The sequence below is a fragment of the Glycine max genome, chromosome 11, assembly GCF_000004515.6.
Source record: "Glycine max cultivar Williams 82 chromosome 11, Glycine_max_v4.0, whole genome shotgun sequence".
In the NCBI taxonomy this organism is placed as follows: Eukaryota; Viridiplantae; Streptophyta; class Magnoliopsida; order Fabales; family Fabaceae; genus Glycine; species Glycine max.
Window position 1 is genome coordinate 3419841 of NC_038247.2, and position 60948 is coordinate 3480788.

Here is a 60948-nt window from a genome sequence, read left to right on the forward strand (position 1 = left end):
CCTTTTCTCAACATTGTTGGCTTTGAGGTAATTGATTGATTGCTACTTCCCTAATTATTAATCTACCTGGGGCGTCATTTTCTGAAAAATTAAATGTTAACGTCTTAATGATATTTCTTTTTGATTTGTAGAATTAATGATAGTTGTTATTGTCAATGAAATTTTGTAGTTGTAATGTCAAAAATTTAGCTAAAAACCTTCACGATAATCAAATTAGAAAGATTAACAAAGAGTAATGGTGATAATAATTCATTATCGTGATATATATTTTACCACCATCTCTTCGATTAAAAACCACTGAATAGCCAAATGCCTATTCCAAGCTTAATCACAAGTTCACAACCATATCATGTAAGCGGTGAATAATTCCCTTCCACTAACAAAGGGTCAAGCTAATTTTACAGACTAATTAGAAGTAATTAGAAACAGACTCTTAACCAAGGATGGGATGGAGTAAGCACCCTTCTCTTCTTTGTGTTGCTCTCTCATCTTTTCATGGTGTCTTTTGTTTTGGCATTAATTCTCTTCCTCCTGGCTCTCTGGTCTTTCATATATTTCAGCAATAATCCTCTCCAAGTGTTTTTGTCAATAATTTTATCACAGATCTTTTAGATATGGTATATGGATAGAATTGAAAATGTTCTCTTTTAATAGTTTCTATCTGCTTCCATTAGACACACTTAAAGCGGGCTTGAGGAAGTGTGACGAAAAGTGAGAAGTCCTCTCTTGACTATGGTCTATAGCACAATAAAGACCTCAAAGGAGATTAAGGACATCGGTTAAATAATTTGACATCACAAAATATTAAGACCTTTACATGTGTTTGAATGGTAAATTTCAAAAATTTTACGGAGATTTAAAATATTTTTATTTAAAATGATTTCATTTTATAAATGATTGATTTGAATAAATCAATTCAAATTCCTGTGATAAAAAAACAAAAAAGCAAGCCTTGTTGTAGGAGGAACCCTTATTTGGAGCAAAAATAAGACAGCCTATTTTTAATAGAAAGATTGATATATCTTCCTTTTATAGCTATGTTTGCATGGTTTCGGTACCAGTATCGAGTATGAGTATGGCACGGATACGCAATTTTCAGAAATCTAAGATACGGATACGTTAATGTATATTTTAAAATATTATGTATTTGTATAAATATAGAATTTAATATGAACATGACTAATTTTTATAAGTGATGAAAAAACATAAATAAACATATTTTATAATATAAAAGGAGATTAAATTCTTGACAAAATATTTTATAATACATATGATACTGTACTTTAACAATATTATGATACCACATTTTAACGGTTTTAATCTCATCATTTTATTGTCTTACTAAAAGAATTGTTTCTCATTCTTTTTGTGAGAGGAGATGAAGATTAGAAGAACTAAATTTTCATCTCTCTTAAGATTGAGCCTATTTCTTTCATAGAATGGATATAGATATGTGTGATTTAATTTTTTTCATAATAGACTTAGGTTCTAGCTTGATACAATCAAAATGTATCCCAGAATGTATCCAATTGAAGTACTTAATTTTTTAAAATAAAATAATTTTTTTTATACGTACCCACAAGTATCCGATACGTGTACGGCATAATTTACTCATGCTTGATAGTTTTACAGGGATTAATTTTGGGTATACTCATATTTTATAAACTAACGTTTTCCTTTAACTTGATCAATGAATATCAATCTTCGAAAATGTAAAAGAAGCTTGTTTTTAGAAAGAAATTGATACAAATCCTAACGCCCTTTTACTTAGGCCTTTAACGGATGGAGAGAAAAAAAAATACTAAAAAAGACAGGGGAAACCCTGAGTGCAATGCAAAGAACGCAGCCATGCATGCGACCAAAAAGAATTTGCTTTGGGCGATATAGGACCTGAAACATCCCTTGTAGCATGTCTAGCAAAAACGCTACCACATATAGATTAATGGGTATAAGAGTGTTCAAATCTGAAATCACATACCTAAGCACAAGATAGAGCAAAAGAAACTAAGCAAGGGAGACACAGCGGCTAAATAAAAAGTTGTTGAATTTTTTGGACTTCTTCGTGTGCAGAGTACATACATATTTTGTGAGCGAAAAACAGTTACAAAATATTGAAAGAAGAGAAGGTAAATCATTATGATTTTCGCACATCACCAGAGAGTTTTTCATATTGCAACTGCGTATTTGTTCACCGTTGAATTGGATTAATTTTTGAACAGCAAGTTCTATTTACGTGATACTTCAAATTTTCGGTTGGATTGTCAAAACGATATCTAGAGAGGGTAATAAGTGTTTTACATTCTCTATTCTGTCTTTTAAAATTTCATCTTCTTGTCTCTATTGTAAGTATTGATTTCTTTGGTCTAGAGACTCGTGATTTTTATCCTTGCACTGAGAGATTTTTCACGTTAAACAAATTGTGTCTCCTGTATATTCTTGATTTCTATTTTATGTTCTATATTTTACTGGTGTTACTCACAGTTTTTTACAAATTTGGGAAAATTTATTTCCACTCCCTATTCCTCTATTATTGAATTTGTTATTGTGTTGATCTATTTTTTTCATCAAAAATACAACTACATTGACTAGGAAAATTAACGATTTTGCAAATCGTTCATATTATAGCATTGAATACCCAACAATCCAACATATGCCTTCTTTACATTTATGTATACAACATTTGCAAATAAATGATGATAATTTACTGAGACAACAATCAATCAATCATATGGTGCAAATTGATCTACCATCAACCACTTATTCAATCATCTACCAACAAGCATCGCACCTTCCCTTTCCACATAAATTGATCTTGAATTTGATGTGGGTTTTGAAGTTTGATTGTTCTGATGTCGGGTTGTTTTTTCCCCTTGGTTTTGACGTTCAAGGTTGATTTACTGAAGAGTAGAATTATGAAAATAAATCTCAAAACTATAATGTGCTTAAAGTGATGGCGCACAACAATCTTAAAACTGCAACTTAACATACAAATATTTTCATAAATACATTATACTGGATTTGTCAAATGTTTTTCAATTGTCTTCTCCCTGTAAAAGGGATGCACCGTATGATGTATGTTTGCATGCGACCCATATCAATCAGCTTATATATAGTGCATTGCTGATGAAAAATCATAAAAGAATTTCAAAAGCTAAGTGAAGTTGAATCATTTATAGCAAAGAAATCTGCAACAATATTGTTCTGAGTTCTAACAATTAAAGATAAGTTGAAAGGAAATGGTAGGCTCAGACACGCACAAACATTGTCATCACAGAGCAAACGACTTGCTTTGGTCCTTATCAGAATCGAGAAATGTTTTCGGTCATCACAGCCCTTGCCCCTTGGTCATAACAAAATTTTAAAAACAATAAAATCAGCATTGGAAGAACCCTAATTCAAAATGTAAAATTAAACAAAAAATGCGCGCAACTAACAATAACAATTGGCAAAAGATTTGCAAGAAATAAGACAGAAATGTCCCGAGACGGAAACCCACTACGGAGAGATAGGGAAACAGAGCGATGGAGGGACAAAAAAACCCTAATTCCAAATTATTCTCTACTCTTGAGTCTTGGCTCGAGTGAGTCTACCTCTACCCATAAGTATTGGGCCAATGACTCGAACATACAAGTCCAAGCTTAAGGCCCAATTTCCCAATGGGGAAAACTATACTAATCAATACAAATTTGAATGTTATGATTTTCACTATTTAATTTTAATTTAATGATGAAATTTTCGAGATAATTATCTAGATTTTGTGATTCAGTTCTTGATGTCTTCCTTGTATTTTTGTCCCTTCTTTGTTGATTCTTAAAATTGATTTTCTTTCCTCTCTTCCTTTTCCTTTTTTTTTCTGGCTAAGAAACTCTACTGTGTGAGGAGACTTTCATCAGAAAAAATAAGTGTGTATCTTTTCTTGTTATGTCACATTTATTTTATATATATAATATAAAGGGAAAAAGAGAGATTTATTTTATATTTATTCAAAATTTTCTAAATTAATCAACACTTATAATTGCAATTATATATGTCCCACGATAGTAGACTATCTTTTATTGTAGCCAATCTTATTGCAGCCAATAAAATTTTATTTTACCCACTTTTGGTAATGGTATGGGATGGGATTCTTTAAAATAAAGAAAAAAAAAAGAAAAGAAAAAGATAAAAACAACTCTCCTACGTTTTCTGCAATTATAACCAATCTAGTGCAGCAGTTGTGACGAAACAAATAACTAAAACTCTATAAGGATGTTCAGACGAATCTCATTGCAACAAAATATTCATTTTGCACACCTGATCCTGAATTGGAAGTGTTGTTTGAAACTAAAGTAGTGAAAGAGAAATAAACTATGATCATATGTATAATTAATCATATACCATGAAATTTCTTGTAAGATAATCAAATTAGGTGTACGAATGCTCTTGTTTTATTGATTATTAGTGATTTGACTAATTATGTCTCTGATTATAGCCTGTGACCCCTCTGTTTTTAAAAAAATGACCTTAAAGTCATGCATCTATCACTTTATATTATTACTTGTCTCTTTATTTATTGCTCTTAATCGACAACCGATAACCTTCTATTAAAGATAAAGAGGGATGAAGTTTTTACTTTTGCTTGATTAAAGGTGGTGACGTATTCGTTTTCTATGAATAGTATATATGCATGTTTTCATTGTTTTAGTTTCTATGTATTCTAATTAATTTTCGCTTTCAATTGAATTACTCATATTTAAAACAGATCACTGTTTCAATCATGCATGCCCATGCATAATTATTGAGAATCTACATTCACCGGTGATATAACTAATATATATATATATATATATATATATATATATATATATATATACACACGTTAATTTTTGTATCAACAGAAAAGTTAACAGTAGAGAACGCATTTGGACATTAAGGAAATTAAGTGGCCAGTAGGAAACGTTTAATTGACCATTGATTGGCAAGCAGTTTTGGTACCTACTGTTTGCATGCCAGCTAATAACAATATTAGAAAAAGGTATTCTCCGTATAGAATATTAGAATTGAAGTATGAGCTAATGATGATATACAGATACTTTTTATATATTATATATATTAATATTAATTATTAATATTCACTATTTTATTCATTTTATTATGGTATACTTATTTATCATTTACTTATATTTTTTCTTCATTGTAGGTATTCAACAGAATTTGATGTGGACCAAAATATTCTCTTAAATTGTAATAAGATATATTATAATTTTATTATTCTCGTCCGTGCAGGGCACGTAGAATCACTGTTGCTTTGATCTCTGTGTACGTGTTTTGACGGCATTGGACTCTGAGTCAATAATACTAGTTTTTTACTGTTGCTTGGATCTCTGTGTACGTGTTTTTATGGCATTGGACTCTGAATCAATAATACTAGTTTTTTTACCGTGCAATGCACGCATTTTTTAATTATTTTTTAAGAATTTTTTATAATATAAATGTCATAGATAAAAAAATAATGCCATGTTATATTGTACAAAGATGATCTGATAGATGGCTAACCAAAAAAAAAATGAAGATATTTGTCTCATTTAATTTCAATATAAAAATCAATTTATTTATATTAATATAAATACAAAATAAACATGAATACAAAACAATTAAAAACAATTCATATCTCTTTCTTATTATAAAACAATCAAAATTTTGAGTTGCTCCAATTTCATTTAGTCTGTTTTCACCAACAAATAAAGATAAAAAAAATAGATAAAATACACAGATGTCAAGATTTTACCTAAAAGTGATATGATATTCGAAAGATTGAGAATTGGCAGAAGAGCTTTGGAGCTGTCACTTGTACAAAGTTCTCCAACTCAAAAAACATTGATTAACAACATTTCATTCCTTTCTTTCAAAAATCCAATTAGGCAGGAGATTGCAAATCAAGTGAGTTTCTTGATTTCTTAATGTTCGGTTAGAAAGAAATTAAAAAAGAAACTCAAGATTATTATACATAAATTTAAATTAATCAACAAAGAAAAAAAATCAAAATATATAGAAGGAAACCAATAAACTCACTTTTAGTTGAAGAACTCTCTAAGTCAAACAAACATATCATAATCTTATGACAAATTTAAATTCATATTAAAATTATTACAACAATAAATACTAAAATTATAATAATCCACAATTTTTTCTAAATTATTCAGATATTGACATAATTTAAGGTAACTTGATCATCCCATGATTTAAGTGTTTCTTTTCATTCTTTCATGAAAAAATGTTTATCCCAATTTGTTATGTTTTATTTATGCTTCATATATTACAAAAATAAAACATTCATAAATTAGTCTAATCGATACATTAATAGTTTAGTTAAGAAATAATAAGCAAGATAAATTATAATAAATTATTATAACACTAAACTTTTAGGTAATGGAAATAAAATGAAGCTTAATTTTTTCTAAGTTATTCAAATTTTAACACAATTTAAGATAAATTATTCATCCAATGTTTTAGGTGTTTTTTTTTTCTTTCATGAAAAATATCCATTCCTGTGTGTTATTTTGTTTTTAATATTTGACATGTTACAAAAATAAAAACATTCATAAATTAGTCGTGTCAATACTTTAATTAGTATAGTTAAGAGATAATAGGCTAGAGAAAAGTAAATCATATTAAAATTATTAAACCAATAATTAAAAGTGTTAAAATTATGATAAAGCATATGTTTTCTTAAGTTATTCAAATGTTAATGTAATTTAAAGAAAGTTGTTCATCCCATGACATAAACGTCTTTTATCGTTATTTCATGAAAAATGTTCATCCACGTGAGTTATTCTTTTATATAATTCACATGTTACAAAAATAAACTATCATATGACTTAGTTGTGTAAATAAATTAATTAGTTTAGTTAAAAAATATTAAGCAAAAGAAAAGTAAATTCATATTAAAATTATTGCAACAATAAATTTAAAAGTGTTAAATTATAATAAAGTATAATTTTTTCTAAATTATTCAAATATTAATTTAAGGTAAGTTGTTCATCCATGACTTAGTTGAGTTGATACTTTAATTAGTTTAGTTAAGAAATAATTAGGAAGTTAAATAAAATATATTAAATTATTATAACACTAAACTTACAGGTAATGAAGATATAATAAGGCTTACTTTTTGCTAAGTTATTAAAATTTTAACACAAGATAAATTATCCATCCTCTTATTTAGGTGTATCTTTTTGTTCTTTCATGAAAAAATGTTCATCCCTGTGTTATTTTTTTAATATTTCACATGTTGTAAAAAAAATCATAAATTAGTTGTGTCAAAACATTAATTAATTATAATTAGTTTAGCTAAGATATAATAGGCAAGAGAAAAGTAATTTCATATGAAAATTATTAAACCAATAAATTTAAAAGTGCTAAAATTATGATAAAGCATAATTTTTGTTAAGTTATTCAAATGTTAATATAATTTAAAGTAAATTGTCATCTCATCATACCCGCGTTTCTTACGTTATTTCATAGAAAATGTTCATCTCCGTGTTATTTTTTCTTATACTTCACATGCTACAAAAATAAACCATCATATGACTTACTTGTGTAAATACATTAACTAGTTTAGTTAAAAAATAGTAAGCAAGAGAAAAGTAAATTCATATTAAAATTATTACAACAATAAATTTAAAAATGTTAAAAATATAATAATGCATAATTTTTCCCAAATTATTCAAATATTAATTTAAGATAAGTTGTTCATCCCATGACTTAGTTGAGTCGATACATTAATTAGTTTAGTTAAGAAATAGTAAGGAAGTTAAATAAAATATATTAAATTATGATAACACCAAACTTATAGGTAATAAAATACAATAAAACTTAATTTTTGCTAAGTTATTCAAATTTTAACTCAATTTAAGATAAATTATTCATCCTACGATTTAAGTGTTTCTTTTTGTTCTTTCATAAAAAATGTTCATCCCGGTGTGTTATTTTTTATTTTTTACATTTCACATGTTGCAAAAATAAAAATAAAACTCATAAATTAGTTGTATCAATGCATTAGATAATTAGTTTAGGTAATATATAATAAGAGAAAAAAAATTATACTAAAATTATTAAACCAATAAATTTAAAAGTATTAAAATTATGATAAAGTATAATTTTTCTTAAGTTATTCAAATGTTAACATAATGTAAAAGTGAGTTGTTCATCTTATGATATCAACGTTTCTTATATTATTTCATGGAAAATGCTCATCTTCATGTGTTATTTTTTGTTATACTTCACATGTTATAAAAATAAACCATCATGACTTAATTGGGTCAATACATTAATTAGTTTAGTTAAAAAAATAGTAAACAGGAAAAAAGTAAATTCATATTAAAATTATTACAACAATAAATTCAAAAGTGGTAAAATTATATATATATATATATATATATATATATTTATTAATATTTACTATTTAATTCATTTTATTATAATATACTTATTTATCATTTACTTATACTTTTTTTTCATTATAGGTATTTAACAGAGATATACTTATTTACTATTTACTTATTTATCATTAAAAGTGGTAAAATTTTCTCTTAAATTGTACTAAGATATATTATCATTTTATTATTCTCGTCCATGCAGGGCACGTAGAATCACTGTTGCTTTGATCTCTGTGTACGTGTTTTTACGGCGTTGAACTCTGAGTCAATAATATTATTTCATCTGATTTTCTTTGCTGTATCATATTTTTTCCTTTCATTCTCAGGTTAGCTGTCATTTTGATGCGTAAAGATAAGATTTGAACTCTCCTGCAGCACAACCTTGCGTGCGCAATTGCATGACGAATAACAAATTGTAGCTCGAGAAAGTGAATGGATATATGATAATGAGATATATTATCTGCATACATAATATTTTTATAATAAATTTTTTTTATATCTCTTTGTCACAAACTCACAATAAATATTATATTTTTCTTATATTTCTTTTCTTGAAATAAATTATATAATTTATATGATATTAATTTCTTATTAACATATATATTGAGCACCAAGCAACCACAAAAAGCAAGATTCACACTAGAATAACTGAAACACGATGTAACACTTTACATTTTAATAACTATTAATCCTTCTGGTTTTGAAAAAAATAATATATATATATATTTCAAAACCGTTACCGTTTTCTCCAAAAAAAAAGCACCGGTACACCCACTTGCCCTAATTCAACTTTAACAATTCTTTTACACGGACAACAAATATTACTGCATTTAGTTATTTAATAAGGGAGGGCGAATTGTGATTGGTTTACATGGTTAATGGTGATCAAAGGTTTATTCCGCCAAGACAATATTGCAGGGCCATGCAGAGGAAAATGGTTGCAAATGTCGGAAAAGCAAAATTTGATTTATGTTGGCTAGTTTTTGACGGAGCATGGGTCGTTCGGACAGGAGCCACTCGTTTTCGGTTCTCAGGCGGTTACAGTGGTGAAGGAGAAACTGCAACCCGTTGTTCAGTTTTCGATTTTCAACCCTAAATAGATTCATCTGGTTCCGTAAGTTCTCAAGATGTCTCTGTTTACGAATGCGTGACCTTCGGGCCGATTCCCGGTTCGATATCATTCTCCTGCGTTTCCGCTCCTCCATGACGGACGTGACGTGGTTCGACTTGTCCGAGGCCGGTTTTTCTTCGGCATGGGTTCGGTTTGGGTAGCCTGAGCCGGAACTCGAAGTGACGGGATTGGGGCTGGTGGGCTTGAAGCCCAAAGAGTCAAGCCCATCCCACGGCATGAAAGCGTAGTCCAACGCCGGGAATGGGTTTCCCTGAAAAGGAAGAGCAGAAAGCATGCTTATAAACTAGAGAGGGGAGAAAGGAAGGAAGGAGAAAGGGAAGAAATGCAGCTTAGGGGGATCATATTTATTCACATGTCGTAGGGATAGGACTACGTAATTGATGACATTTAGAGGGGCATTTTGGGGGGAAAAAACTATTGAAAAACTACGTTCGTACATCACATGGCTTTTGAGTCAGTCAGCACTCAGCACTATATAGGGTGGTGGTGGGGTTTAGGGTTATGCACATTTTCTTTTTTGTTTGGTGACGTCAGCGGATGGGTCCCTGGTAAAGATTGGATTTTAAGCTTAGTCATGAAGGTAAAATTACCTGGTGGGGGCCACGCCTGACACGCGTGTATGAGTGGCCAATGATTGGGAGGATTAATGACGTTGATCCACACCGTTCTTACTTCTTACTTCTTAGCCAAGCCGGAACTCGCAGCTGTTATACACATTCACTAATACTCTAATAAGAATGCTATAGCTAGAATATACTGTGCAGTTTTGCACCACTGAAACAAGCTAATTTTAATAGATTCATGACATCAATGGTGAAAACTCCGCTTAGCACTAAGGTTAAGTGAATCAATTAACTTGTTTTAATATTATAAATCGAATGCCAATAGGTTAATTTAAACACAGGTGGCCGGATTATGTTGTAGGTAATCAGGCCGCATACACATGTTGTTGTGGAGTGAAAATAAAGTACTATCTCAATATCTCTATGTAATATGTATATGATTTTTGTGAAGAATCGTTAATTTTATAGTTTGAATTAAAGTTATTTTTATTATTAGGCCTATCCATCTGCCACTATGTTCAAGCCGTCCGGCAAAGTGGTTAACAGCAATTGTAAAATTAATTAATATATAAATAGAAGTGGTTGACGAAATTTCCTATATTTTTTGGTAAAATTATATTTTTGATCTTTCAATTTATTTTTAATTTTGATTTTGGTCTCCCTTTAAAATTATTGATGAATTTTATTCTCCTATTTTATCCGATCACGTAATCTTGGTCTCCAAATCCAGAATTGAATGTTGAGTGTTACAAAAAAATGTTAAATGTCACGTGTCACATTCTTATTAGAAGATGTTTGTCACATGTCATGTTCTGATTGGTCAATAACAACAGCAATGCATTTCATCTTCCATAGATTCGAGATCTCTCGATTTTACAACCGCAAATACCTTTGGTTGTCATTGTCTGCTTAAACATATCAAAATTGTAATTAATGACAGCAATTGCAAAGAACGCAGGTGTTTGAATGACAAAGTCGTTAACAACAATTGTAAAATTAATTAATATATGAATAGAAGTGGTTGACGAAATTCCCTATATTTCTTTCAGGTAAAATTATATTTTTGTCTTTCAATTTATCTTTAATTTTGATTTTGGTCCTTTTTTAAAATTATTGATGAATTTTGTCCTCCTATTTTATCCAATCACGCAATCTTGGTCTCCCAATCCAGAATTGGATGCTGACTGTTACAAAAGAATATTGATTGTCATGTGTCACATTCTTATTGGATGATGTCTGCTACATGTCATGTTCTGATTGGTCAATAACAACAACAATGTATTTCATCTTCCATAGATTCGACATCTCTCGATTCTGCAACTGCAGATACCGTTGGTTGTCATTGTCTGCTTAAACATCTCAACACTTTGATAATGAGATCTTCATTAGGAAATATTTTTTCTAATGATGATGATTAACTATATGTGTAAATCTCTTTTGTATATCTTGTATGGTCTCATTTTGATTCATTCTAAACAGTTCATATTCATGTGTGAAAATGTTTATTCTAGATCTCTTGACATCACTTGTGCCTTCATGGGTTACTTATAATGTATTCCACATTTCTTTTGCATTTTTACAATTCGAAACTCTAAAATACTCATCCATGCCCAATGCATAAATAATTATATTCTTTGCTTTTAAATTATATTGAACCCTTCTTCTTTCATCTTCATCTCACATATTTAAATCTATGGCTTCTATAAAGATATGCATACGGGTTTTTCAATAGTGATAACCCTCACCATTGAAAATAAGAGACCTATTAATAGAATTTTTCTGAGAAAATGGAAAGTTAGATGAGACCATAATTATTCTTGAAGTTTTAAAACTTTAGACAAGAATCTCGCTCTGATACCACTTGTTGAACAAATTATTTCAATAACTTAAGAGGGGGTGAATTAAGTCTTACAAAATTTTCCACTAACAAATTTTTAACCCCTTTTAAATGATAGACTCAGAATGCAGAAGAAGAAACAACAATCAATTTAATAATGTTCTTTAAACGTGTAAGACAAAATTAATTGCAATAAAATAAATAAGATAAGGGAAGAGAGAATTGCAAATTCGATTTATACTAGTTCGGTCATTTCCTGTGCCTACGTCCAGTCCTCAAGCAATCTACTTGAGATTTTCCACTATCTCTGTAAATCCCTTACAGACTTTGAACGCACCTTGAGATCTCTCACTCTTGTATTCAAGATTCTCACACTCCAAGAGACATACCGTCTCTTGATTACAACTGAGTTCAAGAGATGAACAAAAAGATTTATCTCCTTTAGAGTAGATGATACAAGTTGAAGATCCTAGATAAATTTTTAATAGATTTACAAGTGTTGAACTAAAAGTTGTTTAGAGAGCATTTGACAGTTAAGTTCTCTTAGAACATTTGTTTTATTTTTAAAGTCAGACACACATATATATATAGGCCCATCGTGCCTTTTCAAAATGGTTTGAAGAGATGTGTCTATTCAAAAAGTTTTTCTTAAGTTTTCTCACTGGTAATTGATTACAGATTTTTAGTAATCGATTACACAATTATATTTTGAAGAGTCATGACTTTTCAAAGCGTTTTCTGAAGTGTTGTTAGTGGTATTTAATTACAAACACTTGGTAATCAATTACAAGATTTAAAATTCAAATTTTAAAACCCTTTTGAAAAGCTCATTTGAAATCTTGTCTTCTGGTAATCGATTACGCTGCTTGATAATCAATTACTAGAGCCTTGACAAATAGCTGTTTGAGGCCAAAGCTGATCAATCAGTGAGATTCTTTTAACAAATGAACTAAGATTTTATCTTTTTTTTATCTTGTTTGCTTGACCTTGAATTAATCTTGAAGCAATCTCTATTTGTTTAACCTTAAATTTTTCTTGAAACAGTCTTGTTTGATTATATTTTTCGCTATCATAAAAAGTTTATATTCATACATTTACAAATACTGGTATATAATAAAGCCTATTATCTTAATTCATTTCTTGTTGTGCTTTCTCTCTCCTAACCTATGTTGTTATTGATTGATTTAATATTTTAGAAAACATATAAAGAATTAAGTTAGTTAAAAGTTAAAAAGTCACGTTCAAAAGTTAAAACATTATTTTAAATAACTTAAAAGTTATTACAAGTTAATGACACGATTTTATTAATTAAATAAGCTAAAAAGTCACGTTCAAAGTTAAAACATTATTTTAAATAAATTAAAAGTTATTACAAGTTAATGACACGATTTTACTAATTAATTATTTTTATTTTATACAATTGAATTTATAAATTAATCAAATAAATTATAATTAAGGTAACTAAAATGATATATAAATCCGTGTCCTGTTGGCGCATTGTTCGCAGTCCTAATTTAACCATGTTCGGCTCATCAAGCCTAGTGTGATGGTTCAAAATAATCAATATCAGCTACTCCACTATACTACAGGGTGATTTTAACTTACAATTTCAATGAACGTTTTCTCATCAATTCCCTTGTTCAAGTGCACAATTTTAGACAACTCAAACGGACATAAGATTTATACCTAGCCGACACAGATAGCTGGTGAGAATCACTGCATGATTGCTAGCTCTAGCTATCAATACTATTATTAAGAGTATCAAGTATGCCAAAAAGTTAGGGCATTCGGCGCATGTAATTATATATTTAAGATTTTTAAAATAAATATGAGGAACATTCTTAGGCAGAGTTTGTAAATGATAACTATAAATCATTAAATGGTTAAGCAAACAAAACTATAAAGCATTAAAGCAGCAACATCCATTATACAAAATGCCCTAGCAAATGGGCCATAGACGATTATGAAACAGTTTTGAACCAATATCCTCCACAGCTTAGTTGCAAATTGGGGAAAGACTGTTGTCTATTAGCAGTAAAATTGGAGCGTCAAACATGGCAGTTTTTTTTTTCTTATTACGACCCCCTAATATAGTGCAGAAGGCAACAAGTTGGTCATCGATTTCGAACGACTAATTAAACAAAGTGACTACATGAATACAGACTCCCGTCAGAGGCATTGCATGGTTAAACACAATCTAAACGAGTAATTAGTTTTAAGCGTAATCATTTATAAAATGACGACTCACTAAAAGTAACAATAAAAAATCAAAATATAAAATGTAAAATTACAAGCACGAGAGCAACGTAAAACGTAAACTCTCTCTCATACTTTACCAAAACTTCTTTCAAAATCTGTTACAAAATATTTATTTTATAATTTAAAATTTATAAAAATATATTAATTATATTAATTCTGTTTTTATAAAATAAAATATTTATTTTAGGACTTATTAGGTAAAACTAGAATTTTTTTTTTACATGTTGGTTTCCAACATTCAGTGATAATTGTTTTAGTTTAAGATTTTTTTTTGTTATACAAGATGGCCTATATATATTTTTTCTCATTTAGTTAGAAACACAAAGTAGAAAAACATTTTTTTTCTTCTTTTTTTATAAAAAAATATTTTTTTAGAACAATAATATTAGTGTTCAGAAAGGTTCAAAATTCTTTCGTTGCACACGATGAAAACTAACGAGTTATTGAAGAATGTAATCAAATTTTTATGCGAATGTATTGAGAGTATTTTTTTTTTAAAAATAGCGTTTGCACAATTCAATTTAGATTATTTAAAATTTCTCCTTTAAAAATCATTTTTTTATATATTTAATGATGTTATATTGCACCATTAGCTAATCAATGTTCTCTGATATTCTGAAATTATTGTGTTATTATTGTTGTTTTGTAATCTAGTTTGACACTTTGCATTTTCATCGCTTTTATTCTTTTTATTTTATTTTTCTAACAGAATCTTCATCACTGCCTCCTTCAAGAGACTGCCATCGAAACCTCCTATCAGAATCTCCGTGCTTCTCCTCCCACAGCCGCCGGCGCCACCTTCAGTGGGAGAGAAATATATATGGACACGAGATCAAATGGTGTGAGATGTTTACATTAGGAGTTCTGCATTTCTAACAAGATCACCTTATTCCCGTCAAAACATTTGCAAGTCACACTGGTTGACCTCTACTTGTGGGAATGACCTCTACTTTCATCTTCTTGAATATACCCAATGCTGTAACATAATCACCGAATAAACCAGCCGAGGAATTTCATTTAATAATTAATGTTTCATGTGTGTGTGAGAGGCATGTGACTTGTGTAAATATTAAAAAATAAATAAATAATAATTAAGGATTAATTGTAATTGAATTAAATTTATTTTTTTAAAAAAATAACTATTATTTGATGCGAGTAATGATTTAAAAAGGATTAATTCCATTAACTTGTAACAAGATCTCTTTTTTCATAGAAAAATATTCTTTTAAAATCTTTAATCATCATAAACTTAAAAAGATAAAAAAATAATTAAGAGACTATAATCTTACTTTTTTCATTTTTTAAAAAAATCAAGAAGTACCATTGACTCATAGGAATTTCCTATGCACACAGATATGTCTTAGTCTCTAATGATTATATAAAAATTATAAGTTTCAAGATTTACTTATTTTTGTAGTTAATTTCGAAAAGCCTTAAAAATTTACATTTCACGCTTCTTAATAAGTATCAAACTCTTTGGAACATTGCCAAAAGAACCCGATTTTCATAAAATAATGTGGCTGGAACATAACAGTCTCAATGATCTTTTCCATCAATTATCAAATCATTCATAGTTTTTTTGAATCTCTGACTGGATTGTACAAGTGGTCGGATTCAAAATCACACTGCCTTGAATTTGGTATAGAGTATCAAGGCAGAATAGAGACGTATCCAGAGTGTGTAGCGGGGCTGTTATGTGCACAAGGGAAAAAATCACGTTTAGTCGTCTGGTCAAGAGCTGTATGTTTACGTATTGGTTCTATTGCCAGAATATTTCTTTATGTCCTCTTTCTTTGTTTCCCAGCCAACAAAACAATTAAGTTGTGTAATTGTGTTGTGTCTGGTTATCTGTGCCTATAAAAAAAAAAAGCACGGTAAAGAGCAGTGTTGGCAAAAGCTACAACGGAAGCTGTGGGAGGAGGAGGAGGCGATTCGATCACTATGGAAAAAAAGTGTCGATCATTTTTTATGAGATCGAGAAGAAGCTGGTAAGGGTCAAGATAAAGAAAAGTTACTGATTCTCACGTGCCTTTAATTGTAAATTTTATACACGACTTTGTTTATTTTTAATTTTGGTGAACTGTCATTTTATAAGTGACTGGGTGTAAAGCTGACATGTTAAGTTGTGTATACAAGAATTGCTCTATCTAAACAAGCTTCAGGAGACTTGACCTCACATTGATAGCGGCAAGGGTGAGAGTACAATAATTGCTGAAAATTATGGTAAAAGGAGGAACGCAGTAAGCAAACCATGTGAACAGGAAGGAGATATAAAGTTGGGAAGGAAACAATTCATCAAAGAGAAAAAAAAAAAAAAAAAGTAGCAAAGGACCAACAAGATTTTGATGCAAAATATATATATAAAAAAATGTGAAAAATCAACAAAGATGAGACCTATGGCAAAAAAGAGATTTGCAAGGGGTTACTTTAGCTACCTCGATCTTTTGCTTTTGGCTCGGTAGCCCCGGTCCTATGATGTTTGAGGAGAAGCATGAAAGCACGAGATTATTCTTGAAATCGCTTAGACCACGCAAGTTCGTCACTTATTCAGGTGGATGGACATTAATTATCTGTAAGACATAAAATCATTACGTGCTATCACCTAATAATTTTGATTAGGCTTGTATTTCTTCGGAACATTGAGACTTTTATTGGTCTCTAATGGCAAAGGGACACTGGAGAGTGTTCTTGTAAAGAAACATTTCAACTCCTAAGTTAGTGAGTGTTTTGACCGAGTATAATAGGAAATTTTAGATGACTTAATTAGATGAGAAAGGAGTACTAGTTCTCTATTATATAATAAGCATTCAGTTGGTTACAAAGTGGCTATCTTGTCTTTTTTTTTTTTTAAGGCAGCTATCAAGTTTATTTTACAGATGCTAAGCACGAACAAAGCAAGTTTGGCTGACAACGGGTCAATTATGAAAACTAAATTAAATTCATTCAATAAATATATAAGCATCAATTTTTTTACAGAAATATTCATAATTATGTATTTTCCAAAACTATCAAAGAACATATAATAGAGAATATGCTTACAATAAATATAATTTTCTTAAAAAAACCTAAAGATTACAAAAATGTCACTCATTGATTTCACATGCAACCAAAACCTGAATTTATAATTAAATCTGGTATCTATGTTAACCATAATTTTTTATGAAAATAGGGAGGTATAAATAACAATTGCCTTGGGTTAGCTGAGACTATGCGTATATATGCTTGATTTTCTTTGGAATTGGTCCTGCAAGAAAGCCCAGTTTGTTTTGACTTTACACGGAAAGCTTTATTTGCATTGCTGGGTGGGTCGTAAGCTGGGCCTCTTGTTTTTATATTTTTCTGTCGTTTTTGTACGCTGCGCCTGAAAAAAAAAACGTGTTTCCCTATCGTCCTAGAACCATTAAAAAAAAAAGAAAAATATTCCTATTTCCTCAAACCTGTACTCGCCACCCATACTTTACTTATGTTGAAATTTAATAATATATATATATATATTAATTAAAAAAATTACTATAAGTAAATTAAAAATTCACTCTTAAATAATCCAAACATAATATTAAAAATAAGCAAACATAACATGATTTATCCAAACTTAAATCATAAATAAATAATATTATAAAAATAATTATCCAGCATGACGATTTTTAAAGTTAATGTTCTAATCACTTAACAAAATCTCTAATTAAACTTAGACATCATGTGATGATGATACTCGTTAAGACCTATTAACAAAGTCATAAATTTATACAAAAGCAAATAATAATTTAATTTTTTTTAATAGAGTAAAATAAATATAATATAATATAATGTAGGTTAAATCTAATATCATCATTTTAAACAAAACAATATTTAAGATTTATAAGTGAATCCAAAATCAAAATGTTGTTTAAAAGAATATGAATAATACTGGTATCAATATAAAAGTGGTAATATGAATTTTACTGACGAAAATCATAATTATATTTCAATGTCTCAGCATAAAAATGATTACATGAAATAAAATTAATACGACGCATCTTTAATTCAATAATCTTAATTAAGACATCAACACTAAAAAGTATGGATTATGACTTTAAAATATCAATTAAATTAAAAAAATATAATTATTTTTACATAAAAGTATAAGTATAATATAAATTATTTAATTCAGTAACATTTTAATTACATAAATGTATAATACATATGAGATGTGCATAACACCCGGAATAGGTACTATAGTACCCATACCTCCACTCATTCCCACAAAATTTTATCATCCCTAATTTGTATCCACATTGAAAAATAATCCGGAAACTAACTCATTTAGATATGTAATTTTTTATATATACTATAACAGACATGTAATATTTAAAACCTTATAGAATTAAGAAACAAAATGTCCTCCCATACTAAATAATTTTGAACGCATAAGCAGCTCTTTCGTACTGCCTTATTACAATGATGAGCACAAATTATGTTGCTGAAAACCTAAAAGTACAAATTACTACCGTAAATCGTAACGTTGACCACTAAAATGCGAGGCTAATATACAAAGGGATTAAAACTATGACTATTTATTAGCAAGTGTTTGGATCAATCAGTGTGAGACTAATACACAAATTATTGGTGTAACTAAAAAAATTGTGCAATTATGACGGATTTCCTTTCATAGCTGCTTGGGCATGATTCTTCTGCATCATAATCGTCAAGCCAATTTTTTAATTTTTTTTCGGGACCAATTGATTGAACCGCAAATCCAATAAGTCGTTTTCCCTATATATCGGCATAATATTGTACATGAAATTAATACAAAAATCAAGGCTTGATCTGTGTTTTCACCAATTATGCATGATGTCGATTCATATCAATATGAATGTAATAGGGACGTCTCGGTCTGTTCAATACTGAAAATAAATTACAGAGATTGAACTACAAAGGAGATCAACTTGTGTCTCTGTTTAAATTGGTAGTCAATTCTCTGTTTCCATTTTATGTGTGAACTGCAAAGAAGTCAGAAATGTTATATTTGCTCTGTATTTATGCATGTCAATTTTCTTCTCTGGAGCCCACAAGATAAAAATCACGCTAAAAATTAGGATGACCTTGTTGTTTTGTGATTTTTTATTATCGTTCTAACGCTAAAAGTTGGGCTTTCTTTGGTTTTCGTGTTGAAGGTTTTGATTCATGGGTTCATTGGTTTGTTGTTTTGCATATTGTTGCTAATATTGTTTACAGTGAATTATTGATTTTATGTTTTGGATCATGGTTCAATGGGTTGTTGATCTGTGTATTTTTTTTTTGTTTTTTTTTTTGCTTATTCTGTCTTTTTCTTTTCAAATTTTCAAACCATTGCTAGAAATTTTATATTGCCTTAGAACCATTATAAAATGTCTCGAGTTAGTGATGGATTCAGACATTCTTGCTAATGAGGCAAAACAAATTTATAATATTTAAAAACAAGCTTTTACAAAATAAGAATATGTGAGCCAACAAATCTAAAATATCTATGTTTTATAATTTATAATTGCTCTTTACTTATTTTTATATTTTAAAAATATTGTATAATTTTTTCTTTATCAATATTATAAAAAATTCGAAAGACAAAGTGAAATAATTAATACCAATTTATCCTTTTTTATCTCTTATAAATTTTTATATTTATTTTTTTAAAAATATTATGGGGCAAAACTAATTTTTTTTATGGAAAAAAATAATGTTATTATATATATCATATAAAAAAAGAAATCCTGTGGGACAATTTCATATCATTGCTTAAATATAATGTTCAGGGAAATAACTAAAAATAATGGCATACATAATTAAGAGACTAAGTTCGATAAAAAAAAAAATTATTGAGGAAGCAAAAGTAAATTTTATGAAAAAAAAATGAGAAACTAAAAAAATAGTTTATATATAAAAAAAAACATGTAAACATCACTTCAAATTATTTAATGAATTAACAATGTGACTTAGACGATATTACTTAATGGTGATGCGTGATGGTAGGAACTTAAAACATTCACAAACATGCAGTCAAGTATTAAGACAGACTAATATTTTAATTAGGGACTAAAAAAATTAGGAGATAAAATATTAAATTAAATATGAAAAGAATACGAAAGCTTGGTACTCATTAATTTGTTGACTGGTAAAATTTGACCGTGATTGTAGTTGAAAGTTAGAAAGATGAGGTGGACAAGAATTGTTTGTTTGTTTCCGACCCAATATTTCCTTTATCAACCGAAAGTTTTTCTTTAAAAAAATATCAACCAAGAAATTTCACCTTTAGACTTGCTAAATCATCAACTTTTTGTTACTAAGGAAATTGACGAGGTTTTAGTTTTAGGGACTTTTTGTTACTAAGGAACTTGCTAAATCACCAACTTTTTGTTACTAAGAAAATTGATGAGGATTTAGTTTTAGGGACTTTTTGTTACTAAGGAAATTGATGAGGTTTTAGTTTTAGGGTCTCGTAAATTTTTTTAGAAGCACTTTTAAAATAAAAAAATAAGAAGAAAAAAAATGAGATGAGTTTTTCCATAAATAAACATAAACTCTTTATGAGTTAATTTTTAGAAGCTCATCAATATAATTTCTCTGACAGATGAGATAACATCTACAAATATGGAAAACTCATTTTAATTAATAGAAAAGCTCATTTCATATTTTCTTCTTATTTTCTTCTTTTATAAGTATTTCTAGAAAAACTTACACCCAAATAAACCCTTAATGACATTTTTCCGATAAGGTGGAGACTTGATAGGCCTAATAAAGATAATGCAATTAATAATATGATAATTAATAATATTTCAATTAGAATAATTCACATATAATAAACGTAATGACAACAACATTAGTAATACTATATAAATGTAACCAATTTCTTTCAACAAATTAAACCAAATCAGGAAGAAATTAGAAAAAAAAAACATAATTATCTATTTTTCCATCTAAGCTAGTTGAATAATAAAAAGTTAATCGAAGTTGAAAATTTAATTTTTGACTAAAAACGCGTTATCTTTTTTTTAGACAAAAAAACGCGTTATCTTAAAAGCTGTTTGTTATCTCACATTAAATTCAGCATATTTAATAAAATTATTTTTTTTATTGAAGTAATGAAATTAATTCTTAAACTAGTTGAAAAGTATAAATGATATAAAAGTACATGTTTATATGATTTTATGTAATTTCTTAAAAATTTATATGCGAAAATACATGTTTAAATAATTATAATTTTATGTTTTTTAATATTTTTAATTATTATTATTTTATTTGATGATAAAATAGTTTATTAAAAAATAAGTAGTTTAAATAGTATAATAATTAAAAACAATAGTATACTACTAAAAGAATAAATTATAAATAGTACAGCGATTAAGAATTTCCTTAAAATATTGAAGATAAAAATAAAAAGAATAAAAGCTTAAATATGTCTTTATAATCCCTATAAAATTTTTATTTGTTTTCCATCCTTCTAATTAAAATTAATATATTTTGGCTTTGGTTCATGTAAAATGAATAGACTTTTATTCCTTATAAAATGAATAAATTTTGGATTTGATTCTTGTAATTTTTTTATTTATTTCATCTCTTTAAAATTTGAAATTTTCTTTTTTTTTTTCCTAGCATTCATTTTAAGGTAAATAAATAGTATTTATTGTAGAAATATGCAAAAAAAAATAAAAATAATAAAGATACCACATGCTGACATAATATCAATAGGGATATCAAATGGGTTCAACCTAATCAAACCCAACCTATTATGCTTAACCTTAGAAAAATAGGTTGGTTGGATTGGGTTATTTTTAAAATTGTGTTGAAAATCTCAGCATAATCTAACCCATAAAGGATTGCAGGTGAGGTTGGATTGACTCATTATTTTTTAAAATAAAAAACGAATGACTTATTATTTGACTATAAATAAATAAATAAATAAATAAACAAACAAATAAATATAAATATAATGTCACAATCACAAGAATATTATCCTACTAAATTGTCTTAGTATAAATTAAATTCATTTTAGAAACTACTATAATAAGTTAAATAAGTGTAAATTAGTAATGCAACAAAATAACATGAAATTCATTCTATTCCATAAAATATTATGTCAAGTAAGATCATATTAATCAAAATAATCTATAAAAAAAACTAACACAAAAAATCAACCTAACTTACCCCTTAACACGTTGGGTTGACAGGTTATGCAAGTTAGATTATATATATTGAATGATAGAACTATTCAACGCAATCTAACTATTTTTTGTCGGATATGTGGGTTGACCGGCCCGGTGTCAATCCACTTTGACATCGTCCCTAAGTACGACACAATAGTATGTATCTTTTGACATGATTTTATGTATAACACATAAACACTTAATCTGTATATAATATATAGTAGGGAAAAAACAATAATTTCAGCTATTTGAAAGATAAAAAGCAAAGAATTTTTTTATAAGAACTAAAATAAAAACCCTTTAATGTTATATATCCTAAAACATATTTAAGCCAATAATAAATTTTAAGTTTAGATGAAGTTTCAAGCACGCATTTAACAAATTATAAACTTAAACCATTAAACTAATATCATTTAATAAATACTGTTTTAAGTCGAATAATTTTATAAATTAATAAAAAATAAGATATAAAGAAACTAATTAAACGTATGCAAGTATTGGCATGAATATATGCAATTCAACAAAATTAATCAAATAAACAGATCCCCTCAGAATTTTCAAATTTTTCTCTCTGTAGGTCAGTCATCTAGAAAATAATTACTTTTATTTCATTGTTTGGTGAACGTTAAGAAACAAAATTTAATTAATGATTCTTTGTTTCTTTGACGTCCAAGAATAAGTATACACAACCACTTGCATCATTATTAATTCATAGGTTTGATGTATTTGATGTAGTATTGTAAGATTCGATTTCTTTGATACGTGATTGTATAATTTATTTAATGAAGAAACTTATATCATATGTACGATTTTTGTCGTTTATAATTTTTTTATAGATAAATAACAATTACATATTACAAGAATATCGTTTAGTCTCTTATCCCGTGCATTTGGAAGATCCATAGTCTCCAACCCAAAAAAACCAGCTGAGATCAAAATTATTTTTCTATTGTTAGTTGAACATGTGGTCAGTAAATTGGAATAGGGAGGATACGTTTGTCACGAGATGAAAAATTGTATTTATGCATGAATTTTGTATACGATCGATCTTCGGATGTATATATCTTAATCTTATAGCCCACCTTATTTTTTTATATATAAATATTGCATCAAAGAGATGCTAACTGTTTGACTCTCTGTCGGAGAGTTTGATTTCTAGATTACATACAGCTTTAACTAATCTTTGCCGAAAGCTGTATCCTTAATTTGACATAACGCATAAGGATCTACGCTGACACTGAATGTGGATTTTCGTTTTAGATTCTTACGCGTTGGAATAGATTCTGTTTCTTTTCGCTTTTTATTTTTTTGGTACAAATATTTTGTAACATAATTTCTAATACAGTACATGCAAACTCTAGCAGATGCCAGAGCTAAGCCAAGTTCGATATCCCTTCGTTACTTGCATGTTAGTTTTCCTAGTTATATGTTACTATTGGCGCCAGTGAAATTTGTTATATATATGCATAAAGCAAATCAATTATTCTTTTCGACCAGTTGAGAAACTTAGTTTTAGAAACGAAAAAAATGGCTAAAATTCACCTTGAAGAGATGCGTAAAGACAGCACTTGCGATATAGACATAAACTATAATTGTCCTTTGGATATCATTTATGTATATCTATTTGCTGTCAATAGAGAATTAGGGATCATATTCCATTTTCAGTAATCTTGTCTAGTTTGTCAATACTCATCACTCGTGCATATATATATACACTTCTATCTTATATGAGTTTAGCAATTAGAAATCAGAGGCTTGATCGGTGCATATGATTGATAACTCATCATCACACGACGACAAATTATGTGTACAACAACGTCAAGGTTTACTTTGTAAATTAATATCTGTCTCCTCATTAGATATTAGATATTATGTATACAAAAATACTTGCCATTAGATGATGTAATTGTTCATTAACAATTTTATAATTTTATTAGAACAATCAAATTTTGTTATGTATATTCGATAAAACTAACTAAAAAAAGTTAATTGGAAGTTGAAAGATTAATAGCTAGTTAAAAGTTAAAAAATTAACTTATTAAATTAAAAATATTCAGTAAAATTAATTGCTAAAAAGCTAAAAAGTATAAAATGATAAAATAATAATAAAATCATGATTTATTTAAAAAATATAACAAAAAATATGAATAAATATATCAAAAATAAAATAAAATATAAAAAAATTAAAAGATAGAAACTAACATTTTATAAAATACTATTTCAAATAACATTTGAAAAGATACTAAAAAGATTGGAGAAATACTAAAAAAATTAGCTTATCGAACCGTCAAATCAATTTTTCAATTAATAAAAAAAATTTAAACATTAATTAAAATGTCTTTTGACAAACATAACTTATAACAAAAACAATGTTATTAGAGGCATGCAAAGAAATCATCACGACACGGGCATCCAACTAGTTGTCTTAAAAAAATATATGTGAAAAATAAAAACGAAAAATCTTTGATAAAATTATATTGATGTAATAAAAAAACTGATTAATGTTATAAGATATGTTATTAAAATTATTAGATGAATAACATATCTCTCAGTGATACAATTGTGGTCATCCAAAATATACAATGAGTTAAAATATATTTTTTTCTCCTTATTTTTAATTGAGACATTTTATTTTTTACTTTTTAAAAATTTATGATTTTAGTTATTTATTTTTTAATTCGAGATATTTTATTTATTATTTTTTAAAAATATATAATTTTAATCTTTATGACCAATTTTAAAAGTTGATCTATGTATTTTGTAAAAGTTAACTCACATATGTTTATTTATTATTCACATAACAAATATTTTGTATTACTATTTAATAGCTAACAAGCTTAATCTATTAAAAAATAATTAAAAAAGTACATAGTCAATTCTAAAATTGACAAAAGGGGACTAACAATATAAATTATTTAAAAGTGGATGACAAAATGTTTCAATTAAAAAATAAAAAGACTAAATTTGTGATTTTTTTTAGAAGTGGGAGACAAAATATCTCAATTAAAAAATAAGAAGACTAAAATTATATTTTAAAAAAATAAGAGGACAAAAATTGCATTTTATCCTATACAATAATACCCATTCTTTTTTTTAAGAAGCATAATAATGCCCAATCTGTGACAATTTTTTTTAGATATGATAAAAGGAATCATAAAAGAAAGATTAATCTTTAAAAATAAAAAAATGTACATGAAAAACTTTAATATAATATGTCAAAAATATTATCAAAATCAAATTATACAAGTGGTTAGAAACAAAGGATATTAATCATTATAAACTAAATATATTAACGTATTCAATTATCTCAAGTATAATCTTCCTCCTTTTTTATGTGAAGCATTACAATAAATAAACATTCGAAACATTTTAAACATTTTATGTGTAACTATATATCATGTAAAACAAAAAATACCAAGTACGTACTAATTATGATTGAATCAATAAATTGACTAAACCAATTTTGACAAGAAAATGTATTGTTTATGTTTTGCGTGAGAAAAAGCTACCAGGCAAAAATAAATTATTAGATTATATTTGAATGATTAAAATTTAAAGAAAGATGTATATGATTTTTGAAGTGATTATATAATTACTAACTACCCTTTAATTTTTGTCTAAAAAAACTACCTTTTAATTTTGATAATAATGTATATATAGTTGTATAATCCAAATTAATATTTCTCATGTCTTGTAACTTTTTGTACATAAACTCCAAACATTTTAGAATAGAGTACCAAATACAAACCGTGGACATTCTAAAATGTAGACGCGTACGTAATACATCCATAATTAATAGAATTGGAGATGTTCTTCACGTAATCCACAATGCTTTTCACATTAGTAGTGCTTTGCACAATCCTGGAGTTGGTATGCACGGGTTATCATATCATGTTCATCCATAAGTTCATGGTATTTCGCAATAATTCTGCTGTCTCCTTGTATTTTCAAATATTTTTTCTTCTTTTTTTTTTTAAAAAAAAGAACATCCATTATTTTTGGTTACTTTTACCAACTTAAGGTAGTTATTATAATTATTATTGGCATGATGATGTTACATTTTTATAATCTTTAAAGACTACAAGGTCGATTCCTACTTAGTTCAATGCTTCTTTTTGGTTTAATTGTTGAAAAGCAAGACACTTGAAAGTACAGCAGTATTAGAGCCAGTAGTATTTTATAAGTCATTTTTCTAGTATTATTTTTCATCACCCCGTACACAACTTATTTTATATCTCCTAATTATAAAAAGATTATAGTTTTACGAGTGAGAACAAAACCTTTTCTGAGATCATGTTCTAGCAACTGTTCATTAATGGGTAAGAATGTAAGATTATCCATTTTACAGAGTCAATTTTTTTTATTTAAAAAAAGAGAAATTTTCTAATATTTGCCAATTTTGAGGTCAAACAACATTTTAAGTGTCTGCTTGGATTAGTAAGGAATTCACCGTGTTATCTATTTATTACTTTTTAAAAAATATGGTAAGTTTAACTTATCACCAATACAAACACACACTTAATAGAATTTTTAACGTACATGTAATCTTGGCACAATTTTTCACATGTTATTGTTAACTAATCAAAATAGTGTTTTATATAATTTTTAAAAACATTTTCAGTAAGTGGATTACCCTGTCCACGAGAAACATGCAAAATGAGAGCGATTAGTAACAAGTCATGCAGAAAAAAATGCAAGCATGGCATCACCAAGTTATTTCACCACTGCCACTGCTAAACACGGCACATTGTTGCCTTATTCCTTTCTACACTTTTTTACTCTCATATAGGACACGTTTTCTGTTTCACTCGATAGCTAAAAAGAGAGACAGACAGTAATCCTATAAATAACAACAAATTCCAGCTATTAATTATAAAGTGGGGAATTTCGAAGTTCGAACCTTTCTTTTCTTGCTGATTTGTTTTTCGGTTCATTACTTGTTTGTGGTTCTGTCCCACTATTGATATGGGCGTTTATTTTTTTTTCTTAAAGAAAGAAAAAGGAGAAAACTTTTTTTGGATTCTTTTTGGTTCTAGAGATTTTGATTACCGGCTGCATTAAATAAATTCCCTCTTCACCTTCCAAGGTTCACACTTCACACCTTCATTTTCCACCTTATCTCTCTGTATAAATTCGCAGCATCAATCCCTGCCACCATTCAACACACACAAACTCTCTATCATTTTGCTTTTGTGCCTTCTCTAACATAAACCAAGCATGAGTAAGATCACGGTCCTGTTCTTCACTGTTCTGTTCCTCTGCTGCATGATCACCCACTCCACGCGCCCTCAACCAGCTTTTCACAAGGAATCTTTGGTGTCAACACTCCATCAGGTTGGTTGTGTTTTATTGCTGTTCTTGTTAGCTTTTACAGTACTTTTTTCTTAGTAACAGTAAGGGTCTGATCCGTATATTTTTTTCATACGTCTAGGATGCTGAGGAAGTTGATGAAAGCTGTGAAGGTATTAAAGAAGAGGAGTGTTTGATAAGGAGGACACTTACTGCACACATCGATTATATTTATACGCAGAAGCATAATAACCCTTGAAAGAATTTTCTCCCTTCTTGTTTTGATGGTTGTTAGTAGTATTGTACTATATTAGGTTCTGGTAGCTAGTTTATTTGGCCAAAGCTCGAGATGCTCTCTTTCTTTGCTTTTATGCTTGTATTTAGTACTATATTTATATCATTATGTTATGAAATTTAAACTATCATGGAAATACTTGTTTACTTGATAGTAGTGTGATCAGTCATCATCATAATAGAATCACTCTTCTCTTCTCTTCCTTTCTCTGTTGCAACTATTTCTCGTGGGCTCCGCTCACTAAAACCAACCTGCATAGAGCTGTTCTTTTAATGAATAAATCTCTTGTATACCTTTGAAAAAAAGAACACAAAACTGAAGAGGTAACCATTATCTTTTTTTTTTTGTCCCTTTTGATGAATAGATCTCTTATATATCTTTTGGAAAAAAAACTGAAGAGGGTAACGCATAATATGACCGTAATCCTTTTTTTTATCAGTTGAATTATGAGACAAATGAATTAAAAAAAAAGTATGTGAATATTGACTTGTAGAGGTAACCATAACTTTGAATTTAATGCAAGCTATTACTCTTCTCTGATTCCAGTATTCAATGTAATCAATAACTTGTGTGCCTCTTCAGTCGGGAAGAGTGGTCATATTAGTTGACAGTTGAGCTTGAAGATATAACTGCAGATAGTATTATTTAAAACTTCCTATTTGAGTTGCATGGATAGAGAGGCCTCGAAGAAATAAGCTACTACTACTGCACATGCCTGTTATATGTTACAGGCATTAACTTGCCATAATTCCTCAACAATTTGCTGATGTTGTCTTCTCCAAGTAGCCTAAAGAAATCTAGGCATACATAGGAAAGAATCCATTCCGTGACTAACAAAGTAACGAGTAGTTAATAATTTTTTTTTTAATGAAGTTTGTGTATTTTTATCCAAACTGGTTACACAGGATGAAATATTTTTAAATTCCTTAGTATTTGGATTTATATTTTATTATCATATCTGTCAAAGAATCAGTTTAAATCAACTCGTCCATAAACTTTTGTAAGAATAGAATAAGAAAAAGAAATCAAATTAAAATTAGCTTAAACATAAATAAATTAAAAATCACTTTTGGACAAACGTATAAGTTAATTTTAATTCATGAAAACGTTTTTTGTTCTTATTTTCTTCTATAAATTCCTCTAAAGAAGTTAATCCAAATAAACTCTAAAAGAGTTTAGCTTCATATGTTTTAGAAAATAAAATGCATTTATAATTATTTGTTAGAAAAATCATGTTTGAAATTTTAACAAGTTCATAATTTATTATATCTATTTTTCTCATAACCTCAAGAATTGATTTTTTTATTCAATAATTATAATAACATTCTATCATTTAAGTAAACTCTCACTCTAAGGGCAATTTGGTGGACAAAATAAAATATGATAGAATAGTGTTTTATATATATATATATATATATATATATATATATGTATGTATTATAATTAATTTAAGGAGCTCTTTGCATATAACAGGACTTCTGTAATATTCAACCAAGCATTTTCAAAACCCACGGGGGACTTCTGTAATATTCGTGGGGCAATGTTCCTATACCACGGGAGATTTTGTCCACACGGTGCATTGAAGCATTCAGAGTGTTCTACTACTTAATCCGAATTCCCCTCAACCTCAACAAAGCATAGTTGGAGCTGTCTTTTTAGTTAGTGATCACGGGTGAACTTTCCATCATAATCGGAGCATGGAGCCTTTCTCGTGGCGTTTAATTTTAGGAAAATGTTTGGTCCAAGGACAGCTTGTTTACACACAAATAGATCCATATGATATGTTGTCATAACGGAAGAGTTGAGCTTCACTAATATAAACTGAGAGTGATAAGGACTTGAGTATGAATACTCTCTGATTTCACCAGTAATGCCATCCTTCAATCTTTTATCCATCATGGTAAAGTTGGATCTAACCGATCAAAGGGCCTGTTGATTAGATCGATCGCAATCCCCATTCTTCCATAGAAAATTCTCAAATGAACCATGTTCATCCAATTCATACAAATACAATTAACGAATGAAACAACTAACTAGATTATAACTGACATAGCTAATAATTATATAACTAACTAACTACAGCATGACTCATATAAAAGTGTAGTTTTAGCTGATTTTAATGCTTAATAATATGAAGCTAGCAAACTATATATCAGACGTGCATAAATGCAATTTCCTCTGCCATTGCTAGCCAGATATGAAAATTCCACTTCCACTGACGATGAAATGAATAATACGAAAGAACGATGTGTAGAGAGTTTACGACTACAGGTTGGGTACCAATGTCTCATGTTAGTTGCAATGCACTTTAAGCACAAACACAGAATACCCGAGGCTCAGCCAGTTAGTAATATGTAAAAATTTCCACACAGAGATCAAGAAGTGTAACATTAATTACAATTGCAGTATATAAAATGCCAGAAGCACTGGCTTCGCCCCTCCAGCAGCAGTTTAAAAACATTATCCACGAGGGGAATGCAAGCCATAGTGAGTTAACAAGGCATTAGGAAATCCCTCTCATTAAGTTTTGTCATGAAGCAGAGTTGTTACATCCAAAAAGGAGGGATGGGGGAAGTCAGAAATGGGGAACAGAATTCAAATGACCTGCACATGTACCCCTAGCCAGTAGAAAATATCAAATCAATAACATACAGACTGATGCAGTTACAATAATATATTAAGATTCCAATTCAAGAATGGTTCTAAACTTCTAATCATGAATGATAACACCCAACACAAATAGTACTGTTGTTTGCCCCATGAGTTTACAATGTAAGAGAAGTCATGCTTCCATGGTCACTGTACATTCTTTAATATTTCACAATTCCAAAATCATTTACAAAATTAACCGATGTATGTATGTATGTATGATATATATAGATATTATGATACAGATGCATAGCCAAAGAAGCAGCAACTCCAGAAAACTTTTCTAGTTCAAATCGCCAATAACATCTATTTGGTAAATGAAAGTAATCACAACTACTTAAGCAGGCACCAAAGCCCAACCTCCACCCATCATGTGCAGGCACAACGAGAGACATATTGTGACAACAACAGAGGATTTGGCTGCAACATATCTCACAATCTCAAGTACTGCCTCATGAACAATATGAGCACATCTTCTCACAGAAGCACAAAATGTCTGCAAAACAAACTCCATGAAAGACCTAACAGTCTCAAATGTCACCCTGCCGGTCACATCAAGAACAAGCCTCCTATTGCTTGGAACCGCCAACGAAGACGAAACCTTGCTCACCCAGCCACTTTTATTTTCATCATCACAAACATCCACCTTGGATTGAATCGATGGCATTCCTATACCCAAGTCCTCATTTCTCAGAGTTTCTCCAATAGACAAATATGAATCCGAACCTGAACCTACATCAGCATTTGAACTTGTTATCACGTGGTGAGATGTCTTGACGAGTGTCTCCACAGCACCATTACAAACAGATACCAACATGTCTCTCACATTGGTCTCATGCTTTGGGTTAGTTAAGCCAGCAAAGAAATCATCATAGGTGTTGATATGCATGGTCTTGTCGAGATAAACCGCAACCGCAGTGCTCACAAACAATTGAACACAATTCCCAATTAGTTCCCCACACCTATCACCACAAACTACATCCACCCATGCTAGAACAGTTTCCGAATTGGAATTGATCGAGTTAGATTCCCCACCTGAATGGTTATGTTGTTGATCTGAATAGAAGGCAAGAACAAGGTTCCTAGCAAAGCTTCCAAGAACTACAGAAGCAAAACCTGACCCTGCTGGTGTTAACATTTTGTCAAGGACCCGGTCCACGACGGATGAACCGGTTTGGTCACCACCGGTCCGGTTCATGGATTCATAACCACGCAAGACTCCCACGGTCACAGCACGGGTGACGCTAACCAAAGACTCTGACAAGTGTTCCGAGCGAGCTATCTTGGAAATTTGCTTCAAGCTATTGGGGATTTGATCTGAATCGGATTCCAGAAAAACCTTGACGTCTCTGGAGACGATTCCAATGGTATCTGCGGATTCGGATAGGGATTCCGCAACGGAAACGAATGCACTGAGAAGCTTCGAAAGCCTCTTTCTCTTGCGAGCAACGGAAGGCGCGTGATAGAGCTTGTAAGCGCTGAACCCACCCAACCCAACCGCACACAAAATCAAGATCCATTTCTTTTTTCTACGGACATAATCAAAACCCTGATCAACTAACAGAACTTCCATTTATTACAATCGTAGCTGACCCACCGCAAATAGATAGAGAAAAGAAAGACGGACCTGGGAGAAGCTTATGAGGTCAAAAATTGAGGGGTTGGCGCTGGATTGGTGGAAGCAATAGCCCCAACCGTCATCTTCAGTTCAGCCAGTCACGCCACACACGAATCACAACCACCACTAATATTTCTTTTTTTTTTTTTTTTGTCTCTGATGGGCTGGTCCTTATGGACGCTTCTTTGTTTGGATAAGCCCGCTAGTGTCTTAACAGCTAACATAACTAACTAATAAGCAAACCCAAAAAAGAAAGAAAAACACAAGAGCCTGCTACTACATGATAGAGAAAAGTTGGCTTAGGCCGCTGGTTCATTTTTTAATATTATATTATGAGAAAAGTTGAAAGGAATACAATTGTGACATTAAAAAAAATAAGCTAGAGAATTAAATTAAACCGAATCAAATGAACAAATTAAAAAGTCAAAATTGCTAATTTTACCCGTGACACTAAAAATTGTAGCGCTTGATGGCTTCACGCTCGTATACTTGGTGTGAAAGGAAAAGTAGAAGGTGTAACGCAAACACGTGGATTCCGGCTGGAGTGGGGATATGATCGATGTTGCCAGCACAACATTGAGTATTTGACTGCATGAATACCAGAAGTACCCACCTAGAAAACATAAGACACGTGGCATTAACACAAGAATACCTGTACCTGAGTTACTAGATTCACCTCGTGACCACACGCTCTCTCGTAGAGTATCTATTTTTACTCTCTGAGTCTCTGGATCGACGGATCCATCTTAATTCCCATTTCCGAAGCAAGTCTCTTATTACTATGTCATATCCCCAAATGCCACGAACAAACACAACTCCCTAGAAGTGATACAACATACCAAGAATTGTTTTTTGGCTATTTTGGTTTCCAATAATATTGGCTGCTACTCCTACTCCATTTTGTTTAGGCTACGCGGGGTGTGTCAAAGTTGAAAAAATCAATTGTAATAGAGCAAGGACCACGCTGCCAAAGATAGAAAATCAGGATTTGGCCCCGTTCTTTGATCCTCTTCTCTCTCCATTTCTTTCTCAAACGGAAACCTCGACTCCATGCATTTCACATTGTTCTGCTGCTCTGCTATCTCTACACCCACAACAGGTAACGTAACCGCCCTAGCTATCCTGTCTGTAAGTTTCAGTGCTTCAATGAATGGAAAACCCTGTTTAATTTTCATACAGCTTCCTTTTCTTTTATAAGATAGAATTTGTTACGGTAAGTCACAATTTCTCTGTTATCGCTTTGGAAACAAGATATGACCACGTTTTCTTTTTAATTTTATCATAGTAGTAGATAGATAGATTTACGCGCTTTCTTTCATCATTCCCTTTGAACGTTTCTAAACTATACAGCTCGTGACCCTGTATTCTACAGATAGCAGCACGCGTTCAGGGGTTATCGCCCAACGGCAACAACCTCCAAACTGAAACCTTTCGTAGAGAAATAATAATGGAAATATGTTACCATGCCCACATCGATCGCGAGATTGAATCGCTCCTAGAAAGAATACATCCTCCCAGGTACTGCAGCACAATCTTCTCGTCGTCTTCTTATTCTTGTTTAATTAGATATCATTGTTTTCTGGCTTAGTTGATTCAATTCATGATAGATTAATTAATGGATTACACCTATTTAATTCTGCGCTGGCAGGGTCTGTATCGATAATGATTCTTGCCGAGACTGCACTGTGGTGAAGGTTAGATACTATATTCTCTACATTCAACTTGCACATGTTAAATTATCAATCTAGCCTTGTTCGTTGTGTGCTTGGCTCTTTAATTATGCTTCAGTACGTGGAGTGTCCCCTATTCGACATTTATGGCTTTCAGTGAACATCACCCATAGATTTTAAACCAGGCATAGTACTATAAGTACTTTCGTGAGATAAACCGCTGAGTATATAGTAGGAAAATGGGAACAACATGATACATATTAATATCCATTGTGGCTATTTAATTCCCACTTGGCGCTTAAGTATACTAACTAATCATTATCACCGTATTATATTATTCAAGATGCAAAGAGATTGTCTTGATGTCTAACACCTGGTACCAAAAGCCAATGCAAATTGAGGTACGTGCTTGCTTTTTCAACCACTATTACAAGGGGATATGAATGGAAAAGGATAAAAGAACTATACTTTGTTGTCATCTTATAAGAACTCATGAAAAAAGCTTCTCTTAAAGAAAACGAAAATTTGAATGTGTTCTATCAAAATGACGTAATCCGTTAGTAAAAAGTGTCTTTGGTTACATTATTTATATAATTTATTTGTTCGGCAAAGAGGTGTGTGGGATAAGATAATTAATATGATAGAGAGAAAAAAAATAATTCTAGAAAGTATTATAAAATATACGAAATATATAAGTAAAAAAAAAATGGATTCGCTGGCTTAGAAATCAGAGGCAAAACCTGCATGCAGCAAGCAGCCAAAAAGGATAAAATGGTTAAGGCTTTGGGCTAAAATAGAGGTCTAAAACAACTGCTAAGTACAAGCGTGTGCGAATTATAAAAGTCCTGGACTTCATTTTAAAAAAAAAAAAAAAACTCTCATTAAATTTAATAAAATGCATGTGTGTTGTGGAAAAGCAGGTTGATAGTGCAAACAGGAAGGGCATATTATTGGAGATGGTCCAAGTGTTGACAGATCTTGACCTCATCATTTCCAAATCATACATTTCCTCTGATGGTGGATGGTGTATGGACGGTCAGTGTCTCCCTCTTGAGTCCCCTTTATATTCTTCAGCTTTCTACAATTTTCTCAATCCACCGAAATGATGTAATTATTAAATAATACCTTATTAGTACTTTTTATATCATGTATGAGCTATGCATGAATCATATACCACCAAGCCCCATAACTAGGACATTATCATCATCTGCAAACGTTAATGGCTCGGTTCTGATCCATGTGGTGTGGGTCTTTTTTCTTTATTGCAAAATGCAGTGTTCCACGTGACCGATGAAGCTGGCAAGAAGCTCACAGACGAAACCCTCATGCTCCACATCCAACAGGTCATTCTGTCTCTTTCTTCAAGTTAGAAAATAATGACGTCATACTTCAAACTATCTTGTTAGAGAAATTAGAAAAAGAAATGCGTCGAGACATGCACTTCATGTTTTATTTTCTAAATGCCAAAATATTTTGGTCCTATATATGATTTCTTTAGTTTTCTTTTTTTTATGTTTAACAAGTTTTACTTTTTCTTAAAGTGTTTATCTTAGATTGAAATAATTTTTTTATTAGTTCTTTTGCACAGAAAATGTTAATTTTGACTACTATATCAAACACATTTAAAGCATAACACGTTTCACAGTTTATCATATTGCAGTAAATTGGTGTGATAAAAAAAGATCAACTTAGTTTAATAGAAACACTTTAATAGATCAAAGTGATGTTTTTCAAACTTAAGAAACTAAATTGGAAAAAAAAAATCAAGCACCAAAAATATATGTATGTTAATTATTCAAATGAAATGGGTAATTTGAACTATAGATATGAAACTAAAAAGATTAGTGTTGCAGGAACTGTGCGCCACTAGAAGTAAAGGGGAGATTTCAAGGGATACAGAATTGGCTAGTCAGAAAGGAGCACAGGCACAGCAACAAAACGTGGCAATGGAGAACACGGCATTGGAGATGAGTGTGACGGACCGAGCGGGCCTACTATCAGAGCTATCAGCAGTGCTTGTTGAGTTGGGCTACAGCGTCACCTCTGCAACGGCCTGGACCCACAACGACAGGGTGGCCTGCATTATATTCCTGGAAGACGCATCCTCACCTGGGCCCATAAGCGACCCAAAACGGTTGGGCCTGGTGGAGGAGCAGCTGGAGAATGTAGTGGCGGCCCACGGAGAAACGGGCCAGAAGAACAGCGTGAGGGTGACGACGCTGGGCACCGGGCGCACCCACACGGAACGGCGGCTCCACCAGCTAATGTACGCCGACAGGGACTACGAGAGCTGCCGCGCCTGTGATAGGACCCACGTCTCTGTTGGTCGATGCGAGGACAAAGGCTACTTGGTGGTCAACGTGAGGAGCAGAGACCGTCCTAAGCTATTGTTCGACACCGTTTGCGTTCTAACGGACATGCAGTATGTGGTCTTTCATGCTGCCATTAGCTCCAAAAGATCCATGGCTGATCAGGTAACATGTAATCTACATCTACCAACCTAGTTTAGTTTCTACTGGATTGTTCTTGTAATAATCTGTGTTGTTGATAGGAGTACTTCATAAGGCACTGCAAGGGTAGTTTAGCTCTGCCCAGTGAAAGCGAGACGGAAGAACTCACCTTATGCTTAATCGCTGCAATTGAGCGGAGAGTCTCGCGTGTAAGTTCTATAAATAGTTAGTCGTATTACATTACATTTATTAAGCCATAAGAATTGAAAGCACTATCGAATGTTGCAGGGATTAATGGTAGATATTCGAACTGAGAATAGAATGGGGCTACTATCGAATGTGACCCGGGTGTTTCGTGAAAATGGGTTATCCATATCGAGGTTTGAGATTGGAACAGAGGGAGAAAAAGCGGTAGGATCATTCTTTGTTACAGATTCTTCAGGTGAACAAGTGAACCCAAACATCGTGGAATTGGTAAGGCAAGCATCCGGTGGATCTGTTGTTACAGATCACAAGTCGCCTCATAGGGTGCGTCAATCTCAATCGGATATAGAAGCTAAACCTAAATTCTCTCTGGGAAGCTTGCTATGGTCTCGATTAGAACGCCTTTCCGGTGGTTTTGGGCCCATTAGATCGTGACAACTTTATACCTCCGGAACTATTCTTCTACCTCATGGAATATGTCACTACTAAATATCGGTGTACATAAGATTTTTTTTTTAGTTATTTAGTTTTTTTTCTCTTCTTTTCCTCGTTTGATTTCCTTGTGGTTGAGGTAGAGGGGTAACTGGGTAAGACTGTAATAGCTTGCGTTTTTTTGTGGTCATTGTACATATTTTTCTCACATGGAAAATCCCACACTATTACAAGTTGAGAAATATGAGTTTTTGCATATTACTACATTAGCATGATAGGATAGCTACCAGAATTTATTATGATCCCGAAACTACTGTAAAAAAAATCTTAAAAAATGGAAGCGATTATTTCTTGTTTTGGCTTTTAATGTGGTTTTACAATTGATTCTAGAAAAAACTAATGAATCTAATCCAAATATGCTATATATTAATCTGTGCATGTCACCAAATTAAGTTGGATGAACATTGAGCTTTATAAGAATTAGTTTTATTGTTCTTCTAATCCCAATTTTCAGTGAATGATTTTGGTTAGATCAAATAACTAAAAGTTTCCATCTTTTAAGTAGTATTTCCCACGTTGAAGTGCTAATAAAAATATATTTAATATATCCCGCCATGATATATAATAAAAACTGTTAACAAGACCTTAATTTTTTCGTAAACCAAAATCTTTCATGTCTCCTGTATTTACCTAACAAAGCTCCCAGTCTTGTTTTTAAACACTAATGAAGTTAATGGGGTAATGACTAATGAAGAAAATAAAACAGAAAAGCTCTGTGTTTTGTTTTTTTTCAATAGGTCGATAAAATGTACTGCCTCCATCTGGCTATCATCCTCCTACTCTTCTTTACCGACACTTAAGGCATTGCTACGAAAATAAAATCGTATTCCAAATTTCTACTTGCATGTGCGGATAGAGTAATAAAGACAGAAGAGGACTACCAAAAAAGTCACAAGAAATGTTCAAATGAGAAAAGGAAACAAAGAAGAAAAAGTATTCATGACATCCATTGTGCCATTAAACACCCAGTGGATAAATTTAAAAGAAAAAAATTATAAATATTATGATGTGAGATAAAAAAGACAGAAAAATTATGAAAGTTTGTTAGGTGTATGAAAAGTATGGATGATAGGGTATCATCACTTAACAAATAAATAGACAAGATATTGACATACAACTATCAAAGACAATGTTTTCTACCAAGAAGAAGGATACAAGTTTTTTTCTTTTGGCTACTTATCAAAATCCAAAACTCATGTAAATGCCACTAAATAAATAGGCCACACTAAATAAAAGAAATGTTTGATTGATAAATTTGGTAAATTCTACCAAATAATGAACAACAATTTAGAAATAGTGTGTTACAAATTTATTGTATATTTCTAGCATTTATCCTACTGATTAATGTCAAGCTGCACACTAACTTGCATACTTGTCTGACATAAAACAGACACAGAATCAACAATGCACAAAATCTACATCAAGTAACACGGACTGTACTGCCATTAGTACTATTCTCCAATGAAAATTGATACTACATTCCGTAATTGTTGCTTACATCTAGAGAACTAAAATTGGCAACACTTACGAAACATTTAATTATTTAAAAAGTATTTTCTGTTTTTATTTTATTTATTGCTTTAAAAAAATTATACAAGAAACAATAGAAAAAAAAATGAAAACAAAAAATAATAAAATTATTTTCTAATACAAACTTTTGAAAATAAACGAAATAAATCATGAATCATGTTTGCAATTAAAAGTTATAAAATGAAAATAGAAAAACATTTTCTAAAATCAAACAGCTCCTTACCTAAAAAGTAATGTCAACTTTGATAGGAAAATAACACTAACATTATCTATGATACTTGTCCAATTAATCTAACCTATGACTTTAATTTTGTTCCCATGCCTTCTAATTCTATTAATATTAGAAGGGTCAAATTACTTATCATTGCGGGCATGCTTACAAAACAATACGCAACTACCGTTCAGGATGCAACGTGTCAACAAACCTAATCCAGTAGTTTACATCAAACGATAAAACGGAACTAATAACCAGGATAACAGTAAATCAACAACCGCACTATTCATTTTTCATTTATTAACTATAATTTTTAAATTAAAATTTAAAAAGAAGATAACACCAAGAAAAGTGTAAAGAGCATGGAAGTTACAATTGCAAGACTTAAGCGGCTTGATATCTTTCAATTGCCGGTTTCTTAATCTGAGAAGTGAGTGCTTCAAAATCTCGTACGCCAAATTCCAAAAACAGTAGTGAGAAGAAACTACTAAACATATCTGACTTCTAGGCACAACAGCTATATGTTAATGCCTGTAATTATGGTGGTGAAAGTCAGTTTTTTAGTTTAGTGGTTAATCCTCAAGAGTCAAGATATGCATCTAGGTAGCTCAGAACCAAATAGCCCTAGTAAGGTTATGCATCACACGCTTAGAAATTTTGCTATTGATAACACCTGCCCTATATGTTCATTGAGTGTAGTTGTTCTCGTTATCTTCTAAAAAAATATTCATCATGACCGTTAAAGATCGTTTAAAACAACTTAGCTCAGTTAAAAGTATTAATAACCTCAAATAACTTGGAATTCAGATATCAAATAGAAGATTTAGTTTATGTACGGTGCAATAAATAACCATACATAGCACAATGCCCAGTGGAGACTGGTTTTATTTACAGAAACGCATTCTTCAGAATGTCAATCGTAGAGTACACAACTATATGCAGATATTCACAAAATATAAGAGAATCATATTTAAAAATAAAAAAAAACTTACCTCTGGGACATATTCCAAGGCATAGTCATATTACATCAATGTCATCAACATTAAGCCAATCATTGGAATCCTTGGTCATAGAATTACGAGCACTTGAATGCTCAGAGCCAACATGTTTGCCTTCTACACAGTTTAAATCCTTATCAGAGTTAGGTGAACTTCTACCTAACTGAACCCAATCTCGAGAGTCTTTTGTTGAAGAATCAGAGCCTGATCTAGTTTTTTTATAACTTTCATGTACATCACCATCATCCTCCTCAAGATCACTGAATGATACATCCTCGTCATTACCAGTGTGAACAGGAGTTCCACTGGGACCAACCATTTCAGAAGTATCCTCTTCTTTCAACCAATCATCAGCATCATCCTCATAGGATTCATCCAAAAATCTATTGGTTGAACCAGATGATGATTGTTCTGCAGATGGATTTACCGTTGCTTCTTTAACCACAGACTTGTCAATAACCTCTGGAACAATACTTTGAGTGGCATGTTTCTCCATCTCAACATTAGAAACAACCACAGATGGGGCAGCTTCAGCAGCAGATGTCTGGAGAGGTGCTGATTCAAGTTGAACAGTGCTTGGCACAAAGAGATGCTGTTCCTCCTCTTTTGAGGGAACATTCCCTCCTGCAGATAAGTCAGATTCTTTCTTTTCCTTACTTCTTTTGTCTAAAGCCAGAGTTAACATTGCTCTAGCTTCCATTATCTGCACACATACCATGAATTGCTGGTAATACATGCAACCACAATAACAAAAAATGACAAAAGTACCAGGCAGGTAGTCATCATCAAATCTGACAAGCATGACAATGTTTATTTGGAAGCAGGCAGGACACATTTCAGGAGTAATACAAAAGGATCACCTATAACTTGCAACTTCACAACGGGCTTTCATAAAAAAGTATTTGATCATATATAATTTTCAAAGATCAGTTATAAGATTCCGATGCCAGGTTTAATCTGTGAACAATGAAAAACCCTTAATTGTCTCTGCTTCAATCATTAGTTCCACATGATTAAAGTTAAAACAATTTTAACAAACAAACCAGAATGCATCAGACAAAAACAACACAAAATGCATCAACGAAAGAAAACCAATACCAATATAAGTTTACTCACTTGTGGAGTGGATAAAATAGCAGCATCAGTTTTGCTAAGTCTAGGGTGCACGAGAACAAAGTATATCTTCCAAAAGTTACCATCACTCATGTATCCGGGGCACAGCTCCATTCTAAGAGCAGCTAAGCTTGGTGCCAGGTGTTCAACAGCTAGAGCATGTTCTTGTTGTGCATCGGACAAATCAAAATCTAAGCGACAACAAAATTTCAGAGATAGTGAAATGCCAGGCACAATAAAATATCATACAAAATACACAAATAAACATCTTAAGAAGCACGTTAGGGGAAACTGCCACCTATGAGAATAGCCACAATCGTCATATATTAGTCTACGACGCAACAATTTAATCACCTCGAAATCTCGGTGAAACGGTAAATAGAATTTGCATATAGCAAAATGAATAAGAGTGATATACCATCAGAATCCTCATCATCGGGAAGGGGAAAATCGAGCCAAGTTTCTGGATGCAAAGCTACGCTTCTGGCGAAGGCAACCACATCCTCGGTAACTCCGAGGACACCTTCGAGATCGTATTCCTCCTCGGATCCAAGCTGAAGGAAACTCGAAGCTATCTTAGTGAATTCGGATACCGTCTTATTACCAGAAATTTTGGAGATCCCGCTCTTGAACTTGCCACTAATCTCCGCGAAATCGTTTCGGATTCCTGCGATGATATCTTCCTCTTCGTCGTCGTCAGTGGGATTGGGATTGGAATCGGCGACGGGCTTTTCGGATTGGGGATCGGGCGGCGGGGCGAGGAAGGAGGCGACTCCCCAGAGCTGGCGGGAAAAGGATTTGGTGAGCTCGGAAAAATCCTCTTTGACGCCGCGCGTGGTGGGATTGGGGGTGGATGCGGAATCGGGTTGAACGGGTTCCGAATCGGGTTTCTTCGGAGGGGATTTTAGGTCACCGCCATTGTCGTCGTCGTCGAGTTTGAGTGAGTTTGCGATTGTCCTTGTAAACCACGACATCGTTGCTTTGGTTGATTGATTACAGCCTCTTACCAGATTTCGATCGTCACTTCCTCCCAAGTGAAGAGTCGGTCCTTAACCAGATAAGACCATTCCCTGCGACACCGTTTAAGGGTGCACAAACGACGAAATTATAATATTATCCAGGTTTAATTCTAATCTTAATAGAATTTCACTATAATTTAGTAACTCGATTTTTTACTTTTTTATTCGTAGAAATAAAAATAATACCAAGATTCCCTTGGTTATTATTTTTTTTTATTTAAAACTACTGAACTCTTTTTTGTCTCTTTTAAAATCTCTATCAACACAAGAGAAACAATTTATTAAAATATTTTCCGTTCAAAATTTAGTAATTAAAATATTATTTTTTACTTAAAATTAAAATAAATCTGCAAACATTTTTTTATTGGTAAAACCTTAGCACTCTGATTCAGAAATTGAGAGGAAAGACCGAAAATAGAGAGGATGATAAAAAAAGATAGAGTTCTTTGGTATATGTGTTTTTTTCTTCCTTTTTACAAAGTAAAAGAGATAACAACATTCTCTAATATATTATTTTAAACATATTTTTAGTAGATTAAAATTTATTAAAAATTGTAAAATTAAGATATAAAATTATTAAATATGATGTGAGCTTTAATAAATTTTATAATTTTTAATAAATTTTAATCAATAAGAGAAAATGTGTTTAACATAATTTATTTTTAGCATTTTTAGGATCACTTTTTAAAAAATGTTAGGAATACATGAGAAATTGAGAAAGAAGAGTGAAAATAGAGATGATGATAAGAATATATTTTAAAATCATTTTTTAACATATTTTCTAAAACATATTTTGCATAGCGAGAATGTTAAGACCATTTTTTAACATATTATTATAACATATTTTTTAATTGGTTAAAATTTATTAAAAGATATAAGAATTAGGAGATGTCATCATTAAATTAAATACAACGTTGGACAAAAAAGAAATTAAACTAATAAGACAATAAGAGAGTATGTGTACCAAAAAAAAAGTATATTCCAAGCATTTTTCTAGGTGAAGAATCGGTAAGGAGAAAAATTAAAAGTAATAGGTAACTATTAAAAAAAATCGCCTTCAAAAAAAAAAAAATCATTTCCCAAAGACACGAGAAATACTTTGGAAATGGGCAGTTGGGGATGCACACCTGACATTCCTAAAATAACCTTTTTGGTCTCCCGTTTCTTCCTCGTAGCCTCTTTCATTTCTCCCTCACACAAGCATCGCTAATCCATTTTTTGGCTCACCTTTGCTTCTCTGCTCCAACGTGTCGTTGTCAAGGTCATCCCAAAGCCAAGATTTATTTTAAATTAAACCTTGTTTTCAGTAGATCATCACATAATCATTTTTTGAAATCACAAAGTTTTGTGTTTTGGTTGGTTCAATTTGAACTGCATATGACCATTAATGTTGTGATGAGGGGGAAGCAAAGATATTGAGGGCTTTGACTGAACATAAGAAGGAATGTAATAAAAGACAATCGATTAAAATGACAATGATAATAGACTGAATAGGTGAATATTCAATTATTGACTAATGTTGTGAATTCTTCTCGCCAGAGGGCTAAAATAATCGTTTGTCATCATCGCTAATTAAGAAGCGACCTCTACTAGATTCTTTTCCTCCTCCATCCTCCATCCCCTTAAATTCCTTGAAATGTTAGGAATCAACTTGATGTTGAAGAGCTTAAGACGATTTTATCACAATTTTTTCGCGCAATAATAAATTACCACCATCGTCACCTTCATACACACACTTAACACACTTATAAAAAAATGATAGGTAATTAAAAACTGTCATTAAGTTAAAATTAATTATTTTAAAATTTAAAATGCCCATGTTTGTATGAAACTAAAGGAATGATCATTTTCGGTAAGGCTACACACTTAAAGGACTAAAACATGAATTTTAAAACATAAAGAATCAAAATGGATTTTACTAAACACCAATTAATAACATGAATGTCCGTCTGGTTTTTTGACATTATTTTCAGTTTAACACCAATAACATGAATGTGCAAATTTCGTGTAAAATGTTTTCCAATGTACCCTAACCGTTTTATCAAACATTTCTACTTTTATTCAATATTAAAAAGTTACACTTCAATGTTTTTCATCTATACCTCAAGAGTTTAAGAAATACATAATCAAAAAACGGTGTAACTAGCAGCTGCCGGAGCTCAGATCTAGATAGCTGGTGTACGCTCCGAAGTCCAAATGAAACAAACTGTGGACAAAAGCTATATCCACCGGACGAAATAATTAAGCATATATAACTAAGGGAGATAAAAATAAATAAATAAATAAAAAATAACTAGAGAACCCTCCCCGGTTCCAAGCTGGTCATGTTTCCTTGGCTGATAGGAGGGACAAAAAACCAGTTATAAGAAGAGGGTGATGATAAATTCATTTCCAATGGTTCAGATTTTGCCCCCTGGTACCAATTAGTGGCCGAGGACACTGTCGATGATGCTGCAATATTGTCTTTGCTCGACAACATTGGCTTTTGGGGCGTATCTACAAAGGTGGCAGCAATAGGTGCGACACTTGGGAAAAGTTGATGTTGTTCCTGATCAGCTGGCTTGAACTCGGGTGCACCGGTAAGCTGCTGAACAAGGTCACGGAAGTTGATAGCGTCCACCTTGTACACTCTGATCGGTGTCGGTGCCGGTGGCGCCACTGCCGCCTTCTTCCACGGTTTTGCTTGTACCTTCCGCACGGTGTGAAGCAGAGAAATAGGCTTGGTCGACGCAGGGTAAGAACCGGAATAATAAGCTTCCATGTAGATTGGTTTGTGTTTCAGGCGATGATAGTTAAAATTTTAGATGACAAGCTGGCAGCTGGGTAAGAAAGTAGTAGTACGTTCTTTGTGTGCTTTTTTCGACTATTTATAGATTGTTGTGACTTGTGTGCATTGTTGCATGGAATGTCAATAAAAGCCAACGACTTGCGAATGGGGCAGCTCAGGATTCAAACGTGGTTTTTGTCTTCACCGTCGGCGGAATGTATTATTATGTATATCATGTAAGTAGTGACATATGCCAATTCGTGTGGTCAAAATTATGTAGTTGGATGGATCAGCATCTTAATTATATTATGTATAAAATATTTCCTTCAAGTTTGTCTTCATCTTCATTCGAATCCAAGTTATGTTTGAATCATGTGATTTTTTTGTTATAAAAAAGAATGGTTCATATATGTATGAATCATGTGTCTGATTTTTTTGTTATATACTTGTGTTCAAATATAATTGTCATTTTAAAAGTTCTATTTTATATTAAATTATTTGTCACTAGAAAAAAAAATGTTCATATTTAAACTTTGTTCTTATTTCTTGGTGTCTGCTATTTTGTGAAATTGAAAGGAAAGTATTAAGATAGAGTGAAAAGGTAGTATTAAGGATATCAAATGACTTTTTTAAAAAATTATGTGCAAAATCTTTCACAGTAAGCGGTAACAATCTTGGAACGAACGGAGTCATAATTTGACTGACCGACTGAATGAAATAAGCCATAACATATTTGATTTTTCTGATTGTTATTGAAGAACAAATGTGGAATTTTAATTTTTTTTATTACAAAATCAATGAATTACATTTGAACAATGTCATCATATTTATTTATTTGTATTTTTTTCATTATAATCTCAATTGTTAAATTCATTATTTATAATAAATGCTGCCCTCATAATTGGAATCAACTTCTAAGTATTACATAGATTCTTCTAAAATGTACAGAATCTATAACTATTAATAAATGCAATTTTTTTCTTCGGTGTATATATTTTATATTCCTAAATTACCTTTTAATATATATAATTATTTACATTTTCTTTATAAATTTTCAAACTATAACTGTTGCTATTTTTAAAAATTATTTTTATTTAAAAAATACAGATAGAAACATGAAGTGTTTCTTTTTCAACGGGCCATAATAAGATATATGTGCATATATATTTTGGAATTAATATTAAAACGACTTACAAAGAAATATAAGTTTAACTGTTACTTTAATCTTGTATCCATATAAAAAATATTATGCATTTTAGCCTTTACTCTAGGCTCCTGCATGAAAGTAATGGATTGATCCACTTGTTAATGATAGATAGATAGTGTGTATGTGGTAGACATGTGGGCCAACGATCTATGCGGGTGGGCAACCAGCGTTGAAAATTGGCACACATATAATTCACGTTAGTGAATAGTGAATGATTAAGAAATATTAGAAATTAATAAATACAAAATTACAAATTCATTGCACTATAAGCAAATCTTCTCAACGACATGTTTTTCAAGGTTTAACGTAAAGAAAACAATAAAAAATGGTACTCCGGTTTCTGGAGAGAGGACGGGCGACATGGGTTAAGGGTTGAGAGTTGAGAATGGGAGAATAGCCGCCTCTCACTTGTTCGACGGTCTTAATCAAAGGGTTCTGATTCATGATTGCATCACTCACATGCCAATTTTTTATTTGGGGTCATGGGGCTAATCATATCTTCATTTGACCAAATTCCATTCCTTTCAATTTTGGTAAAATAACACAGCACAAACTCTGCACCTGTTCTTTTTCCTTTTTTGGGATTTTCCTCTCCCCTTATTTCCTGCCATCATATACTCTAAATTTTGTTTTAATTTTGACGTGAAAGTAAATAACTCGTATATGATCGAATATCCTATATAAAAATAAAGTATATGATCGAATAATTGAATAAAAGTGTGAACGCATGCAAGAAATTAAATCACATGTGAGTCGGACATATAAATAGCTTTAACTATCAACACGATATCATATAACGTGATCTCTTTAGTATGTGATTAGATATTTCATTTCTGATCCATAAATATTTATTAAAAGACATCAATCACTTAAATGAATTTTAATGCTTTAGAAAATTAATTTTTAACTCTCAATAAAGAAATAATACCAAGGTTAAACCACCCTCCCCAAAAAAGAAAGCTTTAATTTTGAGAATGACCCACCTCTATTTGAATCAAATAACATGTTTGCTGCTCTCTTGTTCATATTGGCAACTAAATACTAAATACACAAATTTTATGAATAAAATAGACAAATGAGTAAGAACATTTTCAAAACAATATTATTTAAGATTCTCATATCATTACGCATTAAATATATAAGAATAGAACACTTATACCATATTGTTGAGACTTTTTTTCCTTTGGAAAAAAACAATTTTTCTCAAGCAATATGAATTTTATTTTTTTCATTTTAGAAGAAAATCAGAAGATTATGCCAAAATTTAGAGATAGAGAGAGAGAGAGAGAGGGAGAGGTCGTGCCTATATACGATGCCATGGCAAAAACCCTTTAACGGCAAGTGCTCAAATTCACGGAGCAAAAGTGTTGCACACAGGGAGGGATCACAATCTCTTTTCACCCCCCGCAAGATGTCCGGCACTGCGTGAGTCACGAAATTTGACACCCACGTCTTATTCCGTAAAGAATTTAAGGTGTTTCACCGACAATAACAACTAGTTCATGAATTCTTCAATTTGAAAAATGACTTTCATTTCCCCTGGATGGTTTCCTAGTTACCTAATTTCTTGCTTGAAAAGGTTAGTTATGTGTGAATGGGGAGCTAGTTCACAATTAAATTCATTTAGCTAGGCTATGTTTAGATCATAGAAAAGGATGACATAAATTAGAATGGAATCAAATTAACGAAAGCTCTAACATGTTAATTATTTAAAATTTAATAAAACAGTGTGAAACACGATAAAAGATAACAATATTAACGATTGGCATTTTCAGTAAAAAAAAAAATTCATCAATAAAAAAAAACACATATTCATCTAATCATTTTCTTTTCATTTCTTTAATTTGGGATTATGTGAAAGATTTTTTTTATAATTTTATTATTAAAATGTAAACGATGAAATAGTACATCATTTTTTTTTGTTAATTGTACAATAGTAAATTGATTTGGTTTTGCATTCTTCTCTATTTTATTTTGCTCTACTCTCCATTGAAAATGCCCACACAACCTTAAACTTCTAATGGTTGGGTTGAATTTCATAAGAAAAATGTCTAATTTAATTAATTATATTAATTCAAGTTGAATTAACATATAATTTTGGATTTCCTTGACTTAACTCAAATCTAATTGAATTACATCCATGCACAAATAAGATAACAGCGGCTCATTTTTACGACATTACTTTTTTGAATGGTCCAAAAATATTTAGTATTAGAGATGTGGCCGCGGTCACCTTTATTTCGTACAGTTTGAATTGTCATATTGATCGTAAGTCTAAGTTAGAGATGTGGCCGCGATCACCCTTTATTTCGTATAGTTTGAATCGTCATATTGATCGTAAGTCTAAGTTAGAGATGTGGTCGCGGTCACCCTTATTTCATATAGTTTGAATCGTCATATTGATCATAAGTTTAAGTTAGACGTGTGGGCGCGGTCACCCATAATTGCATTTGAAGAAGAAGCAAAAGTGTACGTGAAGCATACAAAAACAATTAGCTAGTTACTGTGTTGAGTCTGAACCCGACTCAAAACTGAGAAATCATAGGCAAGCTTCACTGTTGTCTGATGTTATGAAAAGCGTGACAACGAACAGGGCGGTGATGCAAAAAACACCATATTTGTTGTTTGTTTTCCACGTCTTGATTTGTTGCGGCATCCGGATGCTGACTTTGACTTGATCCGTGTTAGTTGGAAGGAGAGAAAAATAAATGGATATCATCAACTCACATCAAATAGCTACAATTAGCTAGGTAAGATAAATCCGTTCAACTGAATTAATTTGTATGAATCCTTTTCCTTAATTATATTAATGGTACAGAGAATTACTTTGTTTAACTAATTAAATGTCGACTGGCTTAAATATCGTCCAAAATGTGGTGTGATTTTTTCTGTTTCAAAAAAAAAGTGAGAGAACAGATTTAAAATTCTTAATTCAATGGTACAAATTATCTGTATAATTGAAGTGAAGGTTAAGAGAAAAAGTAACTAAAAGCAATAATTATTGCTATTTTATACTGTAATTTTTCTACGAGTAACTAAATTCATCTAGAGGCATATATATAGTTTATTTATGATTTATATAATTTCATTATTAATATATATATGACTTTCAATACAGACCAACATGTGCTCAAAAACATGCTGACTAGTAAAGAATCTAGATGCTCTAATTAGAGAATGAACAACTTGATTCGTTTGTATGATGAGATAAGTTGTAAACATTTTTTAAGAATAAAACCAAACTCAGAAACATTAGAACCATTTCCTGATAAGCAGTCCGTGACATATTTGCAATCCAATTCAAAGTCCAAAACATTCTGCATATTGAGTTCACGAATCCATGAGAGAGATTCATAAAGAGCAATAGATTCAGCTTCATGCACAAGAGGGTTGCCATGCTTTAATATAGTTTATTTAAGATTTAACTATTAATACTTTCATTTTCTATTGTTCCTAGATTGAAAAAGTAATGTGTATGTAAAGAATAAATATTGATTATTAATTTTTTATGAATAGTTAAAATTAAAATATATGTTTCTAATAAAAATTATATATAACCAGCGCGTAATAATTAATGAGACAATTTTATGAGTGTATTTCCCTAAAAAAGAAGATATTCAAATTTTCATTCCTTCTGATTATACAATATCAAAATAAAATTATTCAAGCATAGCACTAAAGGTGTTTCCATTTCACTAACCTCTATTTTTGTTTACAAATTAAATGTGGATAAAATGTCTTTTAAGGTAATTTTCTTTCATATAAATCATAATATATGTGTTTTTTTAATTTATACGTACAGCCGAAGAATTACTTGATATTTGCAACAAATCAGCATCCTTTAGATATTTACAGAAATTTCCCGTAACGATACCCGTAGGCAAATTGAGCTAATTTATACCTTACTACCGTTTACGATTATTACAAATAGTAATCCAATTATTTAAATAATTGGGCTACAATTATTCTCTAGAATTTATCATCATGATGATATAGAAATTATATATAAGGGACAGGATCACGAGCAGTTAATAACTGTAGAAAATCATAATCTGAGAAAAATAAGCATGTTACACATGGACAGTTTGACAAATTAGTGTGAAGTGGATGAGAAAGAAGGAGCTCCATTTCCAGGGAAAAGTTAATTTAATTAACATCTTTACACTCTTAAGATGATTAATCTAAGAAGGGTGAATGATATGAGACAATGTTTATGTGCTGATGGTGCTAAATGTTCTGGTTATTCTTCACTTCTTACTTCATAATCTTGTCATCCTCATCTCAAGTGACGAGTCAAGAACACGAGGCAATTACACCAATTCTTTTCACGTGAGGCATTCGCGCACGGTTTTGACTTTAGACTTTTCTTGAGCCGCTTTCAGGGGTATAGTCCACTATAGTAGTTTTTTTTGTATCTCTTTGTTGGACCCCCTCGGTTCAAATCATTTGTCGTTTTAAATATTTTAAAATATTTATATATAACAATATTTCTCAGATGGGATTTGCTTTGTGAGACCGCGGAATCTAAAGGCTAATAAGTTACCATGTAATTGAAAGGCAAGATCAAAATATTTCTTGTTTAGTTTGGATTTCAATTTTTCAGGTGTAACTCAAGACCAGAAACTCTTACGGATTTCTATTTCTAAAATCATATTGACTCGTTGACCAAAATCAACACCATTCTTCCACCTGATACTCTTGTTCTCACCCTTAACTAATAATAAAAAATGTTTAGGGGTAAATAGTATTTATATTGAATTTTATTAATGCACAATTCAAATGCTTTTAAAAAAAACAATCTAGGAATGGGAAATATCCTTTCTAAAGTTAAAAGTCAAATAGCCTTACAGTGATTAAAAGAAATGATGAAATATTAGATCAGAGATTTTACATGTGTTTGTGAACATTGAATAATTGGGAGTGTTATGGTACAGTAGATTCTAATGGTATTATTTTTTAAGCTTGTGTGAAGTTGAACGGATTGTTTTTTAAGAAGTTATTGCAGTATAATATTATAGATCTCGTTGAAATATCATGAATTTGCAGAAAATGTTGTATCACAAAAGTTAAAGAAAATTCTACGATTTCTTATTTACGGATTTTCATAATTTTAATTAATACTATTTGGTTGACAGGATTTTTATAAATTACATTTGAGTTATCTTATTCGAAAACGAAATTCATTTTAAAAATTATATTCTTCAAATATTGTAAAAAGTTATTATAGACTGATTACTTAAATCGATCTAACCTTTGATTTCATTTAGCGTAATCTTGTTTGTTTCTAGAACTTTAATCGTGCTTAGCCTGTACCGTGTTTGGTTATGTGCATATTTGATTTTGAGTTTAAATTGTTGCGGCACGGGTTATTCAATGGATAAAATCTAAATAAAAATAAAAGCAAAGGTTTTCATCCTCTTACAAAAATATTTTTTGCTTCAAAAGTCATTTCTCATCGCATTTTCAAAAGTCATTAATACCACCAAACTTAAATATTCCAATAACCATAGGTATGCTTGTGATCACTTGTTTCTTCAAAGAATTAGAGAGATTTAGCATCATCTTATAAACGTTTGGGGATTTAGAAACCTATGCTCGTTATTAAATACAGTTTCACTAATGAAATTATCACCGAGCAACCAGGTCCACTCCATTCGATATCTTTACACTCTCAACTAAAGATTTGGACTACTGCAGAGTGCAGATGCAGTTGGGCCAGAAACGTGTATAACTTGTCGTAAAAGAAAAAAAATAACAGAAAAATGAGGTCTTGATTACCTTCAGTCCTTTACTAATATCCCCTGCCCCTCATTTTTTCACAGGAAGATACCGTATTACCGTCAGTTATATGTACGCTGAAACTTAATGTGCATATCTACCAAAAAGATAAAGATGCACACATTTTTATTTACATTTATATTTCATTTGAAAAGTAGGTATTCTATAGATTATGAGTTTAAGCTTCATGTTCATCTTGACTCCCTCTACAAGGATGAGCTATTCAATGACCCGATTCTAACATCATTTAGTATTCAAAATTTTAAGTGTGCCTTTAGTTTTGATTTTAATAGATGAATTTTAATTATTTAGTATAACTAAAACATGTGCGCAAATTTATCTCAAACACATTTGACATTAAATGGGTGTTTGATTGGACGGGCGTCAACTCTGAAGCTAGAAATACTAGCTTGATTGTCATTTTTTCAATTTGGAGGTGGATTTGCTACAAAACGTGGATCATTGACTTAACCAAACACTATAAATGTTTATAGCAATTACAAAAATTGGTTTTGATTGATATCCAAACAGGGGTAAGACTCTGACTATCCTTTGGTTTCAAAAATGCGTTTTGAAGGCAAGCAAAGTACTGGGGGGAGAAAGTCACTTGTGTTCTTGTTGTGGATTGCATTTAATTGGCAACTTTTGTTCTCTGGCTAAGAGTTCAATCAACAACTTTTTAAACAACTTTTGTATGACAAAGGTTGTACAACCATAATAAAGGAGAATCTACTCATCCGTTCACCAATTTTTTTAAAGAAGGTACCTATTTTGATTAAACAATACAAATTCTTCATAAAAGATGTTACTTGCATCACTTTGATATAAATTTACGAAGAACAGTTACCTGTTTCGATTAGACTTTTTGTTTATACAAATGGATTGTGGAAGGAATAAGCTCCCTGGGGTCAGCTGAATTACTAAAAAATTGGCTTTAAAATTCAATTTGTTATATAAGTAATTTTCAAGAATCAAATTATTCACTTACCGTGCGCTTTGTATCTAAACAAATAGTCACCTTGATATAACAGTGACCAGATACTGATCCTAAGTTATCAATCTTAATTGCATTTTTTTCATCAAATAAATCTTAATTGCACTTACCCTTAAGCGTGCGTCTATGACTACAAAAGCAACAACATTGCGTGGCTATTTTTTTAGGGTGTGGCTTTATTCGTGCATAGTAAGACTGTTTGCGTGGGCAATAGACTTAGACGAGGCTGTTTTCTGATTTGTAGGTATTCCTAAAGCCAAACTGCAATTCAACGTACCTATTCAGTGAAAGCTAAGCTTTCTTATATTTCTTTTTCAATCAACCAGTGATTCAGTGAGTAGTAATATTGAGTCTTGTACTCAAATCCTACCACAAAAGGATAAATGAAAGTGTGCACTCACCCGGATGGCTCTAGTCATCCATAAATTACTGTAAAACTTGGCACATCTGGTGAAGTAGTACACCTGCCATCTCTCTACTATTTCACTCTGTTCCCTTCCCTGATAGGTCAGTTCCATTGCAGCAAACCAATAATAATGCATACAAAAGAATTAATAAGATAGACATCACAAAATTAGAAGTTGAATTGAACTGCAGAATTAACATGAAAAATTGCTTCCATTGTACACATAAAAATTGACGGTCACAGGCTCTCCAGTCTCTCTACCCGTTTGAGATCAAAAAGCAAAATTCCCAGTATTTTTTAATGAAAAATTGGAGGCCTCTAAAAGATCCAGAGGGGAAGAAGATACAACAAAAAAGGCACGGAGCAGAGCAACTCCTCAACAATTACAATTGAAATTGCATGCTCCTCCATCATCGCAGTGTGATCACTCCTAAGAAGTATCTTTTATCCAACAACAGCATGATTTCTACATCCATATATAATAACCCCAAAGCAGTATAAAAAATTTCAGTATCTTCTTAATGGGGCTTATTGAAAATAAATATTGGACAAAAAGTAACCCGCAGAAGTAGACCGCACTGAAAGCAAGGGTGTGTCAATGTCCACATTATGATTCTTCTTCATTCAAATCAATTGTTGGAATCAAAATACTAAAGGTATATACAGGAGAGAGACTTGCACCTCAACCCCATGATCATTGTCTTGGGGTTTATTAGAGTTCGGTGGTCTTGAGATGCAACTGATCTTTACTACTCTTGCCCCACAAATTTACAAATTGTTGGCACCACCAGATTGATATAGTCCATGATCATTGGATGGTTCTGGTAAGCTTGCACTTGGAAAGAAAGATAGTATCTGAATAATTTAAACTACACAGCTTCAAAAGCTCAGCAGACTGCTGTTTCAATATAGGATTGCAACCACTCTGAATCACGAGTAGGAGTTTCGCAGCAAGCCCTGCATCAACCGCAATCGACGAGCACTCTTCAGGTGAAAGCTTACACACAGACCATAGAATTGACAAAGCATACTGAGTGCAGTTTTCTGAGATCCTCATCAACAGTTTCACCATGATGGGTATGGTGTTAGAGCAATCCTTCAAAGCCACTCTACCTTCAGGGACCGAAGCCAACGCATCCAAAACACAAAGGGCCAATTCCAAACAATCAGGCTCCATGCCAGACAACAATTCAACCAACTGAGAAACAGCCCCAATGCTCACAAGCAAATTCCTAACTTCCTTATGCAAACAAATTGTTCTGAGGAGACTCAGCCCAGGACACACTCCATTGTTGTGCCTCTTATCCTTAACAAGCCTCATCAACCCAACCAAGAGGCTATGGCTCAAGATAACCTCGGATCGAAAATCCTTCTCCTCAATCAACGATTCAATCAACCGCGTGCAATTGATCTTCGTCTCAATGGAACCCTCATTCAAGATGTCCACCATTAAGGAAACCTTGGCAGGCTGCAAGAGATTCTTCCTAGATTCCGAATCAAGTGTCAAAGTCACAAGAATACCAATAACCTCAGAGCCAACAGCATGGGAAGTAAAAGGACCAAGCAAAGAAGATACAACAGAAACTCCACCTTCATCAATGACAGTCTTGCGTGCAGTGGCATGGGAAGCCACTAATTGGTGAAGCTCCTTGAGGGCCTGAACCCGAGCCTGACTCTTCACCTTCTTCAGTGTCTCAAGAAGTTCAGAAGCCCTTCCTTGAACATCCTCTGACCTCTTCTTCATGAGCAAGTACTTCTGCGAGAACCACATGTGTATGAGCCTGTAAAGGGTGGTGTTTGGAGTGACGGAATCATCCCAGAGCTCCTGCATCGTGGTGGGGCAGGTGAAGTGTCCCAAGTTGAACCATTTAAGAATGTTGGACCTCTCGTAGGTTTGGCCTGTGCAGAGGGTAACAGGGTCTTGCATTGGTTCCAATGAGATTGGGCAAATGAACACACTCGGCACTTCACATAACTCAAGCTCCTCAATCATCTTCCCCAGATCCACCTTCTCACCAACCCCACCTCCCAGGACGCCGCCCTCCACGCCGCCCAAAACGCCGTCTTTCACGGCGGTGTCCAGATCTAGAATCTGGCCGTCGCCACCACCCTCGTACCCGGCAACCAAGTCCTTCCGACAAGGCTGAAACATCGGCATTTTCGAAACCCCTATTGAGAAAAACACACAAAAATGCAAGGCAGAGAGAGAGAGAAAGGGGAGGAAACCAAGAACACAAACCCCTCTAAGATCAGTGCAACGAGAAAGAGAAGAAGTGAGTATTGAAGGGAAAAGAGAGGGGTTTACTGTGGAAATTTGCTTTATTTGTGGTAAAAAAGAAATAATAATGAGCATCACATCTCACACTCACATCATGAACATATAATCGAGCTTCACTCACTTGGTGCTGGGAGCTTCAAAAGGGGGATGTTAAATCAAGCAAACAATAAAGACCCCAAAAAAGAATCTAGACCAATCAAAGACCAAACAGGGTGGACCACTACGACTACGACTACTTCAAACAAACTAAAAATCAATGGCAGCAGAAAAAAAAAACCTGACAAACAAACAGTTGAAGAAAATGGGTGGGTGGGTTGGAGAGAAATAATTGAGTAGAGGCAGATCAGAGAATGATGGTGGAAAACAGCAAGGCTTGGAAGTTAAAAGAGGAGGAGAATGAGATGGTGAAACAAAAGGACCATACCAACTGGGCTACACAGTGGGAAGAGAAGAATTGAACAAGTAGTAGCACACAAAACCCATCCCTCTCTCTCTCTCTCTCTCTCTCTGCTGCCAAACGCTCCGAGCCTCTTCTTTTCGGGCACTTCCCAAACTGTGCAAAAATGATTAAATAATTCCATGTTTTACATTAATTAATGGGTTACTCTTTTGTTTTCTTTTAGTAATTTTTACATTACCGGGAAAGTACGGGTTATAGCCAAAGCGGTCTCGACCCGAGCACCATACGTGCACTCATCTAATGTGTCGCCGTTAACTCCCCCTTTTCTTACTTTACTACACTTTATAACAATAATAATAGCTATAATTATAAATACGATTTGCGAAGGTCTCTATCGTTATCATGTACGTATACCAAATGAAAATTACGCTAATATCCCTTTTAATCATTCATCTCGTCGCCTAATAGATAATTTTATTTTTCTCACTATCCTTTTTTGCTTTCGTTCACACCCGAAAGTTATTTCCCTTTTTATTTCTCATTTTTCATTGTGTATAGCGTTGTTATTATTCATTTTCAGTTTTTTCATTGTTTTTTTTTTGTACATTAATTGCTATTCAGCAAGAGTTTATGTTATTACTACCGTAGTGGTTGTAAATACGTGTACACTATAAATGAAAAAATTTAATGCAATTAAATTAAATAAATTCATAAATGATGTCATTATATTTATCTTACACACAGGTAAAAACTTTCATAGCATGAATGAATGGTTTGGTTTGATTTAGAAAAGGTAGTTGGAGAGCGTAAAATCTAGAACAAACATTTTTCTTTGGCCATTTCAACAAAAAAAAAAAAGTCAAACAAATAATCATTTCATTCATGTGTATAGAATTAAAAATTTTACAGTAATGATATATTGAAAGTATTAAATATTATATTTTTTAGTAAAATTTATATCAAAATATAATGTTATATATAGTCTTTCTTTCCTGTGGGATGGGGTACATTGGTCATTGAAGAGTGTAAATAAAGAAATACAACTAGTTTAGGTAGCAGGAGGCAAGAAAGGCAATGGAGTTTCCCAAAAGTCCAGGGAAAACCCCACGAGACGAATGAATAACCGGTGCGGCCCACGATGGGTCCAATGTAATAAACTAAATACTTTTTAACTAAGATAAATAGCGGGCCCCTCTAATCTCTATGACAAACACAAATAATAAAAAAGAGTGTTCAATGGCACGTCTCGTTTTAGCAAATCGAATATCTTATATTGATGCTTTTTTATTTCACAAAAGAAAACTACTACTGTATGAATTTATGCTTTATAAAAATAGAAAAACGACAATTCTTGGTCACCAAAAAACCCAAACATGGATTTAGAATTATAAAAACCGGAGTGAGAGAGCGACCAAAAGGGTTGCTTCTGTTATCTTAAGGGTAAAATGCCAGCAAAGCATTGGACTGTGACAGTTTTTGCTTTGACTGCTCGCATCGGTTTGCTTATCAGCTCTTTGTGTTTGACTACCTTTGCCAATGTGAATGGCCAGTGCAGTTCAGTCACACACACGCTTTCTCTCTCCTTTTCTTGTTTCACCCTTTACCTTTCGTTGAATATGGTGCCGAGAGTAGTGTTATGTGTACAGACTGGATGGATCTTTATAGGTTGGATTCAATTCTTTACTATAGTTGGAGTTGGGACTTGGAAGTACAGATATTTTTCTAATTATGTTATTATTAATTTATTTTGAATGGGCTTCGATCTAGAGGTGAGGAAAGCTTGGTGATGTGAGTGCAATTTCAATTTTAAAATCCAAGGTCATAGAAATAGACCAAATCTATTATCGGGGATTCAACTTTCAGACACTGTGGGAGTCACATGATCTAGGACAACAATATTTTTATAATGCACCGTGTCACATGATCCACTTAGTCACTTAATTATGGAGTACATAACAGCCATTGCGAGGATCACTATTCTCTTATTCAATACTATCAGCATTTTTAGACTACGGAGATTAACAACACTCGCCCCATTATATTAAATGTTGCTTTTTACCTTGGATAATCTTTTATTTTAAGGATCGGATATTCTTCCACCCTACCCCCAACGTATATTGTCCTTGGTTATTCATTTCTTTACATGTCTGGTTCCAACAGGATTTTTGTATCTGATTAATTCCAATTTGCAAAACCCTCTTATTCCTCAGCTTGTCATAAAGTTAAATTTTGATGTATTGTATATGAACCTAATATATAGTGATCAGCCAATAGGAATATCAATCACATAGACTGAGCCCATTTAGAATGCTCCCAGTCTTTGCATCCTGAGACTGCGCATCTACATGTGAGAATGCAGATAATAATAAATAAATAAATGAGAGGCTATATGTGAGAATGGCACAATTCAAACACATTGATTTAAGTATAATTAAATATATAATAATAAAATAATATTATTTTAATTTTATCTAAAATAAATGACGATGATAATAATAGTAATAAAGAAAATTGAAATAGTAACAATATTATAATATCTATTAATAATAATGATAATGATAATAATAATAATAATAACAATGATTTCAATAATAATCGTGATAATAATAAAAGTGACATCAACAATAATACATAATTTTATAACATTAAAAATTAAATTTTATTTATAAACATTGTTATTGATAACTTATAACATTTACTATTCAAAATTAAATATAAAACCAAGTCAAGTTTTTCATCACATTTAAATGCAACAACAGTATTATTAACAATTAAAATTAAATAAACATAATTGACATAAATATTTTTTTATAGAATAATTGATGCAAGTATTAATCATCATGATATTTTGTTTGAATTGTACAGTTATAATATCGAGTTAATTTAATTAAATGTTTTTCCATTTAAATGATTTTTTTTATCAATTTATCTAGTTTTAAACCATTTCAACAGGTTTTATATCGATCAAACTCACAATTATGTATACTATTTTTTTTTTTTACTGGATGGTGTATCCTATTTTGAAAAAGTACAACTATTTTTTATAGAATTCTTATCAATAAGGTCCAAATAGTGAAGATTTAGATGTTTATATATATGAGGTCATAAATCTAAATCTCATTATCTCTATTATGTACCAAAAATCATATCACCATGCGAAAATAAATTTTTTAATTATAATATAACTCCAAGAGTGATAAAAGTTTATTGAATAAATATTGAACTGTACTGTTTATCCAAATATGTCGTCAAACGTACCAAATCCATTATCTTTCTGGCTAATATTAAGTCCTCGTTGTCCTACGACTTGACCAATGAGTTGTACTTCCATCTTATTTACCATGTAAAGCGAAAACTAAGAAAGGATGGTGTAATATGTAGATGATGAAATCGCGAATAAAGTTCGATTATTAATCGCGTGTATTGGAAAATATTCAAATAAAAATATATATTATTTTTTTAATTTGGGAAGCGATTATTTTTAATTGCAAGCAAATACTCAATGCACAGAGAAATAATAATAATGCACGCAGATTATTGTTATTATTATTAAATATTAATATTAATAGTTCTATAATAATGAGAGAAAGAGAAGATTACGTGAATGAATTCTTCCGACATCACAAGCGTGTGACATTTATCACAGCTCACAGAAAGTCCAGCGGCATCTCATTCGAAAGTCTAAACTCTAAACTATCAATGCCTAGTACAGTTATTCGTTAACAAATTTAAAGCATTAAATTTGTATAAGAGTTATATCAATATTTCAAGTGTCATCTGTCTTTTATTTATTTGTGGGTATCCAAAATAATATTAAAAAATTTATAACAATTCATGTATTTTTACTCATCCAATTTAACTAAATTTTCTTGACACAAATATTTCTTAATATAAGGATGCGGATGAACATATAAGAATTTTTTTTTTTGGGGGGGGGGGGGGGGGGGGATACAAGAGATAAAGAGAAACAAACTAAACCCTAGCATGAGGATAGGTTTTAATGTACATATTTTAATTAACTCAGTTTTCAATGTTACTACTATTATGTTACTCTGCCTCATTCTATGTCCGTAAAGATTAATGTTCTACCCCAAAACTAGCGTGTGTTTAAATCAAGTTATTCTAAAAAATATTTTGTTGCTTCTTAAAATATATAAAAATATAAACTATTTTTATAATTTAAGCCTTCTCAGCTACATGCCTAAATAAAATATGCACAAAATTTCAATTTGTATTATCAGCTTTGGACGCGAAGTCATACATAAATAAGTACTTGAGAATTGAGCCTTGCGTTAATCTGCCAATTGTAAAATATCAAACCAGAGTGCACAGAACACTAAAAAAAACTGGAGCTTGCCACTTATGAATTATTTGAAAGAATTTTAAAGTGGACTCTAGACTCAATTACAAGCGGCTGTTACTCAAGTTGTTTCCTGCACTCTTTCTAGAATGTTTATTTTACATTTCGAATTGATCATTCTGAAAGCCATTAAGGAGGTGCAGAAAGTAATAGCCTTTTGAAGCACATGCATGTTGGTTATTGAATTAGGCCCAAAAAAGATTGGTCGTAATTGAGGCCCAAAATAATTATACAAATTATTTATTTTGTGCTGGCCAAAAACTTATAAATTATTATGTGTGCCCCCGCGTGTCTTCCTAATAAGTAATGAGTGAATACATATTTTGTCCCAACTCGCAAGCACTGGCAATCTAGCATGTTACGTTCAACAAAAATATAACAAAAGAGAGGTCCCATATATGGAGTGTTCCAGCAGCGACGGGATCAGTTTGGGATTTGACTTCTTTGCTGTCTTTCTTCATGTTGTCTCTGTGCCATTAAAATAACAATGTACAACAATCGTGTTAATATTTAATGGTGACATTAAATTTTAAAAATCATGAAATCTATATGATTTTATTGGGACAACACAGGGACAACATGAGAAGGAACAATAGAGAAGTCAAATCCATCCGTTTGCATTTTTTGAAGTGTTTGTGGTGTGTGAATTGTTTAGAAGTGATTCTTCTAAACACTGACGAGGGCAACATCGTGTGCATGCTGTGGATAATTTAAAAAGAATGAAAAGAAATTATATTACCACAATACGGAGGTATAAATAACAATTGAACAAGAGGGCCCAAAATCAACAATACACAGGGCAACATCGCGTGCATGCTGTGGATACATGCTGAGTGTCTTGGGCTGTATTCTTTTT

The 60948-nt window shown here is 31.5% G+C and overlaps 7 protein-coding genes and 1 non-coding gene across 9 annotated transcripts; 2 read left to right on the top strand and 6 right to left on the bottom strand.

The window, feature by feature from the left end:
• Window positions 1–3240: 3240 nt before the first annotated feature.
• On the bottom strand, window positions 3241–3334 carry LOC112998428 (small nucleolar RNA snoR126). The gene has a single exon (XR_003263529.1). It is a non-coding gene; the product is annotated as a small nucleolar RNA snoR126 (small nucleolar RNA).
• A 5696-nt stretch (window positions 3335–9030) lies between these two features.
• LOC102661188 (bZIP transcription factor 53) lies at window positions 9031–9883 on the bottom strand. The gene has a single exon (XM_006590557.3). The coding sequence runs from the start codon at window positions 9818–9820 to the stop codon at window positions 9308–9310; it is 513 nt and encodes a 170-aa protein (XP_006590620.1). The 5' UTR covers window positions 9821–9883; the 3' UTR covers window positions 9031–9307.
• A 17345-nt stretch (window positions 9884–27228) lies between these two features.
• LOC100806293 (phytosulfokines) lies at window positions 27229–28142 on the top strand. The gene is made up of 2 exons (XM_003539203.4): window positions 27229–27695; window positions 27793–28142. The coding sequence occupies exons 1-2, from the start codon at window positions 27579–27581 to the stop codon at window positions 27907–27909; spliced, it is 234 nt and encodes a 77-aa protein (XP_003539251.1). The 5' UTR covers window positions 27229–27578; the 3' UTR covers window positions 27910–28142.
• A 2432-nt stretch (window positions 28143–30574) lies between these two features.
• LOC100808426 (protein PHLOEM PROTEIN 2-LIKE A10) lies at window positions 30575–32790 on the bottom strand. Its single transcript, XM_003539205.5, has one exon. It carries the CDS (start codon window positions 32165–32167, stop codon window positions 30932–30934), a length of 1236 nt encoding a protein of 411 aa, XP_003539253.1. The 5' UTR covers window positions 32168–32790; the 3' UTR covers window positions 30575–30931.
• Window positions 32791–32828: 38 nt separating this feature from the next.
• Window positions 32829–37210, top strand: LOC100811109 (ACT domain-containing protein ACR1). 2 transcript variants are annotated; one of them, XM_003539209.5, is made up of 8 exons: window positions 32829–33311; window positions 33585–33730; window positions 33861–33906; window positions 34803–34917; window positions 35158–35225; window positions 35736–36356; window positions 36434–36541; window positions 36621–37210. In XM_003539209.5, the coding sequence occupies exons 2-8, from the start codon at window positions 33660–33662 to the stop codon at window positions 36969–36971; spliced, it is 1380 nt and encodes a 459-aa protein (XP_003539257.1). In that variant the 5' UTR covers window positions 32829–33311; window positions 33585–33659; the 3' UTR covers window positions 36972–37210. The 2 variants fall into 2 exon arrangements, with proteins under 2 accessions (XP_003539257.1, XP_025980148.1); XM_026124363.2 differs by lacking the exons at window positions 32829–33311; window positions 33585–33730 and adding an exon at window positions 34226–34283.
• A 2419-nt stretch (window positions 37211–39629) lies between these two features.
• Window positions 39630–42002, bottom strand: LOC100813259 (uncharacterized). Its single transcript, XM_003539210.5, has 3 exons — window positions 41302–42002; window positions 40887–41074; window positions 39630–40473 (listed from the first exon to the last, which is right to left on the bottom strand). The coding sequence occupies exons 1-3, from the start codon at window positions 41855–41857 to the stop codon at window positions 39790–39792; spliced, it is 1428 nt and encodes a 475-aa protein (XP_003539258.1). The 5' UTR covers window positions 41858–42002; the 3' UTR covers window positions 39630–39789.
• A 1936-nt stretch (window positions 42003–43938) lies between these two features.
• On the bottom strand, window positions 43939–44743 carry LOC100500571 (VQ motif-containing protein). The gene has a single exon (NM_001249321.3). The coding sequence runs from the start codon at window positions 44661–44663 to the stop codon at window positions 44196–44198; it is 468 nt and encodes a 155-aa protein (NP_001236250.2). The 5' UTR covers window positions 44664–44743; the 3' UTR covers window positions 43939–44195.
• Window positions 44744–53247: 8504 nt separating this feature from the next.
• On the bottom strand, window positions 53248–55912 carry LOC100816457 (U-box domain-containing protein 30). The gene has a single exon (XM_003539212.5). The coding sequence runs from the start codon at window positions 55405–55407 to the stop codon at window positions 53863–53865; it is 1545 nt and encodes a 514-aa protein (XP_003539260.2). The 5' UTR covers window positions 55408–55912; the 3' UTR covers window positions 53248–53862.
• Window positions 55913–60948: the final 5036 nt, after the last annotated feature.

Excerpts from the sequence above, each read along its gene's own strand:
- LOC100813259 (XM_003539210.5), bottom strand. The coding sequence starts at position 41,857 with ATGTCGTGGTTTACAAGGACAATCGCAAACTCACTCAAACTCGACGAC. Across the intron at positions 41,075-41,301 it reads CGATGATGAGGATTCTGATG|ATTTTGATTTGTCCGATGCA; the intron begins GTATATCACTCT and ends GTTGTCGCTTAG. Across the intron at positions 40,474-40,886 it reads CTATTTTATCCACTCCACAA|ATAATGGAAGCTAGAGCAAT; the intron begins GTGAGTAAACTT and ends GTATGTGTGCAG.
- LOC100808426 (XM_003539205.5), bottom strand. The coding sequence starts at position 32,167 with ATGGAAGTTCTGTTAGTTGATCAGGGTTTTGATTATGTCCGTAGAAAA.
- LOC100806293 (XM_003539203.4), top strand. The coding sequence starts at position 27,579 with ATGAGTAAGATCACGGTCCTGTTCTTCACTGTTCTGTTCCTCTGCTGC. Across the intron at positions 27,696-27,792 it reads TGGTGTCAACACTCCATCAG|GATGCTGAGGAAGTTGATGA; the intron begins GTTGGTTGTGTT and ends TCATACGTCTAG.
- LOC100500571 (NM_001249321.3), bottom strand. The coding sequence starts at position 44,663 with ATGGAAGCTTATTATTCCGGTTCTTACCCTGCGTCGACCAAGCCTATT.
- LOC100816457 (XM_003539212.5), bottom strand. The coding sequence starts at position 55,407 with ATGCTCATTATTATTTCTTTTTTACCACAAATAAAGCAAATTTCCACA.
- LOC100811109 (XM_003539209.5), top strand. The coding sequence starts at position 33,660 with ATGGAAATATGTTACCATGCCCACATCGATCGCGAGATTGAATCGCTC. Across the intron at positions 33,907-34,802 it reads GAGACTGCACTGTGGTGAAG|GTTGATAGTGCAAACAGGAA; the intron begins GTTAGATACTAT and ends GTGGAAAAGCAG. Across the intron at positions 36,542-36,620 it reads TTGAGCGGAGAGTCTCGCGT|GGATTAATGGTAGATATTCG; the intron begins GTAAGTTCTATA and ends CGAATGTTGCAG.
- LOC102661188 (XM_006590557.3), bottom strand. The coding sequence starts at position 9,820 with ATGCTTTCTGCTCTTCCTTTTCAGGGAAACCCATTCCCGGCGTTGGAC.